This window comes from Branchiostoma belcheri, unplaced genomic scaffold, assembly GCF_001625305.1.
Source record: "Branchiostoma belcheri isolate BF01 breed outbred unplaced genomic scaffold, Haploidv18h27 scaffold7, whole genome shotgun sequence".
In the NCBI taxonomy this organism is placed as follows: domain Eukaryota; kingdom Metazoa; phylum Chordata; class Leptocardii; order Amphioxiformes; family Branchiostomatidae; genus Branchiostoma; species Branchiostoma belcheri.
Window position 1 is genome coordinate 5,210,924 of NW_017804353.1, and position 68,084 is coordinate 5,279,007.

At 44.4% G+C, this 68,084-nt stretch overlaps 8 protein-coding genes across 17 annotated transcripts in view; 5 read left to right on the top strand and 3 right to left on the bottom strand.

Annotated features, from left to right (window-relative positions):
* LOC109484453 (rap guanine nucleotide exchange factor 1-like) overlaps positions 1-297 on the top strand; it is a 12,520-nt gene extending 12,223 nt beyond the window's left edge. For all 3 annotated transcript variants that reach the window (XM_019787715.1, XM_019787716.1, XM_019787717.1), the window contains exon 16: positions 1-297. This exon is cut by the window's left edge and continues 2,736 nt beyond it. The gene's annotated coding sequence lies outside the window, so the exon portion shown is untranslated.
* A 665-nt stretch (positions 298-962) lies between these two features.
* On the bottom strand, positions 963-2,684 carry LOC109484399. The gene is made up of 5 exons (XM_019787647.1): positions 2,391-2,684; positions 1,961-2,030; positions 1,759-1,818; positions 1,375-1,521; positions 963-1,135 (listed from the first exon to the last, which is right to left on the bottom strand). The coding sequence occupies exons 1-5, from the start codon at positions 2,682-2,684 to the stop codon at positions 963-965; spliced, it is 744 nt and encodes a 247-aa protein (XP_019643206.1).
* Positions 2,685-3,614: 930 nt separating this feature from the next.
* LOC109484478 (sialidase-1-like) lies at positions 3,615-7,788 on the top strand. Its single transcript, XM_019787746.1, has 7 exons — positions 3,615-3,732; positions 4,423-4,493; positions 4,774-4,892; positions 5,148-5,410; positions 6,048-6,230; positions 6,789-7,008; positions 7,554-7,788. Exons 1-7 carry the CDS (start codon positions 3,643-3,645, stop codon positions 7,769-7,771), a joined length of 1,164 nt encoding a protein of 387 aa, XP_019643305.1. The 5' UTR covers positions 3,615-3,642; the 3' UTR covers positions 7,772-7,788.
* Positions 7,789-9,449: 1,661 nt separating this feature from the next.
* LOC109484464 (sialidase-1-like) lies at positions 9,450-13,024 on the bottom strand. Of its 2 annotated transcripts, none has more exons than XM_019787732.1 (6): positions 12,921-13,024; positions 12,213-12,405; positions 11,518-11,786; positions 10,614-10,796; positions 10,065-10,284; positions 9,450-9,701 (listed from the first exon to the last, which is right to left on the bottom strand). In XM_019787732.1, the coding sequence occupies exons 1-6, from the start codon at positions 13,017-13,019 to the stop codon at positions 9,487-9,489; spliced, it is 1,179 nt and encodes a 392-aa protein (XP_019643291.1). In that variant the 5' UTR covers positions 13,020-13,024; the 3' UTR covers positions 9,450-9,486. The 2 variants fall into 2 exon arrangements, with proteins under 2 accessions (XP_019643291.1, XP_019643290.1); XM_019787731.1 differs by lacking the exon at positions 10,614-10,796 and adding an exon at positions 10,833-11,018.
* A 1,369-nt stretch (positions 13,025-14,393) lies between these two features.
* LOC109484468 (ankyrin repeat domain-containing protein 45-like) lies at positions 14,394-17,487 on the bottom strand. The gene is made up of 6 exons (XM_019787735.1): positions 17,146-17,487; positions 16,590-16,716; positions 16,070-16,237; positions 15,743-15,840; positions 15,423-15,561; positions 14,394-15,081 (listed from the first exon to the last, which is right to left on the bottom strand). Exons 1-6 carry the CDS (start codon positions 17,308-17,310, stop codon positions 15,053-15,055), a joined length of 726 nt encoding a protein of 241 aa, XP_019643294.1. The 5' UTR covers positions 17,311-17,487; the 3' UTR covers positions 14,394-15,052.
* A 31-nt stretch (positions 17,488-17,518) lies between these two features.
* On the top strand, positions 17,519-26,977 carry LOC109484455 (kelch-like protein 20). Of its 2 annotated transcripts, none has more exons than XM_019787720.1 (9): positions 17,519-17,634; positions 18,505-19,059; positions 20,413-20,571; positions 20,982-21,192; positions 22,272-22,470; positions 23,985-24,128; positions 25,393-25,526; positions 26,161-26,369; positions 26,661-26,977. In XM_019787720.1, the coding sequence occupies exons 2-9, from the start codon at positions 18,532-18,534 to the stop codon at positions 26,850-26,852; spliced, it is 1,776 nt and encodes a 591-aa protein (XP_019643279.1). In that variant the 5' UTR covers positions 17,519-17,634; positions 18,505-18,531; the 3' UTR covers positions 26,853-26,977. The 2 variants fall into 2 exon arrangements, with proteins under 2 accessions (XP_019643279.1, XP_019643280.1); XM_019787721.1 differs by having other exon boundaries at positions 22,287-22,470.
* A 5,409-nt stretch (positions 26,978-32,386) lies between these two features.
* On the top strand, positions 32,387-59,598 carry LOC109484447. 6 transcript variants are annotated; one of them, XM_019787703.1, is made up of 4 exons: positions 32,387-32,410; positions 50,342-56,277; positions 56,673-57,097; positions 57,486-59,598. In XM_019787703.1, the coding sequence occupies exons 2-4, from the start codon at positions 50,411-50,413 to the stop codon at positions 57,809-57,811; spliced, it is 6,618 nt and encodes a 2,205-aa protein (XP_019643262.1). In that variant the 5' UTR covers positions 32,387-32,410; positions 50,342-50,410; the 3' UTR covers positions 57,812-59,598. The 6 variants fall into 6 exon arrangements, with proteins under 6 accessions (XP_019643262.1, XP_019643261.1, XP_019643259.1 ...); XM_019787702.1 differs by lacking the exon at positions 32,387-32,410 and adding an exon at positions 35,650-35,756; XM_019787700.1 differs by lacking the exon at positions 32,387-32,410 and adding an exon at positions 43,154-43,378.
* Positions 59,599-67,370: 7,772 nt separating this feature from the next.
* The window catches only part of LOC109484454 (tubulin polyglutamylase TTLL11-like), a 16,883-nt gene continuing 16,169 nt past the window's right edge, over positions 67,371-68,084 (top strand). The window contains exon 1 of the mRNA XM_019787718.1: positions 67,371-67,836. Coding sequence (XP_019643277.1) covers positions 67,676-67,836 — 161 coding nt within the window. The 5' untranslated portion in view covers positions 67,371-67,675. The remainder of the gene's footprint in view (positions 67,837-68,084) is intronic.

Sequence of the window (68,084 nt, forward strand, 5' to 3'; positions counted from 1 at the left end):
TCATACGAATTTCATTTCTAGATTCCTTTAAGTTTCCTACATTTTTATTGTTATTATAGAATATTTTCCCTCTATTTTCTACATTTGTGTATTGCTCATCCCTTGTTCTTGTGTATATATTTCTGTTCTGTAATGTTTTGTAAATAAGGGATTTCTATGGATTCCCTGTAAAGAGATAGGACATGAAATTGTGTAAAAGCCAGACCCTGCTGTGCTGACATGCATTGCCTTTTATGTCTACAGAAGGTGTTACCTAAAGTTATTTGTAAATTTTACAATAAAAGCCATCCATAATGTTAAAGGTCTTCGATATTTTTCTTCCTCTGCTACACCTACTACAAGTACATGTATATGGTTATATCCCCAAAACATGGCCCTGTCCTTGGTGCTGAAAAAACATCAAAGCCTTTCACCACTGCTACAGTACATTGTCCTTAGTCCTTGGGCCCTGTCCTTAGTGCTGAAATATATCCTTTCATCCATGGTGCAGTTCATACATGTAGTTGTGTGCATTGAAATGTAGTAGTTAGTACTGTTCTGTGTGCTGGAAAAAACATCGAAGCCTGCCACCACTGCAACAGTACATTGTCTTTAGTCTGTAGGCCCTGTCCTTAGTGCTGAAATATATCCTATCCTTCCATCCGGGGTGCAGTACATACAATGTAGTTGTGCGCATTGAAATGTAGTAGTTAGTACTGTCCTTGGTGCTGAAAAAAACATCGAACCTTCCCACCACTGCTATACTACATTGTCCTTAGTGCTGAAATGTAATCCCATCCTATACCAAAGGTGTTACAGTCTACGAGCAACGCTTTACGATTTTACTCTGCTGTTACCTTTCATAGACTCAGATATAGAAACATACTAGTACTATTCAGCCCAGTAATGCAAAGACTCAGCAGTGCCAGTGGCAGTGGTTTAATGCGGCATGTTTATTAATCTGAAAAGAGTACGTTGATATGTTACTGCACTGTGGTATCTTCTGTGGATGCCTTCCTTGAAGATGGCGGGGCTTTTGTTGGGGACTTCGGGCATTTCTTGGGAGACGTGGCGCCTGCCCGGGAGGAGACTCTGGAAGGAGGCCGACTCTGTAACGTGATCTTGGTGGCGATGGGCGGCAAACCCATCCTGGGAACTGGGGAATTAAGGAAACGACAAAACATGAAGGTCTTGTATGCATTTTTTGCCCAGACAAACAATGTACTAAACTAGGGCTATTGTATGAAAGCGGTGCTAGCGTCTCGCGAAAATGAAAATAAACCTACAGTGGACGTCGCTACGTACATACCAACTGAACTACTAAGTACTAGTATCTACCACCTCAGAAAAGAACAAGAAACAGCCATGCCTTCAAACACAAGAGTTAGCACCCACCTACACCTCTGGCCGGGCCGTCGTCGGGTCTGTTTCCGAAGCGGGTTGTCTTCTCCCCGGCCCTGAACCTGGGATCGGGCGTGCGCGGCCACTGGAACTTCTGCCGGTATGTGGAGTCAAGGGAGTGATTGATGTCCGGAGCTCCGCCTGGATTTCAGGGAAGTTGGTTAACAAGAGAAAGTTCTTTTCAAAGACAAAGAAAGTATGAAATAAGAGTGGCGAATTCGAAAAACAAACGACAAGCAAAGTCCTATCGCTACTTTTTCGTCAAATCATGGCGCGATACAAGACGTTTTACTTCTACGAACCCAAGAAAACTTAGTACGAGTAAAGCCCAACCATACAGGCTTTCAGATCAAGCAATTGTTGAAATTCAAGGATCACCTTTTTCAAACTTGGGCACAGTGAAAGTGTGGCAGCGTCCAGTGGAAAAATTCGTCAGACCTGAAGAACAAAGTTTCCTATAAGGCATAGACAAAATGGAAATGGCAAAACAAAAAAGATAGCGGAGAAAATCTCATTGGCCCTCGAAGAATGTGTGCTCGAGAAGAAAGAAAAACAGGTAAATTTCAAGTAGAGATTTTACCTAGATGTCTGAACATGTCAGGGAAACGGCTTCTGCACAGCGGTAGGTCCGGTTCCCAGATGCCAAATGTCTGAAGATGAACATGAGAGAACGAGATTGCTATAGGAACATCGCTCGTTGACGTTGTATCATCGCTTGACATTACAGAACGAATATCTTTTTCGTTACAAGGTGAAAATTCTACGAAAGCATCCCATGGCAATGCCATTTACCATTGTGCCAATGCACAAGGAATTGTTACTCAAGCAACTGGATAACTTTTGGAAACCGTCAGACGTTTGAAGTAGCAGCCACTAGCTATTTTTCGTCAGTGAAATTCCTTGCGTATGACGGTATGTCTAACCTTCATTGAAGCAATGTACTTTCGTTTTCGTCCTATTCGAAAAGTTTTGTTCTGTTATGATCTATACATGTCGACACGTAATATTACCTGGTTGTCCCTGTTGTAGGGGCTCTGATACACCAGTCCCACAGGCTGGGGGTTGTGCAGGCGTGTCGGGGAGAGTTTCCTGGGGATGAGGCGGGGCTGGGTGTTGACCGGCCCGTGGTCTGTGAAGGTGATGTTGCGGGGAAGCCGACTCCGGCGGGTGAACACGTTTGCCATCTTGTTTTTGGCGTTGCTAGTGGGCGTTCCGGAACGAGAGACGCTCAGCCTGGGTCTCCAAGTGGCTCCACAAAGTGTGATCGTGGTTACCTGCACCGGCGTCTTGTTTCTCCCTTCCATGTTGTGACGTCATAATTAGAACAGCGTCACAAGGTTTACGTTTACGTTAATAAATGTTCCAGAATAATGTCTGTGTTATGAAAATCCATAGCCATCCGGACTTTGCTACGCTACGCTAGAAATGATTTTTCCGGATGGTACTCAGGCTAGAAAGTCCCTGAACAGAGTGGAGAAATCTTATCATTACTAGTATCTTGGCTTGTGCATCAATTTGACATCGCCTTCGTAGACTGACGGTTATTGTTGAAAGCATGTACGCTAGTGGACGGCGTAACGTTAGATAGATTGTCTTCTCGATTCCCAGTGTTGCATAGACTCGACAGTGCAGTCAGCACCAAGGACAGGTCCATCGTGAGCGTGATCTCCTGCCACGCGAAATCGTTGTGGCTGAGACCTCTGATGTCTTGTATGTTAAGGGACCAGCAATGGAAGGAAGTTGCACAGATGATACAGATGAGTCAGGAAATTGGAAAGAACAGGCTAAGTCTTAACATAACGTTATGTTATAACGTTAACACATTTACAGTACTTAGCGGCATTAGTAGTAGATTGTTCGCTGTATTAAACTGACTATTAGGCCATCCATATGGACATGTGGACCAATAAACACATTCCTCTACACTTTCCCATTCACTCATTGCCATTTTTCGCTTATTTGCCCATTACAACTTATCCATTCACGTTACCCCCATAGTTTCGATCACTTTGCAGCTGGTTTGTAATTGATGGGGATGTAATCTATAACTTGTTGATTGACTCTAAGCAAATATTTCAGATTACAATACAGATCGATGGGAAAAGAATGCATGGGAACATGATAAAATCGATTTTGATCCACTTTTGCCCGAGTAAAACAAACACATGTGACTTTCATGGCATTGTTCAGTGCTGAAGCCCCTCCCATTTTAGTGGTATGGTCCTGACGGAATCACATGACATTTTGTCATAAGACGACAACATGGCGGACGGAAGAACAACATTTGTTGCAGTATTGTCCGTATTTCTCCTGGGTTTATGCCAACATGGGAGCAGCCAACAGCCTAGCCCGGTAAGAGGACTATTGTTAGCTTCTGTGTTGAACGTTTGGTAGACCTAATGCTGAGTAGACTGTCATAGATGTCTCTAAAATTGTGTTACGTCGTCGATCAAGTCAGAGATCACTAGATCCCATGTAAACAAAGGCTTGATCTTGTTGTACCGGCGGTCTGCGATATCCTCGCCTTTACTTTCCTTACGTTACCTCTGAAACATTGGCTAAAATCTTAAAGCTAAAGTGTCTTAAAATCGTGTATGGTCTTGGACTTTCTGAACGTATGATGTTTGGATAACGTTTCGTATGTTGACATAACGGTACAGCCAGGACGTCACCCAAAAATATAAAGAGACGAGTTGAAGTTGTGTAACACAGTTTCTTCGACAAAAATTAGAAAAGAACAGATTGTTAACCTTTTACATCGTGGGTTTACGGGAATTTCGGTGTCTACATGATTTACTGAAGGGGACGTCCACTAATGCTAAAAGACAGGTGCACTGTATTCATGATCAACAGGAAGCAGTAATAGCCTGACTAATCGCGCTCCTGGCGGCCGCCGCCCTAGGTTGCCGTGGGGGTCATTAACCTCCAGCCGAGAGCTTGTATACACAGGCTAGAAGCAGTAACAATGTCGAATGACAAACAAAACTGATCGATCCGTTTGCTTGTGGGGAAAACGTCTTTTGTACTTCTTTCCTCCTCCAGGTTTCACCCCTTATAGTTGAGGAGCAACTTTTGTACGTAGGCGGCACATGGGGAGAGGTCCACACATACAGGTGGGTTCAGTGTGCAATAATGTACTGATTTCTGGTTTTGTATCCATTTTTATGGATATTAAAGCCCAAAGCACGTATCCTACACTTACCTTGCAGCTATCAGCTGTCCAATTCAAATGGCATTACTAGTATTACACAGTATATAATAAAAAGGTACATGTAATCCGGGCTACCAGCTCAAGTCAACGCCCTAAACATCTAGGCCAAATGTCCAGCGCCTGTCAGAGGAGTCAGTTGGTACATGTAGCACTTGAAAGCTCACTGTTACACTTCCCCACAGGATCCCCATCATGGTGGGCACTCCCAAAGGAAACCTGATTACAGTAGTGGAGGCCAGGCAGTTCAGCTCGGGTGACTCAGGGCCAAAGTTCATGGCCATCAGGAGGTCAGAGGACAAAGGTCAGACTACTTTTCATTATTTGTTATTTAGTTAGCAATGTATATTGATACTCTTCTGGCATACAAAAGCATCTATACATATCAGATATGTAATTTAAAGTAAAAATACACTGTAGTTGCTAACTTCTCATCAATCATACAATGTATGTATTGTCTTAAAATGAAGAAGGAAAGAACCCTGCTTATAATTCAACAGTCAAAACAAGATTATAGTACTCTTACCAGTATTTGTGTTTCTTCCTCCTTGTCATGCAGGTTTCACCTGGTCAGAGATGGACTATGTCCTGAATGATGGCTCCTTCCAGGATGGGATGAACCTGGGCACCATCCTGGTGGACGAAATCACCAACGAGATCTTCATTTTCTACACCCACTGTGCACATTACTATGAGTGTAAGGTGTCGACAACCTACCTGGTCAGCAGTAAGGATGAGGGCAAGTCCTGGAGTCATCCCAGAAATCTCTCAGAGGAGATTGGTACCATGATGTTTGCACCAGGACCTGGATACGGTATTCAGGTTGGTCAACACAAAAGCATTTTTATCTTTCTTTGTTGCGTTTTTTATTTGTTGCCTTTTACTTCTATTTAAAATGTCTCTGTTATCAGTTCATGTACATGTATGTGTAGGTTTATCTCTCAGACCTCAGCCAAGTTAAAACACTTGTACATTGACTTCTACAAACTATATGTATTCCTTAAGTAGGAAAAAGTAGTAATTCTCTATGATCTGTCCTCATGAAAGACAAGTCAGTAGCTGTTGAGTTGATTGAGCTGTTCTGTCAGTACCATTTCTATTCTTCAAAAGTGATTGCTTTGCCATAGGTCAGTAAAGCAGGAGCCTTCTAGCCCCTGTTACCAGACTGATAAAAAAGCATTCTGTAAATTTTTGTGCTCTTTTAACTGTCCCTTCTGTGACTTTTTTAGAAAAAGTATGCTCCTCACAAGGGGAGGCTTCTGACATGTGGGCACTCCACACTGAACCTGAACGCCATCTCCTGTCTAGTCAGCGACAATCACGGGAAAAACTGGTCCAAGTACGACGCAGTCAAGAGCATCCCGTACGGCCAGCGCAAGAAGACGGGAGACTTCTGTCCAGGGGAACCTCAGGTAGACATCTTTTAAACGTGTTGTCTTACGTTTTTCCTTCCCTGCAGAAAAGGTACGCCCCCAACAAAGGCAGGCTGCTTACGTGTGGCCACGGCACGTTGGCTGGTGACGGTGTGTTTTGCTTGATAAGCGATGACCACGGTGCCCACTGGAGGTACAGCGGAGTCATGAAGAGTATTCCCTACAAGCAGTCCAAGAAAAGGGGGGATTTTGACCCAGATGAGAACCAGGTACAACCCAGGACATACAAACCTCCCCATCTTTCTTTCTGTAGTACTAGTATCCTGTATTTGGTTATACTGCTGTGGGGTCCCTGACACAGGGGTTGGCAGCAGTTGGCTAGTTTTCACACATTCTCTGTCTCTTTTTACTGTCATAATTGTCATATGTTTACTTTAAAGAAACTTTGCCTTGTTTGTGCATCTGTCTTCCCAGCAGTTATTGAATCAAATGCTTCAACTGTTTTCTTTTTCCTCTTTGTATTGAATATTGAACAATTTTTCCTTCTGAAATACTGGTATGTCTTCCTAGACTGTTACAAACCCAAAACCTAGTGCTGAGTTACTTTGTAGTCCCGCTGATTACACTGAACATGATTCAATGGATCTTTTGACTCCATATTGTAAATGAAATACAGCATCTTGCAAATCCTCCTGATGACCGATAGTCTATTTTGTACATTTTCCATAGCCAGTGGAGCTCACAATCCAATTCCATATTGTAATGAAATACAGTGTATTGCAAATCCTCCTGATAGCAGATTTTCCATTTTGTACGTCTCTCATTAGCCAGTGGAGCTCCCGGATGGCTCTATCATAGTGAACGCCAGGAACCAGTACCTGTACCACTGCCACTGCCGCATCATCATGAGGAGTTACGACGGCGGGGAGACCTTCCCCCTGGAGCATCTGTACTTCGACGAGACCCTGATCGACCCGGCCGTTGCCGCAGGCGTGTTCTACCACAACGGGGTCATGTACTTCAGCAACACTGCTTCTGAGGTCCATCGTAAGTAGCTGTTCTTCCGTCATCTCTATGTGCTTTACAAATACTGCTAGACATCGTCAGTAGCTGTTCTTAAGCATAATCATCATTGTCATTGTTGCTCAAGGATCCATTTCACCACTGCTTTCCACTCTCTTCTGTCCAGTGCTTCCTTCTTGCTCCCTCCCAAGTGAAACCCATCTCTAGGTCTCTCATGACTGTTTCCCTTGGGTTCCAGTTCAATGTCACTGAAGGGTGTCGTGTTCTTAGCATTCTTGCAATGCGGCCAGACCACCATACTGCATACTGCAGGCCAGAGTAGACAAACTGGGTTGTCCTAGTTTTCCTGCAAACTTCCTTGTTGGAAGTTCTTGTCCTTCCGTGTTCTTGCCATCTCAAGAATTGCTCTGAACCAAATGTGGTCTGCAACATCAAGGCATTTTTTTTGTCTGTCATTTTTATGCTTAAGGCATGTAAGAGATGTAAAGGTGTTGTGCCCAAAGATTAAGCCATTAATTTATTCCCAGCCCAAGAGACTGAGCCGTGTGTTTCTCTTGTGTTCCTCCCAGGTGAGAACATGATGTTGAGGTGGAGTTACGACAACGGTACGACATGGCCGGGAGCGCTGCCCATCTGGGACAAACCTGCCGCATACTCCACACTCATGATGCTGCCCACTAACGACATGGACGACCAGCAACATCTGTACCTGCTGTATGAAAAGGGAGTGAAGAGTTCAGCAGAAAGTATTTCCTTGGTGAAGATAAGTTTGTATGGCAACCTATGAGGAAACTCAGAGATTATGAACAGATATATCCATGTTTAACCTTCTCCCTGCTGCCTAACCCTGTAACCACTAGAGAATTGGTAGCCAAATGGCTACTTTAGTGTGCTAAAGGTCAATGTCCAGGATTTTATTGCATATCACGTTAAAGATATTCAGGGAATATTCAGTGAATATTCAATAACATGTGTCACAAGTGCAATTACAACTACAACTCACTCCACACATACATGTACCACACAACAGCGGACCTCCGTTACCTTGTGTTGCTAAGACTCTGCTTTGCATTCTGGATTTTTTCCACCATCTCTTCTAAATATCAATCCCAGTCTGTTGGCACTGTGCAGTAGATTTGTTTGTGACGTACTGCTTTGTTGCTTTCAGGTGGTAAATTTCATGTTTAGCTGCATATGAAGTCTTAAACCTATGCACAAGATCCACCAAGCAAAGAAAAAAATAGTTGCCATACAAGATAAGTAAGGATGTAATTTTTCTTACATACTACATGGATTACATGTAGAAAATGTATGTATATAGAGTATTTCAGTACTGGATTATAGCCATGAAAACTGCATCATGTAGAGGATTTTGTATTATCGAATTGATTTTAAACAACATAAGGTGCCATAAAATTTGCCAGACACCTGAGCAATATACAGGCATCTGTAAGTTTGTGTACTTTCAACTGTACTGTACTTAGTACATTGATGCTTAATTTCAATCTTACTGAGATTTCATCATTGATTGAAAATTGCCAGCTCGCAATCTTAATCACAAAGAGTTGAAATAGTTGTATGATGTATGTCTATGGGGCCAGTTGTTTTTCTGACACTGTTGTACAGTAGTGTCTGTACCCACCAAAGTGTTGTTTCTATTAATTGTTTTATAGAAAGAATTGAGATTGTAAAATTTAATTTAAAGGATCTAAGCATTTGAGTGTATATTCATGTACAAAGAGATTAATGTTAGCAATACAGGTATATATACAACTTTGTAAGTTTGGGAGCCATTGTAAACTAACCAGAATGGCACTCAGGCTATGTGGGTGCTGTTAGGCACCAAATGTTATATAGATTTATATCAAGGAGCTTACAGTGCTGGAGATCAATACAAATTTTCAAGTTTTCAGCATTCTTTGTCCTGTCTTTATCTAAGTACATGTACACAAATAATAAGGATGTCATACACAAGTAAGTGACAAAGAACACGGTTTCATGTGTTTTATACAGTCATATTTTCTCTGTTCGATAAAAAGCAGCATTGGCATCATAAGTGCACTTCCAAAAGAAAGTTTAAAAGAAATATCCTGAATAAAAGTCCTTGTTTAACACTTTGGTCCTCCACCGAGTTATCAAAATACACTGTACTGTAGAAATACAATGTACATGTAATCACTACATTTTGTACATACATATATGTACAGTTTAAACTTTAAGTGTATGATTTTACATACTGCAATGTTATATATGAACCATCACCATATGTGACTTCTACAAATAATAGATAGTGAATAACACAATCATTAAAAAATACATGAATACTGCATGTAGTGCATGTAAGACCTTAGATTATTGCACTCTTACGTGGTGGCAAATATCGTTAAAAATGGCTATAACTTGTAGAATTTGATGAATTTGGTCATCTAAGACTCATGATTATTTCACAATTCACCATTATATCATATTCTCACACTAACAACGATTAAAGGACAACATTCATCATAGCTCTCCATATATACTGATTTTTGCCAGAGAGATGGTGGAGTAGGCATTTTTCTGTCCCTTCTCGTACAGAAGATAGATGTATTTACTGTCCTCAGTGTCTGTATGAAGCATCATGAGGGTGGAGTAGGCTGCAGCATTAGGCCAGACTTGGTACGACCCAGCCCAGGTTGTGCCATTGTCGTAACTCCAACGTAGAGTCATGTCCTCTCCTGAAACAGAAATGTGAAGCCAATTATACAAACCTAGTTGTGTTGCATAAATACCCCAGTTGTCAACAAGACTAGGGGTACGTCCTGGTACGCAATCCAAATGAAAAGTATAAAAGAGTCCTGTATAAGAAAGGATAGTTCAAAAGACAGTGGGGTTTTCACATCCAATGTTTCCATGACCATCTGTCACCTTCTTCAGGACAACAATGACTGGTTCTGGTTTCTACACAATGGTCATCAAAACATCAGATGTGAAAACCTCTGGTTGTTGAATGAAGAACCTATGTATACTCTTAAAAGATCTCTTGCCAACCTGATGAAACTATTAACAGACCACAAAGTCCTGTATATAAACAGCCTTACTTGACTTGTCATTGGCCGGATTACTGAAAAACATGACTCCGTCGTGGTAGTACAGCCCAGCAGCCACCGCAGAGTCCACCAGGGTCTCATCAAAGTACAGGTGCTGCAAGGGAAACGTCTCGCCGCCATCAAAACTGCGGAACACGATACGGCAGCGACAGTGGTAGTGGTACTGGTTCCTGGCGTTGATCACTATGGAGCCGTCTGGTAGTTCTACAAGCTGGGGGCAAGAGCAGGAAAAGATGTTACCATTAGATGGTGTACTGTGGAAAAAGTGCAATCATTTACTATACATCAAAATTTTTTCATGGCACTTTTATATTCACAGCTATCATGGTCACTTCTGTACGACAAATTTACTATTACCACGAGCACCTGCCGCCACGAACATATAGTTCCACGAACACGTCCATTTTTCTCAGACCACGCAATTTTGCTACCACGAATATAAAGTATTTACAGTACTTAGTGAGGAATGTCCTCAGGACACCAGTCTCCCCTTGTGTGGCTCTAACTTTTCCAAGTAAAAGCAAGAAATAAAGTCGATACCTGGCTCTCATCTGGATCAAAATCGCCCGTCCTTTTGGCCTGATTGTAAGGAATGCCAGTCATGGCCGAGACGCTCCGCCAAGTCTTCCCGTGGTCGTCACTCGCTATGCAGAAGACCCCGTCCGCCGGGAGCGTGCCGTGCCCGCAGGTAAAAAGTCGGCCTTTATACGGTGGGTACTTTTTCTACAAAGAAAGGGAAGAACAAGCAGTCATATCTACCTCTGTCTCTCCAGGGACAAAGTCTCCAACTTCATGCTTGCCGGTGAAGGGAATAGACAGTAGCGCCTGTCCGGCAGCCCACGTTCTCCCGTGGTCATCGCTGTAGGCACAACTGACCATCCTGCCGTGTTTTGGATGTGAGTGGCCACATGTGACCAAACGGCCTTGGTAGGGAGCATGCTTTTTCTGGAAATCAAACATGGAGTAAAGACATGTTACATGTATGAGACTGCAGTGTTTTGGGGGTCAGGTATCACAGTGGCACAATTTCTTTTTACTTTGGCAAGATTTGTGATCTTCCTGCATCTACTTTCTTTTAAATAGTTAGAAACTTTTTCACAGCTCCTATGGTCAAATATTTAAAAAAAAAAAAAGAATGTTTGAGGCCTGAATGCCAAGCACCTTATCCCAAAACACTGCAATCTACATACTTTTTAAGAAGCTGAGTACTTGAACTTGAAGTAAAACCTGCAAAAGCTGTGCTTCAAAAGAAGTAAAAAACAGACATGTATTACAATGTCAGCAGCAAGGACAACATTATACTGACTGAGAAAAAAAAGCACAGAAAGATCATGGCTAAAAATAGATATATTGCAGCTGAAAGAGATAGGTTTCTATGGCAATATCTACAACCAACATAGAATATATATTTTGGTTCTAAGCACCCTGCCTTTAATCAGTTTACCTGTATGCCAAACCCCGGTCCTGTTTCAAACTCCCTGCCGTGCATGCCAATCATGCCTGTGATGTTCACCGGCTGTCCCCAGGTTTTCCCATCGTCTGTACTGTTCACCACGTACGTCGTGGAAAACGTGCACTTCTCGAAGTGCGGGCAGTGGGAGTAGAAGATAAACATGGTTGCTGTCTCTTCGTCCACGAGAATTGAGCCCAGCCCGATACCGTCAAAGTAGGTGCCGTCATCTAACACATATCCTAGAGGCTGCCATGTCATACCTATAGAATGATTTTAATCATAAAAATGTTAAATACCAATTGGCGTTATTGATTAGCAGTGTGAAATCAACACAGCAATCCTGATGTCATATACTTCTTTCAAAATTTTTTTTCATATAGACAAAATAAAACAGTCTTCAATTCTTTTTCTTTGAAAGTTTGACTTTTGGTTTGGTTGCCCACGATCATGACAATGATTACTCTGGCATACTCATTTTCACCTGAGTGAAGTCAGGAAAGTCGGTTTAAGTGCCTTTCCCAAGGCCTAGGGCACAAGGTCGGTGACTTGGCAGGATTCGAAGCCAGAACCTCTTGGTTCAGAGCCGAATGCTCTACCGTTACTCCACATGACCCCCAGTCAACAAACCTTCCCGCTGCATCAGACGATAAGGTAATGACAAGGTCATGGTCAAAGTAACCTCTCACCTTTATCCTCTGACCTGCGGATGGCCAGGAATTTTTCCCCGGCATCACCAGCATTGTACTTCCTGGCTTCACACACGGCGACCAGGTGACCTCTTGGCGTGCGGGACAGCAGCGGGATCCGGTACGAACTCACGCCGCCCTGGCCCCCGCCGGCAAGCCATATTACCTGCTCCTCCAACAGTAATGGACTGACCTAAAATGAAAGAAAAACTCTCAATGAATTGTTATGTGTATTGTCATCAGCAATTAATTGTGCATCAGCAATTAACACAATTTCTTATTTCTTTCTTACCTTGATCATGCATCAATTTGTTTGATCAATTGATTTTCCGTTGAAATGTGATGGAAAAATCAAACAGCTCATGATTATCAAAATACAGTTGGGTTCAAGATAAACAGGGAGATTATTGTCTTATAAGGTTATCTAACCTGCATTCAGGACAAAGATTGCTGTTTTATGCACCGTTGACCACCCAATAGAAATGCATTATGCCAATAAACTTCAAATCATGATCGTTCAATTATGGAGCATTTTGTTTTCATTCACAGACTTCCTTTGTTTGATCAAGAGCTATAGGAGTTTGTTTATTCAGGTGATCACAAATTACAACACAGCTACATAAATGATCAACGTCGTCTAATACGTTAGTACAGCGCGGTGCTAGTTTATAACTACACCAAATCATAACAGAAAACTTAAGCTCTCACTTTTCGTTGCGTTGGACCCAGGAAAGTGGCGAAGGAGGGCAGAGCAGACACCAAAACAACAAACGCTGAAACTATCACAACAAGCTTCACTTCAGCCATCTTGCTTATGACGACATCGTCATGTGACCACGCCCTCTGTTGTTACAGACAATAGGAAGATTCCACTTTTCTGTCACAAAGGGTTGAATTTACTAGTAAATGTTTTGAAGGACTTCTTGGCAAATGTGCTAGAGTAATCATGCCTTGTCCTGTGTACGTAACGTTACAGGTATGCTGGGCCCCATCGAAAATCAGCTTTTAGCGATTCAACTCTGAAGCGCGCAGGTTTCAGGCCCTGTAACATAGAGCCTTAGCTTCCATGTTATTGAGCATTCGGTACAGATCACATTTAAGTTTGAGTTATTAAGTTTATCTAAGTGTAATTTGGTTGAAACATTACATGTATCTACCTTTCCTTTGATCCTCCAAACTAGCCTGGTTAGGAAACCTATTTTAGCTCCCAAAGTTAGCTCCCTCAGGCTACGAAAAACTGACGGCGTCCTTGGTGCTGATTGTGCTATCCTGGTAAGAGTTGGTAGATGTACGGTATTTACAATAGACACAAAATCTCAGACTTTGGTGTTTTCTACAACACTATATATCATGTCTGGCCGATCGGTGTGGAGTACAGTCTTGCAACGTCCTGCCCCGTCCCCTGGGACTACGGATTTACTCTGGAACCGTTGCCAGGTTCAAATTTCAGGAAAAAAGATGTTCTAGAACGGGGGATTGTTTGGTGGGGGATGTGCATTTAGCGTTACCTCGGATAACCCCGGATCGGACACCATTCGGGAACAGTTCAGTAAAATATTCTACATTCAAATCATTATTAGAAGACCTAGCCTGGTATCCAGTCTGATCGTGATTGGGGTATTGGGGTGTTCAGGCAGGTTGTGTCTTCGGGGGCTCTAAGAGCTTCCCCCGCCCAGTGCAACAGACCGTCCCGGTAGGAGTGTTACGCTAATCAGAGACAGTATGCTTGGGGATTTGGTTTCCCCCCAACACGATTCGTGGAGGGCTAATTAATCTCTCGTGAAATACATACCGGGAAACCTATGTGAGGCGGGCGACCGGGCCAGAGCTCTTACGGCCCCGAGCTCTTACGGCCCCGACCACGATCAGACTGGATACCAGGCTATAGAAGACCACAAATATCGAAAATGTGTATACTTTTAATAGAAAACACTGTTTCCTCAGACTGTGTAACATTGTGCCACAACAGAGCTAAATCTATCAACACTAAATCTAAGAAATCAGCTGTTGCTGTCGTAGTTCTTTCGTTACCTGGCAGTGGGGACATCTAGCGGTTCTTGAAATACTTGCAGCTCCCTGACGGATTTTTACTGCAGTAATATTTTTGGATCGTTGTGTGCCCATAATTTGTTAACTTTATCAAAACATATCCTGCTCTAAATAAGTAAATGAATACTAATATTGTATTGCTGAATACATTTATTGGAATCCAACTATGACATAAACAGTGGTCATAATTTTTTCCACATTGTGCACCCAAAGTATGTAATAATATTAGGAATTATTCATTTGGCAGATGTGGTGAAATTCGGAGATTCACCATGTATATACATGTTGAAAGTGTCCATAGGTGTTTTGCTGTGGATATAAAAGTACTGCATGTTCCAGCATCCTCTTTAAAAATCTAGTGGCTGGGTAGATTTATATAAAATCAGTACATAAGGAATATATACAACATCTCAAACAACAAAACAGCTTGTTTAGTAGGTGACTACTGTGTCCCTTTCACAGTGCAAATATTGCTTCTGAATAATTTTGTAAAAAAAAATTTCCTGGCACGATGACACCTGAGTGCAAAGATAACTGTCTTCTTGCAACCCCCAATGTTGTTTTTTTCTCATTGGGTGATGACAGGTCATACTAGGACAGACCTTATTTTATCCATCACGATGAAGCACTGTTTACTGTTACTTAGTACAAACTCTTTGGACAATCAGATGTGTCTGTTACTATCACAGTATCAGCTACAACAGTAGGAAGTTGATATTGAACCCTAAAATCTCTTAGTCAATCCAACTCCTTAAAAAGTCGTTCTCAGAAGGAGCACATCATCCAGCCCTTTACTTCTTGCCTGCTGGAGTTTCAGGTGCTGAAAAAGAAGCAAAACAGTTTGACATTGGTGATTTGAAAAATTGTGAAACTTGACAGTTAATGTTTCATACTTAACTTAACATTTACTACAATCACTTCAGAAGTATAATACATGTACCTAAAAAGACTGACTTCAATGTTGCTGTAACTTATCTTTCACAAGATGGATCCAAAGGTTTACATCTTGTTCCTAAAAACTACACAAAGTAAGCTTTTTTTAACCTTCACCCTGCTAAGGTAGCCATTTGGCACCAAATTTGTACATTGTATTGTATTGGTTATAGTGAGTACGCAGCAGGATGAAGGCAAAAGTTGACACCACAGTAAGCACCCTCCTACCCTGGCCTGAGATTTTCAGCATGACAGTTTCCATCTGTTGTTCTAGTTCGTTCTTCTTGTCCAGATAGTCCTGAACGGAAGCGTCGGTGGTGTTCTCTAACCACTGCTCCTTTTCTGTCAGAGCCGCATTCGTGGATGACTGCAGGAAATCAACATCATGAACATGTCAATGACATTGGTTACAAAAGAGATTAGAAATTAGTGGGTCACAATAAATCCTAGTACAAATAACAAAACAAAACAAATAAAAAGAATGTTACATCTGATATGCTAAGTAATGATATCATCCCAATCATTCAGTAAAGTTGAAACGTTCTTACTTTTTCTTCCTTGGTTAGCTTTGCTGCTCCCATCTTCTCAGGGTCTGCCAGGGTTTCCCTCATCGACGCAACGTAAGATTTCAACGTTTGTCTCGCTTCTGTGTAGGCAGAAGGAACATATATTTTATATCAAGACTTCAGAGTCATTTCTTATGTCCTTATGCTGCTTGCGCCACTGCTTATTTGGAGAATAAGGGAATACTAGTACATGCAATCTAATAAGTTTGACAGAAAAAAAGTGCTTTACAAAATATATATACCAGTATATTTCACCAGATCTAACTGTGTATAAAACGTGTAACATTATACATGATACAGTTTCCTCACCTTGTCTATCTAGATACTGTACGCAGTCGTCCATCCCGTATCTGACGGCGATCTCCCTCGCCCGCTCGCCGTGGTGCGACTTCTTCTGAAGGTCGGCCTGGAACTGTACCAGGATCTTCAGACACCCCAGCTTGCCCCAGGATGCTGCCCGGTGGAGCGCGGTGTAACCTGGGGAGAAACAAGGTCTGTTAAACCAAGGGGCTGCTCCAGAAATACCAAATGACAAAAATGTGGGTTGAACTGATTCATAGAAGGCCACAATCCTTTCTTTTTTAATATCGTGGATTTGTTCTAGCTATTTGTTGGCAGTTCCAAAAAAATAAAGGGGTTCCTCAAGCAGGTTGTTTTGGACTACATGTGCATTCTTCAAGTATGAAATGATGAAGAAAATATGCAGTAAATGGCAGTAAATGTCAATAGCAGACACATCCAGAATATTTTCATTTTGCCGCCCTGAAATAAAGTTTTCTTCCAGGTGGATAAGTTTTGTAGGTGATAGATGAATTTGTCCGACTCTCACCCCTGGGTGTTGCGATGTTTGGATCAGCCCCTCGTACCAGCAGCTCCTTCACCACGTTGTCTCTCCCCAACATGGAGGCCATGTCCAGCGGAGACTTCCCTTCCAAGTCTCTCTCATTCAGTCGTTCCTGACAGAAGGAAAAAATTGGATTAAAATTTTGTACTGAATGTTGTTCTTACTGTGGCATATAACTAACCTTAATGGATGGAAACAAACAGTGTGAAGTTCTGTTTCATACTTTGTCGATGGAATTTTTTTTCGGACAACTTATCCAAATACAATGTACAATAGTTTGTTTTTTCTTTCTCAATGGGTACAAAAACAAATACACTCCTTTTCTACAATGGACTTCATTAAAGAAGGAAGTATTTGTCGTATTCATATAAGAAGAGAAAGGGTAACATATAATGATGGAATCCTTGGGGACCAAGTTAGTCAATTAAAGCCCTGTTACAGTTATACCTCCGTCTCCAGGGTTAAATTAATATAGATGCGTCAAAACAAAAGACCAACCGACAGGATATCTATCAGCATCGATGCCCCGTGTGTGTCCTACCTGGATCTGTGGATGGTAAGGGTCTTCTTCGTCGTCCAAAGCCCGGCACAACCGCGACACCTCCCCGCTCAGGGCGGCTGCCATGGCCAGGTTGATACTCAGATCGGGAGGAGGGGGGGCGGGCTCCTCCGACTCTTGGTTTTCTTCTTCTTGGGCCGCCGTCATGGCTCAAACTAAACTTTATCAGCTAAAAAATGAAGATACAGGCGTATACGGGTGCACTTATGTTGTAAAAATATTGCAAAACCGGGAGAAAAGTCCTGCAACTTTTCCGAAAATGTCCCAGACAAGTCTCCAACTTTTTAGTTGTAGCAACGGCGTGACGTCACGACGGACGATTCCACTTTTTGAAACGGGGGAGAACAGGTCTGAAAATGATCGAGTGCCCGGATGGATATCCCATAAAGCATTGCAGTTTCCGGAAAGGTACGCTTTGTACAGACTACAGATTTCGGAGACAAATTTCTCCTAAAATTTCACGTTTTACAGGTAAGAATTGTTGTTTTCTCGGTGTACAAGTACGCAGAGAATATGTGTGAACACCGTCAGAGTGGCATAATAACGGACATTGAAATTCAAAGTGTTTTTTAGGGACGTGTTCTGGGCCAAAAATTTCAAGCCGAACGCCATGTTTGTTTGTGTCTGCTAGAATGTCAAGTAGAATATCTAGGAAAGTCAATTTTACTCTTCAAAACCAGCGTTTTACAGAATATGATAACTTTGATACTGTTGCGTGATAGACAATAAACCAAATTCCTGCTTACTTGATTTGCTGCAAATCCCAAGAAGACAGCTTTGGTGCAAATAAAACATTTTTCTTGACCTGTAGGAAATAAAGGTATAAGGTTACATCCCAAAGATGATAAAGCAATATAATTGATATTTTTCAGATTAGAATGTGAGAATCTGTTATTTCCAACTTGCACAATTAATATTGTATACCAAGTACAGGCGACCATAAATTTTGCAGCCATGATCTAATAACCCAAGAGCTGTAATATGATTATATTATAGATATCAGATATCATGCTTTTTCCTGATATTGCCATACTGATAATAGATTAATTATTACCCATCAAGATATGTAAGAAAGCCACCTCCAGGTTTGGTACTCATTCCTCTCTTTAAAGCACGATAGCAGGCTTTGAAGTTCTAAATTGTTGGATACAGTTATACTTTTAATAGTTTTATCATCATTTCATGATATTTTAGACTATTGGTTCTTCTGTACCCATATAAGATTCTAGCAGTTCTATGTCTAAAAGGTTCTATCACAGTAAACGAGTCAAATTGTGTGGGGCTTGAACTGTGTGGAAAGTCATGCTCTGCAGCTCTCACATCTGTGTTTGTTCTTTCCAGCCTGGTGACAACTGTCCCCTGTCAGGCATGGCGGCCCACATGCACCCCGTCACTCCCCAGGAGGAGGAAGTGCCACGCGCCAGGATGGCGTATTCCTCCGACAAGCACCCCAGGCAGACCTTGGAGGCTATCAACTCCTTACGCAAGCGGCGCGAGCTCTGCGACGTGGTGCTGATCGTCGGCGACCGTCGGATCTACGCCCACCGCGTCATCCTGGCCGCCTGCAGCCCGTATTTCCACGCCATGTTTACGGGAGAGTTGGCAGAGAGTCGACAGACGGAGGTGATCATTCGGGACATTGATGAGCGGGCCATGGAGCTGCTTATAGACTTTGCGTACACGTCACAGATAACCGTGGAAGAGAGCAACGTTCAAACACTCCTGCCCGCAGCCTGTCTGCTGCAGCTGCAAGAAATCCAAGAAGTCTGCTGCGAGTTCCTGAAAAGACAATTGGACCCGTCAAACTGTCTTGGCATCCGAGCCTTCGCAGACACTCACGCATGTAGAGAACTGTTAAGAGTGGCTGATAAGTTTACACAACACAATTTCCAAGAGGTAAGAAAAAGAAGAACGATCCATACAACAAATTTGATTACGCCATACCTACATTTTGTATACGGTTACGTATATAGCAGAGTTTTATTGTGTAATTTATGATGTTACACTTATGAACAGTATGGCACACATACAAACTGGTTGTAAGAGGATCACTAGTTATGGGTTCACCACACCACGAAGTGGTGTGGTGAAACCATATTGCTTTTTCTGATGTTTCTTCTCCTTCTCCTCCTCCTCCTCCTCCTCCTGCCATATCTTTAAATGGATTCAGCTTCTTCATTTTAGGGCCTAAGGTCCTGAAATTTGGTATGGAGGTACAGTGGGCAAATACCCCTAGGCGTTTTTTAAATTATTGTGATACAGGCTTTTAGAATGGTTTTATTTGAGTTTTTTGGCTGTGTTATAGCAAATGTATTACTGTGTTAGTCTGCCTTGTTTACCACGTTTGGGTATGAGTCATCAGAATGGAATGCAGGGCATCAACCAATAGGCATGCAGCTTTCCTCTATACTTCTTGCTGATTGGCTGTTGGGATTTAACTTGATTAACACCTGCACAGAAGCATTTCCATACTGACAGTATGTCTGTATTCAAGTGTTTTGGTAGGTATTTCAAGCTTTCCTGCTCCAGCATTGGAATGCCGGGCATGGACGTTTTTTTTTATTTTGAAAATCAACAGTTTGCATTATGCAATTAAAAATCCTAACCAATAAAGTAGGGAATAGCTATCCAACTGTTGTTTTAGTTGTATTTTACTTCATATTATAGTTATATCAATGTAAATCATTGTTTTCCCTTGTGTTTCCCATTCTTTCCCTGCCATGTCGTAAAATGTGGTGAACCCATCGCTGTATTTGCTCCAAAGCAAATATTGGCCTTTCTAGTTTGCTCTGAAATTCCTGACATAGTTTCCGCTAATGCTTTTCATATGGTAACACAATTACCGTGCAGGTGTGCGCTGGCTACCTGTTTATAAACAACGTTGCTGATACGTACTGTAAACCTACCTTTTCTAAGGGAGGCCTGACCTGAATACCAAACATGCCTACACTTCAGCGCATTCGCCCACAGCTGGTTTATAGCTTGGGGTTTGGAAGAAATGTTGAGGCCTAGCATACTTACTGTGGTATAGGTAGTTTATATAGCTGACTGGGTCAGTCCCAGTAGCAGTACACAGAAGTTAAGAGCACTACATAGGAACATATCAATTATCCTACATCTAGCAGGTATTTTGTAATCAATGCATGTCCTGGTAAGTTGAAGTTTAGTACACCAAATTACATGTACCTGAAAAAGTACAAAGCCCATGTTTGCCAACTGAATTTGAGACGTTTCTTTTCATTGGCTTAGGTAATGGAGAGTGAAGAATTCATGCTGCTGCCAGCCAATCAGTTGATAGATATCATCTCCAGTGATGAGCTGAATGTCCGCAGTGAGGAACAGGTCTATAACGCTGTCATGTCGTGGGTCAGATACAACCTGCCAGAGAGAAGAAATCAGTTACCTATGGTACGTATTGGTAGGCTTCAGGTGGTAAATATATGTATATAAAACCTGCCAATTTTAACTTAACTTTGACTATGTTACTGCATGTAGCTTAACTTACAACATTACTACAATCTAGCAATTAGTGTGTGTTCATGTATGCAGGTCACTGTATTGTTGTGTGTGAATCAGTGCCTCCTACCAGAACTGTAACAAACAGCAGTCTACAAATCTTGCTCCCAAAACAGCCTGGAAACTTGTTGCCACATGCATAAGTTATAACTAACTGTGAAAGACCTTACCTATGTAACTTCAGATACAATTTCAAACATTGTATTTTCCTATCTCAGAATTGTTATTATTTTACATTTTTTAGAAAATTACATACATTGTACAACATTGACATTAGCTTCTATGTGTTGTCCTCTCCATAGGTGTTACAACATGTGAGACTGCCACTGCTTAGCCCCAAGTTTTTAGTAGGAACCGTTGGTGCAGACCTTCTTGTAAAAAGCGATGAAACTTGCCGAGACCTTGTAGACGAAGCCAAGAACTACCTTCTGTTGCCCCAAGAGAGACCGTTGATGCAAGGACCAAGGACACGACCACGAAAACCAATCCGCTGTGGGGAGGTGCTCTTTGCAGGTACGTACCATTCGTATACAGATGTCCTGTCTGTGTGTTGATCTCTTGTGCACATTTAGTTCCTTATAAGATATGGCATAAGTACCTTACAGGAGAAAGGGGTGATCTAGAAAATTTTATCAGTGTACCAATAAGGAACAGTTTGGAATTTTTGGAAGCCAGTGAAATTTGAATAATTTTTTCACTAAAAAAAACACTAAGAAAGACTAGTTCAAGCAAAGTATATCAAGATTCATGGGACAAAGTTTATGATCTACATGTAGATGTCTGTGTGCTGTTTCTGTGATTCTTAGGTTTTTGTGCAGTCTTTCTTGAGTTTCTTTGTCATCTTGTGTGTCTTTGCTGTGGTGTGAGTTTGAGTTTCTGTGAATTTGTCACCATTGTTGTTGTACTTTGTGGTGGACGTCTGTCATGTTGGTTAGAGTTTGTCCAGTGTGTCCAGTCAGCTCAATGACATAGGTGTACATTGTGTAGCTTCAAACATCAGTGTAAGTTAGACTTAGAGCAATAACAGTCTGGAGATGTGAGGCTGATACATGGGAAAGGCTGAGATTAAGAATGTATGAGTAAGTAGATATATTGTATACTAGTTAGCAGCCATCTGTACAAACACAGCCTAGGTTTGTATATTTGTTATGTTGTTGAAACAAAGTTAAGGTTATTTCGTTTTTATGTGTTCATGTACATGTATGTTAATATGTTGTTTTTTAGAGTGCCTCTGAGGTCCATGAAAAGTATCTACTAGTATCTTGTCATATGAGAATGCACAAGTGGCTGTATGTAGTATTCTTCATATCAAGGTAGGAAAAGAAAAATGAATGTGATCTTCTTAGCATGTAGGGGCAAGGAGCACATGTTGTTTATCATCGACCTCATGTTGGTACCAGTATATATCAAGGTAGGAAGAGACAAATATATGTAAATGTGATCCTCTTACTCACCTACGGGCAGGGAGCACATTTACGATTTACTTGTTCATCATTGAGCTCGTGTTGGTACATTACTGGCAACTGTCAGCCAACGTGACGGAGTCCACACCGCGTACGTCTGTCTGGTCTGGACCTAACGATAAACGTTAGAAACTGTCCTTGCAGTGGGCGGCTGGTGCAGCGGGGACGCCATCTCCAGCGTGGAGCGCTACGACCCACAGACCCACGAGTGGCGCATGGTGGCCTCCATGAGCAAGCGGAGATGTGGCGTCGGCGTGGCAGTGCTGGATGATCTGCTGTACGCTGTGGGCGGCCATGACGGATCATCCTACCTGAACAGTATCGAGAGGTGAGAGTTGTCTTGGGAATGATAATTCACTAAAAAGAGTTGCTGTTACTAGTGTTAGCCCCCTTCAAACCCAACAAACCCCTGCAAAATTAAAACAGTCTCTTGGTGTAAATGAAACACTGGTTATGTTGAAAAGGACTTTTCAACCACCCTGAACAGTATCGAGATGTGAGGGAAGGGAACAGGGTTCTCTTGGGAATGATAATTCATTAAAAAAAGTTGCTGTTAGCCCCCTGAAAACCTTGCTAACAGTCTAGTGGTCCAAATGAAACACTGGTCATGTTGGAAACAGACTTTTCAACTATCCTTAACAGTATCGAGAGGTGAGAGAAGGGAATAGGCTGTCTTGAGAATGATACGCATCTAAAAGAGTGGGGGTGAGCCTGTTTGTGCTCTGGCCAAAATCTTTTCCAGCTAACTTTATGGGTAGCCCTTCATAATAGCCGGCAGCTAGTTTAGCAACTTTGGCTGAAACTGTAAATAGGAAGATAGTCTTCTTTCCAGTTTCCTAGGTTTTGTTTATGCAGATTTCTGTACACTGCAACAGTATATATGGCACTCTAGATGTGTAGTCTAGATGGAACAAACTGCATTGTCCACTTGCTCACCAAATCATCAATGTCCAACGTTTGCATCTACATGTGCTAGATTTCCACACTTCCAAGCTTTACGCAACTATTTACTGCTGATTTCCCAGACATTGGCATCCTCCCCCTCACAAAGAATGACCGTGTCAAACGTAAAGGTGGCTGATAACTGAAAGTGAGCACTTCACATGATGTCCGGTTGCGTCTGTCTGGAGGAAGACATCCATAAGAAATAGTTCCGTTCTCCATTTGCCTAATTGTCTCCAATCAGAGGAGGTGAGATGGGCCGGTGCAGACAGATTCTGCAGGAGAAGAATGGCCACAGTAAATGTGCAGATAAATCAGCCCTTGTTAGGAGGCAATTTAGTTGTCTTGTCCACCTCAGGCTGTCAGAGATAAGAATGCCCAGTCTGCCGAATTTATAGTCGGTTTGAACTTAGATTGCAGTTCTTTCACAAAGTTTCTTGTAGAGAGATGTACAGTTTACTGAAGAAAGAAGACATCAGGACCAACATTTCATTTTTCTGAATAACTGAAGAGCAACCTCAAAGATCCTAATGCACAGCCACTTCGGCTTGTACATAAGAAACTGCTAGTACAGTGCAGTTATCATTTACATGGCAGTACAGTGCAGTTAGCATTTGTCAGTCGTATATCAAGGGTTGTACAGCGCAGCTTTATAACTCTGTATTGGTATAGCTTATAATATATAACCCCCTTTAGCATAACACACCAGCTTTGCAGGCACATGGCACAGCGGCAGGTAGCTATATTATTACACCGAACTACCTGTTATACCCATGACGATGTAGCAATTCTATTTTTGCACTGAATTCATGGAAAGACATTCTTAGGTTTACCAGCCTGTGCATGTTTTTTCGTGGACCCGGCATATACTAGTACATGACGACTCTGTTCCTGTTTCAGGTATGACCCTCAGACAAACCAGTGGTCGAGCGACGTGGCGCCTACCAGCACGTGTCGCACCAGTGTGGGTGTGGCGGTGTTGGATGGTTATCTGTATGCTGTGGGAGGGCAGGATGGCGTCAGCTGTCTCAACATTGTAGAAAGGTGAGCTTTAATATTGTGGATACACCATTATAGTTGACAAACAGAAAAGTGTTAAAATTGCAAAGAAATGTAAGATACATGCACAGTACTTGGAACTGCATATTCATCTATTGAATACTAGTTTTCAGCAATTTGTACTGGTACATGTACATATGAAATACATGTTTTGCGTTCATCTTGAATCTGAAATGTACCGTGGCCGACAAGTACAAAATTTTACACCGCAACTTTTGGTGTTTTACACCGCAACTTTTGGTGTTTTACACTGCAACTTTTGGTGTTTTACACTGCAACTTTTTCTGTGTTTTACACTGCAACTTTTGCTGTGTTTTATACTGCAACTTTTGCTGTGTGGAAAACTTACACCCCTCCCCTTTTATAATGGACGGTCCCCCTGTCAGGTCAAAGGTGACAAAGATGGCGGCGGCAAGTCACAAGCTGACGTCTAGGGACATTAAAATGAAGAAAAACGATGTCCATACCCAATAATAATGAACTAACCTGCAGAAAATTTATGTCATTGCTGTTGATGTCTGGAGCTGGATATCTGACGTCCTTGATAAATTTGTTGTGACGCATGGCAGCAAAAAGCAACATAATTTGTAATCACTGGACCTGGTCGAAACATTTTTAAATTTATCCCGGTCTATAGGCCAAAGCTAGAAAAACCTTTAGAAAAAAACTAACGTCACAACGTAGCCAAGCTTTTCCTCTAAAAAACTTATCCTTATGCACGAAAAGGATAACTCAGTCGACGTAGTTTGCATGCCATCGTTGTCACCTTTGACCTGACAGGGGGACCGTCCATTATAAAAGGGGAGGGGTGTAAGTTTTCCACACAGCAAAAGTTGCAGTGTAAAACACAGCAAAAGTTGCAGTGTAAAACACAGCAAAAGTTGCAGTGTAAAACACCCAAAGTTGCAGTGTAAAACACCAAAAGTTGCGGTGTAAAACACCAAAAGTTGCGGTGTAAAATTTTGTTCTTGTCGGCCACGGTAGAAATGGTACAAGTAGATCATGTAGATGACACAAATGAGGATGAAGGGTTCACAACTTTAGTTGACCAGTTATATTTAGCCCAGTACTGACACATATACATGTTATGTCGATGAAAGACATCCAGGTAAAGAGATACACAGGAAATTGTTACTGAAACAGCTGAATAAACTTTGAAAACTGTCAGACATTTCAAGTAGCATCCACTACAATCCACTAGTAGCATCAGTGACTGACATGTACATGTTATCCATGGTTTTGTCGCCAGGTATGAACCCCAGTCCAACCGGTGGACCAAGGTGGCCTCCATGAGCACCCGGAGACTGGGCGTGGCCGTGGCAGTGTTGGGAGGTTACCTGTACGCTGTCGGCGGGTCAGACGGAACATCACCCCTCAACTCAGGTAACAATGGTTCAGCCCTTCCTCTGTCTGTCTGAGAGTTGAGGTTATCTAAATTGTGAGCTATATCTACACACAGGTGCGAAACACTGTTAAATAACCAGTTAACACTTGAATCATGATGTTGGGACCCTGCCAGAGCTAACTGGTTATCATCAGTACCGGGAGTTGTAAAGTACGAGGCCAGGAGGCCAGACATTATAGGAAGTACTCTGATAAAAGTGTTATTGTACACCACTGCATTTGTATCAGGTTGTATATACTAATGAGTTCAGAAACTTGATGTGTAACAGTTCAGCTTGTCTGACATAGACTGAACTTGCCTTTTCTTAAATTCTACTGTATATCTTTGCTATCTTAAGAGCAAGTGTTGTGAAACTAGCTGTACAGAAACTTCATCTGTAGCTGTAAAGGGATGTTTAATGGTGTACACTTAGCATCAGCTAACTTAAGCGATTCTGTGTTTTTTGTGAATTCCATTCCTTTACATCAATGGAGGTTAGACATCCAGGAAATGAGATGTTCAACTACAGAGTCCATTAGTAGCTGACAAACAGTAGTGGAGGCTACTTGAAATCTGTCCAGTTGCTTTAGTAACAATTTCTTTGCATTTTCTTCCCCTTCCTCTGTCCCTCAGTGGAGAGATATGACCCCAGAACCAACAGGTGGTACCCTATAGCGCCGATGGGCACACGGCGGAAACACCTGGGCTGTTCCGTCTACAACGACAAGCTCTACGCGGTCGGTGGGCGGGACGACGCCACAGAGCTGAGCAGCGCAGAGTGCTACGATCCTCGGATGAACGCCTGGAGTCCTGTGGTGGCTATGAGCTCACGGAGAAGTGGGGTAAGTAAGGCTAGATGACCTGTATATTGTGTCGTAAATGTGATGATTTTGAGTATTAGTTATCTTTTCATGTAAAGCAATTATTAACCTGTGAATACCAGTAGTTGAAGCAAGGTAAAATGTTATCTGTGTTAGCATTTATTTGTGAATGAAAAAGACCTCATAAACTGAAAGGCGTAAAGATGTACAGTTGATCATAGTCTCCCAATAGGTTGGAACATTGCCTTTTGCAAGAGCTACTTCTGAAGACCGGTGGTCATCATTTTAATTTCTTTCACACTTCCATTCTAGGTGGGTCTAGCGGTAGTGAACGGTCAGCTGCTCGCTGTGGGAGGCTTTGACGGAACCACGTACCTAAAAACGATAGAAATATACGACCCGGACGCGAACACATGGCGCATGTACGGCGGGATGAACTATCGCAGGCTGGGAGGGGGAGTCGGGGTAGTGAAGATGCCACAGTGCGAGTCCCACCTCTGGTGACCCACAGAGACCAGTGTTCCCTCCAAACCCAACAAGCCTGAACACCCCCGCAAACAGAGTCTAGTGGTCCAGATGAAACACTGGTCATGTTGAAAGGAGACTTTTTATCCACTTCGCTGCCAAACTCAGTAACTTATATACAAATTTGCTGCCAAAAGAATACCAAGGCAGGAAGAATATTAAACTTCTAGTATCCACTTGAGTCCTTTGCAGGCTGAATAAATAGTAGAAATGGGCCTAAAAAGGGGATATTATTGGCCAGGGAAGTTGGCTGGCCATAGAAGGTTCAACTGGTCCTTATATGGCTGGCCAATTATATACATTTGTACCAGTATTCCCCTTTAGGCCAATTTTGACGAATTATTCAGCCTGCAAAGGAGTCTGGAGGAGACTATTAAAATTACAGGTGTTTTGTTCTTTCGTGCACTAAAGTTGTGTGCAGTATACTAACCCACTGTGCATACATAACATACACTCAAGGTAGTTTGGTGGTCATGGCATGAAGCTTTTCAAAAGCTCATGTAGACTGGTAAGGGAGTTCTATGGTCAGACAGGGATGACAGGCTAGAGTTTGAGGGGAATTTCACTGGTCCAAGTTGGATAAATCTGTATCATTTGTGTAAAGTTTTTGTACAGTATAATGTGAATTGCTTGGCATAGCCATGCTGTTGAATTGAGGAACTAATGTGAAGTATGTTGTAAGTGGTAGGATTAAGTATACACCTTATTTAAAAAAGAATTGTACAGCCCCTGCTAAAATTGCTGCACTGCATAAGGCATGAATTTTTATTTTATTTCTTTTTTTTTAATTTTTCAAAGTTATTTTTGTTTATTATTTCTCTTTTTTTCAAAAAGGGTAGCAAAGAAATTGTGATAGTAATATAAGTATGCTGTTTGACAGAATACAATACTACTTTTTTAATCTAATTTTTTCACTCTTTTATTTTATGGCATTGGAAAAGACACTAAACCAATTGCCTTGTTTGGGAGGAAGTCTGGAAATCCAATAAGCTATTTTGTGCAGCACAATCAAGCTGACAGCGACAATTGATTTTCCATGGAAAAGACATGACATACAGCATGCTTGGTGCCAGGCCCACTGCATGAAGGGCAGAGAAAGGAAGTGGCCAACTTACAGGCTGAATGGCTTTGGCAGTCACCCATGGACAATGCATGTTATAAGATTAGAATGTTTTCTATATCTTCAATCATTGGCTGGTATTTTTGTATGCTGCAGTGGAATGCAGCCACTCTTCCTTGTTTTAGATTATTCTATTACTAGGAAGCAATCAGAGCATTTCCCTATTTACATGAATTTGCACATTACATAAGCACCGCCTTGGATTAATCACTTACATGACAGACAAGAAGGGGCCTGATTGGAAGGCATCACAGATCAGACATTAACCTGCTGTGTTTGATGATATACATATGCATGTTATGGCATTATTACAGCATTTACACCTGGATATCAGACAAGCCAACTGCCTCCTGGTGAGTTGAGTCTGTCACACCACTCGTACACACAACGTTATACTTTATAACTAACTTTTTGTGTAACTGTGATTGACAGTATTATGACACCACAGCTACTAATTGATGTTTCTGAAAAGTGTAAGACCAGAAAGCTTCACAAAATCATGGTTTTATTTTGGTTTTCTGTGTCTGCTGTTAATTCCTGCAAATCTGTAAATACAAACTCTGAAATGAGCCAACAGAATGCCAACTTTTCTATAAGCTATGATGCTTCTGCTAGTATGATACTTCTTGTGGTTTCCTTGTCTAATGCTGTTACTCCTGCAAATGTGTACATACAAGCTCAGAAGTGAGACAACAGAAATAAGCCAACTTTTCTATGAGCTACGATGCTTTTGCTAGTACAATACTTTGAGGAAAACATGTCTGTACAGGGTAAGGTAATGTGTCCATAAGGCTAATATGTACATGTATGACTCCTGGCATGGCCCCAGATTTACTACATTTTGTACACCAGTAGGCAAGACTGGCTGCCCACGTCTACTTGTGTGGCAGAATAACTTAGAGCACAAGCTGTATGTATCTGTCCATCAATTAAAATAAACTTACATGGACTCATTCCTAGCTTGTCTTTGGGAACTTTGTGAGTCATCTCATTCCATTGTATGCAATTCCTAGGCATCTCCACAAATGTACGCATATCTCAGACGAAAGCACAATGTAGATCGTTCTTTCAGATCATTTTAAATTGATAGAGAGAATACTATCCTTGTAATATATCAACCTTTATTGCAGGGAAGGGGGACTTTTCTCCTTAACTAGGGACTTGTTCCTAGCAATGAGCTTCAAAACATTTTAGCCACATGTTTCTAGTCATTCCCAGCCCTGCAGGCATGTATAACTTATTGCACAACAACCTTTATTGCCCAGGGGAGCTAGAGGCAGAGGGCAGCAGACATTTGTGGCCCGGTGACCTGTAACAGTTACAGGTAACCACAAACATGTTTTGTTCTGCTTTTTATGCTGCTTCACAATTATGATGGAAAAGCACTTGACAAATGTCTTTTGCTCCTTTTTTGAATCTCAGCAAGAAGTAAGAAACTTGACATATCCATTGTTTCTTAGAGGTCACATGTTACTACCAAATGGGCCTTGTCAAGGTCACGTTGATGTGTCTGCCTGGCATTTGACCTTGATCTGCATGTAAAATAGTTATAATCTCTAAGATTCCTGTCATGTATCAGAGTAGTTGCCAATATCTGGTTTGCCAGGATGTAGTCATGCTATTAGTAAATTTGAGAAGAAATGACAGTAGAGATATTTCTGGCACTTGTTACTTATGGCCTCTGTTAATACATTTGTAACTCGATTCACATATTTTGTATGCTGCAGTAAAATGCAGCCAATCTTTGTTTGGATCATTCTATCACTAAGAAGCAATCAGACCAATGACTGTCAGTTTTATCTCACTATGGTTATGGGTCTAAAGTTGGTGAGTTATTGGGAGTTGACTACTCACTGTTAGTTTTTTCAGTGTAAAAAAACATGATAGTCATTGACAAGTTTGAGCATGGTCAAATTTCTTCAAGGTCAAAAATGTGATGGCTGTTTTCAACAGGCTGCCATATTGGTTTTGGGTATCCTGTTAGTGAGGGCAAGATAACTTTCAAATGGGGTTAATTGCCCTTTTGTAAAATTGTCCATTTTCGGATACTGTGTGTACCCTTTTATGACTTAGGTGACCTCTAACATAGTTCCAACCCCCAAAGGTAATTGAATATTCAAAAGATTGAATGTTGTACTGACCTAATGTGTGAACAATAATTATGGTTGGACCACAACCATGACTCCAATGTAGAAGCAGTTGAAGGGATAGTCTCTACCAGGCTCCAATGTGTCTCCACGAAAATAATACTTGACTAGAATTTTGCCAAATTGTATAATATGCTAGAGGAGTTTGCTTGCCATAGGAGTACACTTTGCAATCCTCTGCAACCACTTTGGTTATTAAGTCTATTTGCCCAAGTTCTACTACTTCCCGACAATCCACTGGAGTCTGGTAGAGACTATAGGAGGGAGTGGACCAGACTTAAACACATGGTTTCAGGGATAAACTGGTCTTTTACTTACAAATTGAGGTCAGAAGTCAATTGGGAAGCCGCCATTACATCCAGGAGACAGCAATGGGGACCATTGATTTTGCCATGATTATGCAACCATGTCATGTACAGAATCTACATTATTTTCTGCCGGGAAATCTCTGGAAAGTATGACAATCTAGTATGATACCCTTTGATCTCGCATTGAGAAAAAAAATGAGTTCGGATCCAGCATTGTATAGTTTGGTAATAAAAGCATCCAATCTAGGATGAGCTAGGTGCTGTCATAGGCCCTCTAAAAAGGGGGCACTTTTCACACAATCCCCACAATAACTTTTGTCGTTTCCAGGGAAAATCTTCTTTAATCAATGTCAGGACATGCAATAATTTTGCACCTGATGCCAATGTCTGGATTGTAAAACAAAGATGGGGTCAAGTTAGGCTGTTCTGTTACCAGAAGGTGGCCCTTCAACCACATGGGGATGTATGACATCATTACCGTGATTCACCGCTCCCTCCCGAATACGCGACCGGCCCCAGTTTGTCACACCGTGATCGGATTGACACCCATTTTGTTCAGGAAATTGTCGCCATTTGACTCGGACCCATTATGTCCGACATGTTCCCAATGAAACGCCGATGCGGGGCTGCCATTAACCCAGCCGCCGCTTTGTATCCCTCAGAAGTAATGAAGACATTTAGCCATGCAGAATACCCTCCATCACATGGCCAGTCATTAGTGAAACCCTGTAAATGATAGCGATCACAGGTAGGAGAATGCCTGGGGATGATACACACTGACAGCCAATGTTCAAGGGCGTACAAACCATTAACCATGTACCCTGCGACGGAGCTACCAGCGTGGAACCCAGATAAGATAGTCAAGAATTTCTGGGGTTCAAGGCTAACGTCTTGGGCATCATGAGGATTTATCCTGGAGTACAAATCATAATCTTCACCTTCACCTTAGGTTAATTTTTGCATGTTCTAGAGAATTTGCTCTGCACAGTGTTCCTAGGTATAAGTGTCAATGTTCTATGTTATAAGTATAGACTGCAGTATACAGTTACATTCTTCATACAGGTTTGCAGGCTAATAGAATACAGTCAAAGTCATGCAGAGATTCCAATATACAAACATAAATTAATTCTGGTTTTTTACCCCAATTAGATACATGTACAGTCAATGTTATGGGGTTTATTGGTCTAAAGAAATGTTGGGTAATATTGCTACATGTATATAATAAAATAACCCCTATAAGAAGACACTATTAGTTACTGGATCTTCAAATAGTCTTCTTGGCTACACTAAACCAGACCTCCAAGCAGATGTTATCTCCAAGCAGATGCAGGGTGTATTGATTTTTCCATAAATTGTTTTTCCTATACACCGAAACATCTGCTTGGAGATTAGTGTTGATATATTCATGACCTGATTTGCATGATGACACCTTGCCTTGTGGTCTTTCAGTTTCACACTAGTTTCACACAACAACTGCTTGCATTTTAATACACTTTACACTTGTATATATCAGATGTTCATGGGGAAATTGTGATGTTTTTCTGATATTTTTAATACACCAGATTGACCCCCCCCCTCCAAACCACCACACACATTGATGGGAGATATGAGAATTTTCTATTCAAACTTTTCCAACATGACATTTGAAGACAACAGGCTATCATATGATCTGAAGGTATTTTTTTTCTCATAGCAACCATTTCTTCTATATCAATGGTTAACAATACCATAGCGTTTATTTTCAAATTACCCAGGAGATCTTTACGTGATACCATGTCATTTGTGTGCACTTGTCGCCCCAGGGTGACCCACATATGAAGGACTCTGTGAAGTGGTAAATGCCTTTATCATTACAGTCTACACCCTCTGGATGGCATGTTGGATAATTTATGGTGTTCTCGGGGCCTCCTTATGTTCAAACATCACCTTGTGTCGACCCTGTAACAGTTTTTGAGGAAATGGGTGAGTACCGTTGTGGTGGCCTATCAGAAAAAGTTTTGTTGTATTGTATTGTTTCATTGGTTTATTGGTGTAACTTATGATTGGGTAGTTCACTAGTTGTGTTGATTTTTGTTATGTGGGTGTGTGCATTTGTGCTGAATTTGGGGACAGATATGGAGACTTTCCATCAGTTTGCAACCCATGAACTCTAAACAAATAGAAGGGCACTTGATTTTAGTGCTACAGAAGGAAATGACTCAGCGATCCAATAAGCACAATAAGTGTCAAACTGATTCTTAAAAAGTGTTTATTCACAAAAGCAGTGAAAGCGGGTTCGAAACATTATAATTAAAATCAAACTCTTGCCTGAAGGCTAATTACATGGGAACACACAGATATGATTATGCAAAAAAGTGCCAAATGGTCTATATATATCTGTCTAATGTTTCTACGTACATGTACATATACATATAAATTATGACGTTACATAACTTTGGGGTTGACTTCTATGGGAATATCGGTGCAGACAGTTCTCAGGCCAAGGTTTGATAAAACCAGGTGACAATTTACAGGGCTGGTAGTCGTCACATGACAACGCCTTTCCTTTGTCATTGCTCACTGATTTAATTGACCTTAATTGCACCTTGCACCATCCACAGATGTGAAAGACGATGTCCCAGACCTTTTTTGTTCATTATCCACCGATGACCCCTTCTTTTGGTGTGATACTGTTGGGTCAAGCTGAGCGGACATACCGATGGTTAAAGAATAAAAGCTTTCTGATTTTCTTGATAGGCAGTTATAAAGCAATTCACTGTTCCCGTCCCCTTGATCTCAGCAAGCAACTTTTAGTGATGGAAACTAAATGTACATGGAGATAAAGTGTGTTTGTTCTGACTGTGCACAAACTAAATGTCTGCAGCCAAAGATGAGACCTGTCATAATTAATAATATTTTTATGATATTAGTCATTCCAAGGTCAAGCTTGTCAGAACTAGAAAATGATGGAGGTATTATTTCTAATGATGCTTGAAGTACAATACTGGGGGGATCTTTGTGAACAGATAAAGTTTTTAGACAGTCCACATTGTCTTACAGGATTTTTGTCCATTCCTCACACGCATAATTAAACATGATTGGACTCTCGTGCGTCATTGTCACATTACGATGTACACGGGGGTCAGGTCCTGGAGCCGCACACCTCACGTAAATCCTGGGGGCGCAATCAGCGATACCTCATTTACCGCCGCGCGCAAACGGCTGGAAACACCGGGTTCCGTCCGCCTGATCGACCGATTTTCCGACTTGACGAGCAGCATCTGAGCACGGGAACCGGTTCGGAAAATACGACTTGACTTGACGTAGGCAAGTGCAGACCGTAGAACGGAATAAGGAAGATTTTTGAAGACTTTTGAAGTCATTGACCATCATTGTCACCAGTTTATTGAGCAGTTAGTTACTTGGTAGATCTAGCCAAATAGATACCTGCCCAATCCAACTTTGGTCTACACATTAGCCCTTTGGTCAAAGAATTTAGAACTCAAAACATAAAATTTCATGACATCCGTTTCAGTATTATTTTACGCATGTCGATTGCCAATAGCCAAACCTAGTAGATAGAAGAATGCAACAAATAAAGTTTTCACGGTGGCAATTGTTTGCCAATGCAGGTTTGACATGTCTAGTTATCTCCCTTGTGAAATTATCCTGATGGGCGGTCACCGTCGCTATGGGAGAGGCAGTGAACTAACCACGGCACCCGGCATTGTTGTTTGGCTCAGGTCAGTAAACTGAAGGCTATATTCCCATGAAGGGCAAGGGCGATCTAGTACTTTTCTACTAGGCTTCTCAGAAAAGTAGAGTCTACTTTTCTTCCAGCCGTCTCTCGAAGCCTGGTAGAGGCTAGTCCTTGCCAACTTTCGTCGTTTTATGATTACAACATAAAAATCAAGATTCTGGCGAACTAGCTCCTCGTACATTATGTAATAAAGGGTTAATGCACTGCCCCGAGTTGTATATGGTGTCATAACTGCATGAGCAGCTGCCATAACCACCGAATAAACCACCGTGTGAGCGAAGCGAACGAGGTGGTTTATGAGGTGGTTATGGCAGCTGCCCATGCAGTTATGACACCATATACAACGAGGAAAAGGCAGTGCATTAAAATTATTATCATATAGCCTATCCAAACTGTCAATCAACACAATTCCTGTTTGAAATACAACAGCTTTAATATATATACATACATAAAAATACATTCGAATATATTATACGCTTTAAAACAAATATGGATAATTTCATTTAATGCAAATTGAAGTTTAAATGAAGCTAAACAAAAAAGTTTATTGGACAGAAAAATGCTACAAAGGTTTACAGAAAGAGTCGCATGCCCCTATACCCTATAACATAATGGTATCAGCCATAACACGACATGTGCTGTTATTCCGCCATAACACCACATGTGCTGTTATCGGGAAATAACAGCACGGGTATCCGGGCCTCTGATTGGTCCACGCCGTCCGGCTATATGATAATACAAGATAAATGATAGTTCATTGACATTGTATTGCATAAAAATGAATTGTTTTACCTGTGTATGATGCGTGAGTCAGCACATACTTGCTGGATACCGGGATGCGAATTCACACCAACCTCAATGGCATTTAGGCGCATAACTTTTCGTCTCTAATAAGTTGTCCACTCGCAACATGAGTAAAAGTTTTCAACAGTAAGCTCTTTAGCAAATGTAATATATCACCTAAGTGCACCTGTATCATAGCCATTCCTTTTTATTGCTGGATTTGTATTTTGTCTTAGATTCTGATTTACTTAATTGTTTTGTATTACGTCTGCACTTTTGTGTCGGTCAGCCATTACCAACTGAGTCTGTCTGTGCTGACCTTGTAATAACTTGTATCATTGCCAATAAATACAAATACAAAATACTTCAAGACTTTGACGAGAACCATAAACTGAGTTAGAACCGTCGGAGCGCCCTGGGCACCCATCCACCCCATCCAGGGAGACAATAAGTACTTATGGCTTAGTGACGTTATGACTGACACGGCCGGCATGCCTGATTACCCGCAAGGTGCGCCAATTGCTAAAGCCATAACAACCTTAATGACCCCACCCGTCCAACGGGTTCCCTGTGTGCGTAAAGCCGTGTCAGGGGGCATTATGAATTAATACCCCGCCATTAAAGAACGGCCCGCACCGATGATCCTCAGTTATGTGTGCCGCAACAAAAAAATGGCTCGTCTGTTCTTCTGTCGTCGACTCATCCAAAATGGCGACTCCCTAGGCCTGTTTCTCACGGTAGATAGACGCATCAGCACAGGTGCACATCACGTCACAGGGGTGTTACGTAAGTGAGTTTTGTCATCATTATGTAATCTGCAAGGTGTGAAAGGTGACAGACGGCTATCACACTCAAGACATCATAAATTTTATCCAAGATGTAGGCACCCTTTTGTGGCCTACATTGACCATTGTGGTCTATAGCTTATACATCTATAGCTAGCAGAAAAACATTGACACTGTCTTACATCATAGTTTTATTGTAACCGGGAAAATACACCAAATCACCAAGTGAAGACTATAATGAATGGAAATGTTGTCTATAAATGCAGTTTGTTCTTTGATTCTCCCCTATTTAATTGGATTATGTTTGTTTTGATAACTTTGCGTAGTTGCTTTTGTTGATTGAGAAATTCTGCATGATGCCGAAATTGATTTTTGACACTTCGGTGGGTTCCAGGTTATCTAATCTGCCAGTCGACTGAAATTGGCTGTTGACCCTGAAAAAGGGCCATAGAAGTAGTCAAAATAACAACTAATCTTTACTTTCCAATATCATACGTGTGTCTTACCGACCAACTTTATGTCCAATTTAATACCTAGTATCAGGATTCTCCGGATGGACACATGACACATGTGTCACGCAGATTTCAAACAATATCCCTATGTTTATTTGCGTTTTAAGATGGCTGTCGGCATTTCTTTTGTAGTTCACCCTGTTGTTCACCTGTAAAAAGACTATAGTGCATACTAAGTAGTGCATTTTGCCATGTCACTGTGCATGGTTTGGCTGGGATACGGAAAGTTCGCAATAAGTATGTCTAGAGCGGTACTTTGCCTGATACATGTATTATAACTTCTACTGTATGAAATCAAGAAAGTTGCGTAACGTCTGCAAGTCTGTCATGCCTCCGTGCATCTCAATTTGTCTCTAATGAGAGGACAAAGTCAGGATTGTCAGACCTTTAGCCGGCGGAGAGATACAAGGGGAATGACGGGATTTTCCCTAACGACCCTCAGTCACCATAACTTGATTCCCCCGCTTATGACTCGGACAAGAAATCCCACCGTACAGACGGGGATAGCAATTATCACCACTTAGATGTATCCCCGAAAACGAGTGGGGATAAGTTTACATAATTGTTCCGGGTTTGCCGACGTGTGTGCTTTATCTGACACGGGGAATGATTGCCGGGGTGCGCGGAGCTTATTGTAAATACCTGGCGACGACTAGTGTCTGGCGCGACGGTACAGAAACATTAAGATAGCCGCGCGCGCTGCTGTGGAAAGTTGTGCATTATTATGATGACTTGTCTGAAAAGCTTGTAAGTCGTCAGGTGCATGTGTATAATGTCTGCATAGCCTGCAGCACGGAGATACGCTACGCGACATCCCAGGCTCGACATCCACCGGAAATGTGAGAGAAAACTAAATAAACAAAACAACTTGTTGAAGGTAGATGGTTCCAACAATTAGCGTAGTTCCCTCTCCAAACTCCTTCATCCCTGAAAACCCCCCGATCTTTCTCAGAACCAACTCGCTGCCATTTGAAACTCTTGTGCCGGAATGTTTTTCGGATTGTTTACCCAACTTTACAGGCACAGTGCACGGTTCCGCGCAGGTAACACCGGCGGTCATGTCAAAGACATAGCGCCGTGTGGAGAGACCGCCAATAGGATAGCCTCCTGCGCAGACTTTTCTAACGGTCCGCGTTAAAATTTTTTTCTGTGAGCGTGGCTGTTTTTCTTTTTGCTGGGTGAGCTGTATTGGTGGGAGATAGCTGTATCGGCCGCTTGAAAAAAAGCTATCCCCTCGACTCAGATCTTTTAGGCGAAAAGAACTCGCCGAGCTAGAAATAAACGTAAGACGACCGCTAGAAAGGTCTGCGCTCGAGGCTACAACAGTAGAATGTGTCAGTCATCAAGCCGCGAAAATGTGCTGACGGATTTACCTCTTCAAGAACAAGCTTTACACACAACAAGATTCAAGAACAAGTTTAACACACGACAAGAACAACAACAGCAACAGTTGGCAGCGTTGTTTGAAATACCTGAAGTGTTTTTGGTTCAGATTTAAGATGGGAAGTGATGGCGTGTTGGCCACTCATCACAACTTTCCTACCTAGTGGGGCCTAGTGGACATTTGAATTTTACGTAGCGCACACTCTACTAGTAATCTTTTTTTTATTCGCTCTGGGTTTGACGGATTTATGCATTTCAGGTCCATAAAAATTGTTACAGGTCAACCATTAGATACTTGCACTAGGACACGCTGTGTCCAATGACGCAATATAGTCAGTAAAACGGTCGGGAACAAAAGACAGCTTACACCATCTGTGCCAATACAACACCATGGTTAGTCATAACTAAGTGTAATAGTAACATCCCAGTATTATTTACTGTTGTGTGGGCGACACTTTCACGGCTAACTTTCCACTATGGAAGGCACTGTCTTGTTCGTTCAGTTGGCGCCTTATCTCCTGCAATGTGTCTTATTTCTTTTTGTTTGTGGACGTCATTGTCATGATTGCAAGATCATATTAAGGGTGACTAACCGGATTCAAGGAATTGAGTTTCCAGTCTAGCTATCCCTCCCCTCACCTACTGAATGGAGCGTCCCAAGTTCATGTATGACGATGATCATATAAAGATGTCAAGGTCGTTCCGAACGACCATAAAGAACCATAAAAGATTCAATGGCTTCTCAGGGATCATTGCATTACGGGCCTCGTCTTCAGATTAACCAGAAAATAGCGTTCCCACGGCGGCATCAGGCGGTATTATGTCGTATATTTCTGTCGCTTCGTTTCAATTTCCGCTGCTTCTCACATGTCAAGGTAGGTTCACTTCCACATCCTCTTCACTTAGGTTCTAAGGAAAGAGGATGTGCGAGCGTAGTGATACGAATAATTCAAATAGAATACTCATGTATATCTAATTCATTAATGTATATTTATGTTAATTAAACGCGTTTCGTTTCTATGCCAGTTTCCCTATCATGTCTACAAGTGTAATGATTCGATTGATTGAGTTATGGGTTGATTGGTTTATGTATGCATTTGTGGATTAATCGGCCGACTTATTGACCGATCGATCAGTCTATTGATCATTACAACTCCAGAATACAAATTGACCAAATGCTGTGATTTTTATAGCCGCTTTGTAACATAATAATACATCACAAAGCAAAAATGCCGTTTCCTGGCTCAGGCCATCTATGATAACGTTCTTCCCTAGGATATGGCGGTAACTGCTTTCTGTTCAAGCTCGCCATAAAATCTAATTCTGTATCTTGCCAGACACACGGTGTGTACCAATTTCCGCCGAGACCATATAAGGAGTTCTGAGTTCTCATCTGGATAAATGACTCATCCGGCATTCTGGTTTTACAGTCAAGGTCATCACTTGACCTCCAGAGCCGTAACGATCACAAAATGTCGTAAGTCTGTTCCTCAAAGCCGTCCCGACATTCCGTGTTTTTGTCTTAAATCACTTCCCATTTAATGACCTTGAGTAGGAGGGTGGCAGTGGATGTGGAATGGTTAGGATCTGGAACTACGCCAGGAGGTATTTTAGGATAGCAATAAATCCCACACAGAAGATTAGGACACGACTTATTTTTCCTTATTCTCAGATTAAGAACCGCCCATAACCTGTGTACTGTCAAGGGGAAGTTTCTTACTCTAAAGCCAGGGTCTAAAGCTATTCTAACTAAGACATTTTCTTCCCGTGTTCGGTGGCACTACGTCCAATGATCTGTATCGTATTACAGTTGCAATGCTACTTTGTAAGACTGATGAAACGGTTCTTATCCATTCAGAAGCAAATCATTCTTAGGACATTTGTGCAGAATGAATTACTCCTTATTTTATTATTACTTCAGAAGTCATAAGGACAAGAACTGGAAAGCAAAACTGGACACTAAGTCAACGGAATGAGTAAACTAGTGAAGCTGAATTCGATAGACGGCGGCGTCTATCTCAGAATCACAATCAACTTTTAGCATCTTTTTATCATATCATCAGATAGCCGTTTATGTATGCCTGAAAGGGTGAATACATCCCCCTAAAGTCCCATCTGTTATTTTGTTCAGCCGTACACAAAACACAGAAGCGTCCAAAAGGCGTGTAGGTGGTGGGGGCGGGCACATTCAGTAGTCCTTATACGTTTATACGACTCCGGTTGTTTTAATGGCTTTCTCGAAATAAACGCAAATTAGAGAATCTATCCGGACATCAGCTCCAATGCTTTCTATCTTTAATGGCTTGTATCTTATACATCGCTCTCTTTGCGTGACATATTTGGCTAATACATCGTTAAGAGGCGTCCTACAGACGGGACGAAGTTTATTGGCCATGTGTTATTTTACAGCACTCGGCATTTTTGTGAAACAAACACAAACGACAGCTGTGTGAGTTTATGTCCTCTCTCCTATGCGGCAGCCGTTTTTTGACGCAACCACAAAGAATCAATGACCACAATAATGTCTTGCAGTATATGCAGACTGTTTTATAGGTCCTCTGGGGGTCCAATAAACGTTACAACCTGTGTGGCCAATAAACGTCATTTTTACAGGGTCTTTGACGACCGTTTTTACTGCATCACAGACATACAAAGAATGGCTGTCTACATGTGGGACGTAAATGAGCTTCCCTCCGGACTCAGTTGTGATCACAGGAAGATAGCATTGCCTGGCCATTAATTCTGGGCTATTGTTGCTTGTAGTGCGATTGTTGTGCGATCTACTAAAGTGGTGTGTTAGGTAACAATAGGAAACACAACAGGAGTAGGAAGACTATCCATCATTTATAGTGGGAGGAAAGACAACAATTTTCTCCAACTGCCCCCTTTAGAAAACATTTAGAGAATATCTAGAAATCTAGAGAACTTTCCTCAGTGCAGTGTCTGCTTGAAAGGTCTGTCATAGATGGAGAATGGGGGAGTTGATGAATGTATATACACGAACGAACGAATGAACTTTATTGCTCGACAGTTGTACAGGGTACAATACAGTAATACAAGTCTATTCTAAGAAACCATGACGACAGTAATTGACATGATGTACGTCAGACGCTTCTGTCATTCTCTCTTTCTCTTCACATGGAGTTGTCTAACAATGTACTGGTATGTCGTACGTGGTAAAACATTGGAATCGACAACGATTTCTACGATCAGTAAACAAGGACATGGCTTCCTTCTACAAGAAAGGTGTTCCTCGGTGGAGACTCCATCCATAGCTTTACTGCTGTGTCCATGGTAACACGCTGGCTTGTCTCACTTAACTTAAGGGGAGTTCAAAATGTGCTGACAACGCATAAATTCTGACAGGGGAAGAAGTGCTAGTTGTATGGCAGAAGTCGGTTCTTGAAGGTGACATTTCTAATCCGCGTCGGTAGAGGCGCCCTTAATTTCCAAACAGATGTAAGGTTTCGGCTTCGTTCAAGCGGCGCGTTTCTTCTAATAATCTTTCTTCATCGCAGTTCGTATAAAAAGATGTTATAAGCTTTATTTTGTATCACAATACATACTTCCCTTGTGCCTATAACAGACTGTGAACTACGACCGTATCCGCACGAGCAATTCAATCCTTGGTAACTTCCTCCGGCTGTTGCTATTTATTTATATCCCATGTCATTTTCAGGTGTCATTTTCATATCCATTTTGAGGTCTCGATTCCGGATGTACAAATATCGTGAGCTGTTATGTGTAATGTCTGGACTAGGACTAGACATTGTCACGAAAATATTGTCATTGAACCCTTGAAAACGTTATTCTCACTTCACCATGAAAAAAAAACGCATTGAAAAGGAAAAATCGTAATGACCCCCGCCCACCGAGGTTTAACGACGACGTTAACCGATTAAACACCGGTCGGTGATTATATGGACCGTTAACGACTCATCGGTGATTACTGGGTCCGTTAATAACCGACCGGTGTTAACTTGAAGATGACGTTAGTATCAGCATCATAAAGCGCCGATATAGGTTGTATTGTATCATGAGACTGTCAGTACTAATAGTACTACATCCAGATGACCTCTCCTTGGTGGCCTGTATCTTCTAAATCTAAAGGCTACGTGAGAAATAACAACCAGCCGGAAGTCCCTATTGATCAACACTGTCTTGTAAAGTTTTGTGAATGTCCTAATTTTATTGTCTATGCTCTACTGTTACACGATTTCTGTGTATTGCCCATGGAAGTCAGCGTACCCTAGCTAATGGCTCGACGCTAACCCAGCAAACGTGACATACTAGAGCATACCTGTTGCCCCTGTCCAGCCAAAATTACTGTCAGCATTCGCTTGACTTCGATTTGGTTGTACTGAATAGTCCGCCTTTGCTAGAAGTATGTCTATGTATGATCATGTATACGAATAGCGTTTACCCGTCTGTCTCTTATATAATATACTGTACCTTCCTCTCTTCAATTCGTTCATTCTCACAAGACTATCTTCAGAACATGAATGCCTGTATAGTCAATCAATCAATCAATGCATTCATTTTCAGTCATTCATTCATTCATTCATTCATTCATTCACACTCATGGGTTCCTTGATGGTGTCTGATTCAGATGGATAGATAAGATAAAAGATTGATAGATGGGTCATAGATGTATTGTATCATACTCTGGGCTGTCTGGCGATGTCGGTGTAAGAAAATGGGGTCAAAAATCCAATCATCCATTGACTGACTATATATAGGTCCATACACTACTTATATTGAATGAGTTGTATCTAAGTCAATTAACACATCCAGACACCGCGGACATGCCCCTGGGTTCCACCTTTAGTGGTAATTCCCGCCAAAAAAATTGGGTCGGAGAAAATGCGGGCTAACTCCAGCTGTGGCCGGGCGGATTAGCTTCAGATGTGGCCCCAAGCGGAACAGATGTCTACTTTTTTTTTACCGCGGTGGCTGATGTCTTCTTGCTTTACTGTTCCGGTCTCGAGCGCGCGCTTTGGTGGTGAAGTCATCAATATCGCCGAGCTTGGCTGGTTGTGACAGAGGAAATGAGAAAGTCGTCCTGAATTACTACCAGGGTATATTGAGCACCGGTAGCGTGAATTATCGCGTCTATCTGTCATGGTATGATATGACTTATTACTAGTAATAAAGACAGATTTAGATCGTCGGCTAAGAGGCTCACTCTCCGGATCAGATGTGGGAATTTCATATTACTTTCCACAGACAGCTCGCTATAGCAGGAGGCTGAAGGAAAGTGTGGTTCAAAGTAAACCATAACATCTATGGATAAAATTTTTCATGAACTTTTCCACTATCCTTTCATTCCTTCCGTCTCTCCCTTGCGTAAAACTAAAGCTTCTTTCCACAAGATTAACTTTTGTGTGAATTGAATTAAACGAATCGTCGCCGTCCACTGAAAACAAATAGGTAGCTATGGTCAGTATGAATAATCACATGATAAACGTGAACACCGTGAAATCGGTAGTTAGGGCGAGGCCTGCCCAAATCTAGTAAATATTCTCTGGGGCTTTAACGGTTCTGGTCGGAATGTACGGACTAATTTTTTACGGAGGTGCTGCGTGTCACTTTTGAGTTTGTATCGGCACACCGGAGACACAAACCGTTGAGGGGTTGTAGTTTTGTGTTATTCCGTGATTTTGAATTCCGCCACGTCAGACGAGGAAGATAAAGTGATCAAGTCCACAGATGCAACATGTGGTCCCAGGTAGGCAGATGGTTTGTTTAGTTTGGTGTTAATTTATTGTTGTTGTCCTTATCTTATCTGTTGCACTCCATATTCATTTCGTCTTGCTGCACCGTGGGTGCCGGAGTCGCCGAGAACCAATGCATGTCAAAACTGTTTTCTTTCGACATTACATCACAGGCTATATAAATAACAATGTTTTATTTGGCTTTGTTACTGAAACTAAAAAGGTGACTACAGTGTACTTTTTTGCGGTTTTAGAGGAAATTATGAGTGAGTGTGAGTAATTGTTTTAAAACGTATAGTGCCTTGTTTGATTTCCTACAACACCTCTGTCACACATGTTTCTCTTTTACCACTCCGTGTGCATATACTATTTTTCCTCGGGGAGCCAATTTCAGAAGTAATGACATTAGTGTAGCCGCCTTTTATTTTCCCCACACTTCCCGTCTCACGGTTGCCCACACCTAGGCAGTGCGCAGGCCCGGTGTTCGGTATGCACAATCAATTTTCCAGCTCCGTTCATCCGGTTCGCCTATCATATGGAATTCAATTGGCATCATATGTCCCGTTACAAAGGGCTGTTTTCTCCTCAGCGGCTGTAAAAACACTTCAGAAATCAAGGCAGCGAACAGTTAGAGTTAATGTTTTCGCAAACACTCGAGTCGAGGACACTGAAGTCAAAGTCGAAGTAGACTCTTATTGATTTCTTTTATTGCGGGCGCGCCGGCCCAGGTCTATTTGTGTAGCCGTCGTGCCATGGTGATGTGACTGGCTATTGCAACAGATGGTGAACTGATTAAAGTGTGTCGCAAAGTTGTCAAACAACCAAATCATGAAAACGTATGTGTCAGCGGAATGGTGCATGCAAGACGTTAGCAAGGGGCATGCAAGGGATGAATTTTGCAGAGGTCACACCCCAGTATCAAATGTCCATTATTATCATGTTTATACCGTGCAGGCCTCTAATAGATGTAAAGTATAAAATGAGTCATATAGAAAAGTTCCGTCTGAAGGCGGTACGTTGTATCATCAGTAGTTTGTGTACGTGGCCTGCTCAGTTTAACGTGTCGGTCTTTGACATATCGCTGTGTAAAAAGCGGCCTCATTAGATGTGGAGTCCGATAATTGGACGGGGGGTAGCAATGGGGCCAATTTGGCGGACCTGGGATAGAAGGCAACATGGATTATCCGTGACGTCACGCGGCGGAAACAGTTGCCCTGGCAACACAAAGCTATTGAGTAAAGAGGCCGAAGGGATGTAAAGAGGGTGCCTAATACGCTTGCTTTTGGAGGTCTGTGTAAACTTTCATATTCACGGCATCGCGGAAAGTGCTCCGGCTATTGTTTGTACGAGCCCCCGCTTGCCTGTGGGGTAATTCTGTAGTGCTGGCATGGCATGACTCGGTCACGTAATAAATTCCTCCTTTTTTATTACAAGACGGTGCGATGAAGAAAGTTTATTAGTAGCTACCCACATAACGTGTAGCTAACAACATGCATATCTACAATTGCCTGTTGTAACGGTATGGCCTTTCATTGTTGACATGCAATCATGCACCAGACCTGAGTTCTAATTAGTTTGGAAAGCGGATATGGGAGTATCAGAGTTCGCCCCCATTCAACTTCCCATTTCACTCCCTGAAAAGTAAACACGGCCGGAGAAAGTGTTTCATTGTTGCCAGATTTTTATGACAGTCGTAACTTTGCTGCGTGCATGTAGGAAAAAATCCCTTTGCGTGCCTCGGCTTCGATTTTGCCCTATCCCGGGTAATGAGGGCCCTTCTAAGCTGTCATTATGTTGTCAGCTGAGTCAATCGCCATGTCATAAACATTCACCATTCAAGTCGGGCATGATGGGATATGTAGCGGTGACTCTTTCAAAATGGCGCATGGCGGGAGCGGCGGAGCGTGAAACTTCGTCGGCAAAACTGCGAACTTCTGACGGCAGGACCACGCCAGTGCCTTCCTCATCAGCAGCACAGGTAGGGGACAGTCTTCTGCAACTCTCGGGGACACTTTTTGTGGTCATGCCCCTCCCCACTCGGCAAGTTTGGCCAAGTGTTTGTCAGGAGTTCCCCCACGAAATCTCGGAAGACTGGGGCCGGACCCGTCAGTTTGGTTATGACCCGGGGCTATGCTAATGCCGCGAAGTTTTCATTATCAGTTTTACAGGCGCTGCATCATTGATTTCCGAACGCCTTACGCGGAAAGTCGGACGTTTGTCCCCGTTTCTCCGTCATTCGTAGTGGCTTCCCGAGTTGGGGGAAAGTTGTAGGGACCGCCTTGATAAGTGGGAGAAGTAAGTGTGCGGGAATAGTTGGAATGGCCCTTTATTCAGGACGCTGCTTGTATGCAATAAAAGTTGTCATTTGTATTCAAAGCGTCGCTCCCAGCTTTTCACAGCCCTTTATCATCCCGCTTTGTCCCGCGCACAGTTTGCAAGCCGTCACTTCCAAACTTTTTTGTCTTTTCCTGTCCGTTTCCTCCGAAGTCTGGGACAACTTGGAGTAATCAAAACTCGCAAGGGGGTATAAAAATCCATCATGGCCTCCACAATCTGAACTTGACACCTCGGAAAGAGCGTGATAACTGATAACACAGGACTGATGGGCCCCTCCCCACGCACCAAATCTCTCACGTGAGGGGCACTCAATAGGGGCTTGTTTGAATTGCGGGGTTGGGAGTGAATAAAAATTACCGATGTTTGGATTGCGGCATCGCAACGAGTGTAACAAAACACGGCGGGCGAGGCGAGCGTTGTCCCAGACAGTTTGATTACCCCTGTTGGAACAGTCTCCCCGAGTTTGTCAGAGAGGCTTTGGGGGAATTTCCAGGAGATAACACAGGATGGGGCGGCATTGGCCGTCCTTGCCTAGGCTTAGAATTAATACGGCCTCTGAATACCGGAGTAGTATTATCAATGGCATCATTATGTGGCTGTGCCGCCTGTTGAGTGCTTTGTGGGGATCTTGAATAGGTTCCGTGAAGGGTATATTCATCTGAGTTAATGTTTACGTTCTGTGTATAACTTAGCGAATTACATCCTTTAATGAAGCGCGCAGTGCCGCTGCTTCCCACGGCACACAGGCGCTTTGTGTTCCCGGCGCTGGCAATTTAGAAATATAACCATCTTTTTCTCGTCCTTGACTGTTGTGTTTATATGACCCTGAGATTAATCAAACTTGGCCGGCGGGCAGTTAAGTTCTTTGTTCTCCTCCTGCATGCGTTATGAACCGGCAAGGCGGGTCTGACATTCTTCTACGGGTGCTTGAAGACGACTCACGTTTACAGTATGAAAGAATTTATTGTTCTGGTCTTTATTTTCGGGGCATCTTTTGTTTAGGTTTATCTGCCCGACATGGCGTCTCTGTATTTCCGGTCGTCCATCAAAAGTGGCCTAGTCCTGTGCCCGGTGTCCCGTCTTACATTACACCACAGCGCTGATGAATTCTCCGCACTTGAGCGCGCCGTGTCGGGATGCGGAGACATGCAACTTGTTGCATTCATGTATTCTTTATGGCGGGTGGAAGGTACACATGGAATACATCACGGGCCATTCTTCCCTCGCTAGCGTTAGACCACCTATCAAGATGATTGAAAGAATCTGCGTATATTTCCCCCGGGGTTATAAAAATCCCATACACGCAGCGGCGGGACAATGTTGCTTTTAGCCATATCCAACTTCGACGCCCGGAACATTCCAGTCTGTCTCCACAATGTCGGCAGGAAAAGTCATAAATAGGGAGTTCCGCGATTTTTACTGCGTTATTTGTGCATCGTACAGCTGCCGGGCGAATCAGAAATATATAGTCTGGCTCGTAAATTTTACACAAGGAATCGAATGAAAATGTGTCTGGTAACTGTATTGCTGTCACGCAAGTCCTGGCGAGTTGCTGATTTTGATCGCGCCATGTTTTTATTACCTCCAGATGTGTGGATGTGTCTGTAGTATGAGTCATGTGATGGGCGCCGGCTATAACTGTAAACAATGATCTTCACTCGAGCCAGAACTTTGTTGATTAAAGGTCCCAACTCATGTGTCCGTCAGCCACTTGTGCAAACAATTCCAACATTCTTACACCGTCTCGCTAGAGTGGCCCTGCTTACCTTGGACGTTGAGAGGGGCCTGGAATTTTATTACCTAAAGCGTCCTCCTAACGTTTTTGTCGAGCGCGTGAGAACCGACCCACTGCATATGGATGAGCGACTTTTATGAATGCGTCCGCTCCGCGTAATAAGAAGGAACCGAACAAATGCCTCTTTCTTCCCCCCTTTGAAACTTAATGGCGCCATTATGAATTCGTTCCATCTGGGCTGTTGTTAAAGGGCTCTCCAGCATAATCCGCCCCAGAAAATTTGGGAAACTAAAACCAGACCGGCGGAGGATTGTTTCGCCGGGGCGTCATGAGCGCAACAGTTGAGGTAAATTTGATTACTTTTCCTTCCGCTCATTTTGGCGATGCGTCATTAGACTTCGCAGATGGTTTCGAAATTCAGCACGGTCCAGATCCGGGAGATGAGACCATTTCGAAAGATAAGGGGGCAATTTGGCCGGGCTGGAGTGTAGCGGCAATCAGTTACGGGGCCGGGCACGGTGTGTGGAGAGAGTGGAGGGATTTTTATGATATGTGTTGGCACGGCGGAATTGTGCCAACGTGCGAGCCCGCAAGTTTGATGGCGGAAGGCGGCGCGCTGTTCCTTGTCAGTTGGGACACGTTTAAGGCATCAGCTTTCCGTGATTTATCGGGGCTGCGCTACCCCGGTGTCAGAGCCAGCCCTGCTCTTGTTTACTTTATTACCAGAGTAATGGAATGCCCAGCCTAGCAGAACATCCCACCGCGTCTAATTGTCTCGCCTTTTATCGGACCTGCTTGATGCATAGAGAGGTCCATTTGCACGCTTATTGCATCTCGCTCTAGCAAAGGTACTGTGTACAAAGGCCCCTTTGTTCTTTACTGAGCCCTTGCATCTTTGAAACGGCGATTTTATCACTCTATTGAACTAACGACTAACAAATGTGACCCGACAGGATGGTTATTTTCTTTTCTGTCATCTGCATACGCGGATGCCAAAACCCCCGTCTTCGGTTACCAGGTCTGAGTCCGGCTGTGGCAGCCGTGCCATAACCCCCTTCCAAACACTGTCGCTCCGTATTGTGTTTTTATTGCCATCAGGTTACGACCCATCGTAAAATGCAAATACGACAAGTTGGGCAATTTTTCTATCTTGGGTCTTTTTAATGACCGCCTTATATGGCGTGCTTAGTCTTGTGTGCCACGGGTCAATTGCCGTGCCGTGTGAAACTTGATAGTAGTTATTCTCAGGGAGCATTGCCCTAAAGTCATCCACGATCCATGAGGCTCTCCTGAATTGCAAACACCGCCCGCAGTGCTCGGCCGCGCCGCCTTCGCCGCGCCACGATGAATCCGCGCCCGAGACCGGCCCCGTTCCTCCGCTCCCCCGGTAAGCCTACGTCTCTTCTTCCGTAGACACGCTGTCTGTGCCGTGGTGGGTTGTCGTTAGTGGTGGGGTGGGGGAGGACGGCGTTACGAGCCCGTCTGAGACTGGGTAGCGAGGCCGCGGGGTTTTATGGCGGTTGTAAACAGAGAAGCGAAGCGTGTACATGCGGTGTGTACTTAAGGGCCCGGGCTGGGCTGGGATGAATGACACTCCAAGTTAGTTTGAGGCGCGCAGCACAGAGGCTCCCATGGGGAGACATGTCGAAGTTCATGCGGTTTAGGAGATGTTCAGACACATTTCGGCAGTCTAGACGACGTCGGGTCATGCCCCGCATCTCCGCACTGCGTTGCATGTAATTTAATTGCCCGGTGTAACTACTGCGCCCCGAGCTGCGTACAGCGGGAGAGCGGACCCTCCGGGGCCGGGGGGCCGGGGTTTCTGGCCGGGAAGTCACTTCTGACCGCCCGAGACATTTCCTTGTGGGGAGGGGGAACTCGGGTAGCCATAAAATTGCGATTCTCAGCAACATCAATGCAATTACTAATGAGCAGTGCAGCAAGGGATCTCATTACTGTTTGCCAATCGATTTGGTCACCCGAGGCAGTTAATCTTTACTTTGTGACGTCACTCGATGCTCTAATTGACGTGTTTATGGCGCCAGCTAAAACGGAGACTTAAATGGCCGGAGGGGAAAAACTGAAATCTGTCATAAGTAGACGCGATCTCTTTAGATACGTTTTGCTTTCTTTAGTTTTCACCGCTGTCCGTCCGCCCTTCAGAGCTGCCAGGCCGCCCGGTTACACAAAGTTGGTCACGCTTTACGATATGCTTATAGGACGCTGCCTCTTTTGTGCCCTGTTTTTCGCTGGCGGAATGTTTATTCCATAAATGAATTAGAAGCTCTGACCTTTGTTGTTCCCAAAAGAGCGCTGCGGGGTGAATGGGCGAGGTTTCCTGCTGCCAATAGCAATTGTGTTTGTTTATGCTGGGGAATTAACACAGTAACAGCATTACTCATTCGGTATTTGCTTTGTATAGCTTTGTATTCTGTGGAAGATCAAGCCCGTGTCTCACAAGGGGGCAGGCAGAGGGGCTTACAGGACGTGACCAAACTTCTTGCGAGCCAAGACGGCCGCTTCTTTTATGGGCCCCCTGGCATAGAGCATATTGGAATGCAACAAGTTAAGTCACCGCGAAGCGCACTTCATCTGGCATGCAAATACCCTAATTAAGGCCGGGGTTACCTACTTGGAATCAGATTTAGCTTTCTTTGTCACATAAACAATGGAGCACAATGACCAGTTTGGGGACAGCTTTTCCCCCATGTGGACGTAATAACGCCGTAAAAAGAATTGCCATTCACGGGGGAAGAATGTTGTGGGCACGGTGGTGCGTTTTGCACACCAGCTTGGGGAAAACCGAGCGGACAATGGCGGCGGATTTGGTTAGCGTGATAAGACACAAAGGTAATTTAATAGCCCGTAATTAACCATCTATTTCTTTCGCCCTTTCTGCCTTCAGGTGCGGGTACACCTGCGTGCGAAGTCAAGCCTGAAACAGCCCCGCCTGTTGCTGGAGTGACGCAGCATCATGAACAGAGCTGGACCTGCCTGCAGCCCACGGAAGAAAGGTGAATCTGCGACAGGCAACAGTAACAATTACAAGACTTTGAACAATTCTTCACCCGCCAAAAAGAAGGCACCCACTGCTAGTGTTCCCAAGGTGGGACGTCGGAAACAGGTTCTCCAACCCAAGGCGGACCCAGACGCAGCAACAATAGGTAGTCGTTCTCCCTCTGTCAGGAAAGATACCAGTGCCATTAAAAGCGAACAAAGACAATTATCGGAGCTTATAAGGGGACACTTCCATTACGAGGGCAGTAGTTCAGAGCAGGACGATTTAGTCAGGAGGTCACCGCGATTCAAGGCGGATCTAAGTACAACTTCTCAGGACAATTCAGGAGCTGATAGCGAAATTAAGGGTTCTGTGATTTCTGTGAACGGAAGCACGGTAAGCCCCAGGAAGCTACAGGACCTGGCCACAGCTTTTCAGGTCAGGATAACAAAGATAGCCTCTCCTGGTAAGGCTTCTCCTGCGGATAGAGACACTAGAGGTCCGAACAAGAAAATTCTCGCAGAGAAACGGCCAGCAAGTAGGTCGCCATCCGCCAAACGACAGAAAAAGAAGTGCAAGAAAGTTGACAACAACACAACAAAAGTTGACAACAACACATCTCGTAGAATAAAAAAGGCCAGAGGTTCTAGTAAAAGTGGAAAGAAGCCAGAACAAAAGCAACAAGAAAAGAAGCCCGAGCAAAAGCAACAAGAAAAGAAGAACATTGATTGTGACATATCGTCAAGTGAGACTGTGTTGAATACAGAACAAACTGCTGACACAAGTGATAAGTTGAAAAAGAAGCCAATAGTTCTGCTAACACGGCTAAAGCAATACCAGTTATCGAGCCCTAAGAAGGACGATAGCACAGAGATAAAGGTTGCAGAGAGCATCACTGACATTGAATCAAAAGAAGACTCAACTGAGGAAGATCAGGATACAGCAATAGAACGCGTCAAAAGGAAATTAAGTTTTGACGACAGTGATCACCTTGTTGAAGAAAGTGTCACCGTTGACTGCCATTCCGAACTGACGAGCGAGGTAAAATTACAGGACGAAACACCTCACAAGCTGAACACTGAGTCCTTTAGTGATACTGCACAGGTTGTGAACACTGAGTCCTCTAGTGATACCGCACAAGTTGTACTTGAGAGTAAAGATATCCGCTGTGACTCAGAAACTCACACTGCTGTCGTACAAGAGACAAGTTGCGAACTTGCTAACGCCATAGAACCAAGTTTAGCACAGGAGCCAATGAGTGCATCAGAGGACGTTGCACAGGAAGCAGACAGTGCAGAAATCACCATGTCTGAAGAGCTGGTGAAAAAAGATTTAGTCGTGTCCCCAAAGGAGACACCTGGCCGGAGCCCGTCCACTGCGGTCGGATCTATCGATGATGTATCCAAGCCATTAAGATTTCATGACTCAGAGATGCCGATGAACGCGGATAAAATAGAAATGAAATTGGACGAAGTCCCAGAAGCAGTCGTCAACGGCGCAGATAAAGACGTTGAAAACGATCCTCACACGACAGAAGGAGCTGATGACCATTGTTTACCCCTCGTTACAGACAGGGAGAAAACTGTCACGAATGAGGAATCGAGCGCGCCCGGTCCGTCCTCCCACTTGCCTGACAGCATAGAGAGCTGCAGTGTGGAGTCCGAGGGGACCAACGACGCGAGTATGTCTGCAACAATCCCTGCATCAGAGGAACAGGCACAACAGGCGCCTACACAGGTAGAAGATGCGGAGCAGAGAAACGCCATAGACAGTCATTCCAACCATCCTTTGCCAGAACCGACAGAGCTGCCCAAACCCGTAGTGAAGGAGAGGACGAACAGGAGGAAGGCAAAGTGCCCGGCGAAGATCCCGCGCCAAGAAGTGATGCTGGAGCACCACGACGCTCCGTTCGAGCTCGACGACCACGAAGGAGACATTCCAATGGACGAGGATGATGAGTTCATGATGGAGATGGGTGAGGAGGACATGAATGACGCAGAGCACTGGATGGAGGACGCTGTGGAAGAGGTGAGAAGCAGGAAGGGCCGACGTAAGGCCACGACGCCCCGCCCGAACAGACAGGCCGCCAGCCCGGGACGTCACGACGTGGCCTACGTGTCCTTAAACGAGGCCAACCCACCTGTGCGGCACCTTCTGAACCACGAGTCACCGGAGGACGCCGGCGACGTCCAGCCCAACTCCGCCAACCAGTACCAGGCGTACCTCAGGGAATTATTACCTCCAATGGCAAATTCTGGGAGCCAGGGACCGACTTCGCCACCGCCACAGGGTAGCGGCATGCCGCGCCAGCTTGCAATGTACCCCATGCACTCCACAAGGATGCCTCGGCAAGACGAGGAATCAGCCGGGGAGGAAGAACGCTCCTCTCTGCCGCCATTTGCCAGGAGGGTTGGGGAAGACGATAGCTTGCCGCCAAACTTCATGGACAACCGAATGGCACGGCAGCAGGAGATGGGCGAGCAGCAAAGTCCAGAAGAAGGACAAGGCAGGTATAGGCGAGAGTTCCACCGCGTTCCTTACAGCAAGTGGGTTCTGACGATGTTGGAACATGCCTATCAGGAAGGGATGGGGTACGTACGAAGCACGAAGAAGTTCGAACTCAGCATGGCGACGGGCCTGTCCTCGCGGCAGATCAAGGTTTGGTTCCAAAACAGAAGGGCGAAGGACCGCAAGCTTAAGAAGAGGGGGAAGTTACCGTTCAAACCGTCGTTCAATCGCGGCAGAAGGTCGCACGAAGAAGAGAATGAGTCCGGAGACGGAGCCGACGCAGCCGACTTTGACGTAAAATCTGAAAACGCACCGGTCTACAGAAAACCCGTCATTGACTCAGACGTCGACGGGGCTGACAGGAGTCATAAACTGCAGCTGCAAACACCGATGGTGACTCCCGCCACGCACAGTCAAGCTTCTGCAGCTCCAGTTCACGTTTCTGCGACGTCTTCGTCCGAGAGTAAGCACCCCGAGCCACTCAACCTGGTCCGTCGGTCCAGCGACAGCCGCACCGACACCGTACGGGCACGTCTCAAAGCGATGATGCAGGAAAAATCAGACCCAGCCCCGCCTCAGCAGTCAGACGATCGCCGCGACGACCCGAACAACAACGCCCCTCTGAACCTGGTGGTGCCCAAGTCGCAACCTGAACAGCCTCCTGCTACGTCGGCAAGCAGTACCAGGTCTTCTCCACCAACCTCAGCCCAACAACAACAACAACAGATGGACCAAGTCAGGGCCGCCATGATGGGTGCTGCCGGAGCCGCTTCGTCTCCCTTCATCCCCGTGCCAGGAGCCTTCTTCGTCCCGATGATAGACCCTGGATTCGTCTTCTACGGGCAGCTCGGCAGCCACATCAGGTGGCACACCCCTCCAGGTGTGCAGGGAGCCGCCGACATGGGACAGATCCGACCAAACCTTGCTGCTGCCGGGCCCGGCGGTATGATGGCCCAGGGTGCCAAGTTACCCTCAGCCTCGCCAGGAGGACAGCCTCCACTGCCTCCGCCAGATGAAGTCAAGGCTGCTCAAGCTAAGCGCCATCTCCTCCTGCCTGGATACGGCTACAAGGACATGAGGAGCACGCACGAACGTATCCGCACGCCCAACCGCTACCGTACCCCTTACACAGACGAGCAGACCCAGGCACTGGAGCACGAGTATCGCGCGCACGGCGGATTCATCAGCATCACGCGGAAGGAGGAACTCAGCAAGTCTCTCTGTCTCTCCTACCGCCAGATCAAGATCTGGTTCCAGAACAGGCGTGCTAAGGAAAGGCGCCAGCACAAGCGAGCCGCGAAAGACGGCCTGCCGTACGGCATGGGATCGCCGCCTCGCAACGACGGCACGTCGTCCAATGACGGCCAGGGGGACAGCATCAACGACATGACCAGGTCTCTGACGTCAGACACCGACGTGGACAAACGCGTCATGGAGGACTTCAGAGATGATGACGACTATGATGATGATGACGACGACATGATGGAGAGATCGCGGGAATGGGAGTCGGGACCAGACACGTCTCAGGACAGCCTGCATCTGCAGCCGCAGGAGCAGGACGCACCGCAGCCGCCAACGGCACAGGAAAGTGCAGCACAAGAGCACGCGATGGAAGCTGTTGTCCCTACAAGTGAGGGTGTTGCCGCCTCTTCTGAAGAAAAACCGCAGATGAATGTCTCTCAGACCGAGAAAGAACCAGCGCCGCCTGCCAAGCCTGAAGAAGCAGCAGCTAAAGACGACGACGAAGCCATGTTCTATGATGTAGACAGCGACCACGCCCTCCAAATAGTCGAAGAGCCTGAGGAAGAGGAACAAGAAGCGGAGACCGTCAGCGCACCGAAGGTGGTGGAGAAACAAGACAACAGACATGCGAATCCAGACACGACGGCTGTCGTGCCCCAGCCGCCGGAGGTGTTCTTCCAGAACCTAGAGCTGATGAGGAGGCAGAGGGTCGACTCCAACCGATCTCAGTACTCCAGGGAACAGATCAAGACTCTAGAGGCTGAGTTTAATGTGCACGCCGGCTTCATCAGCAGCAAGAGGAGGTCGGAGCTGAGCGAGTCTCTCGGGCTGACCACTCACCAGATAAAGGTCTGGTTTCAGAACAGGCGAGCGAAAGAACGTCGCCACATGCAGAAGTATGGGGAGGGCGATCCGATCGCTCTCAGCTTCCTCGCGCCTGGAATGATGGGAAAAGTGCCTATGGTTCCTCTGTCTCCCAACAGGCAGGCCGGCGGTCATCCCCGACTGCAGGGCACCCCGACCAGCCTGGGAACTGTCAGTAAAGCTGGACAAAATGAAGGGTACAACAACATCGTTCGTGCCGCTATCTCTCCCGTCGAGGCAACAAAGCCAGGGGACATCAAGCTCGGCTCTCAGAACCACGGCGTCGTGGTGAAGGAGGAACCAGAAGAGTCCCGGGACAGCTACAGCAGCCCTCTGGGTCTCGAGGAGCCCCACAACTCGTGGCTAACCAGGAAGACGAGGACCAAGTTTAGCGAAGAACAGATCCTTGTTCTCGAGACGGCCTTCGCCAACAACCAGTTCCCCACCGGCTGGGTGAAAGCGCAGTTGTCTCAGGTCACCGGGCTGACCATGCGGCAGATCCATGTCTGGTTCATGAACCGCAGGCAGAAGGAGAAACACTCCAGGAAGAGGGCCGGGCGCGCAGCCACCAGCCCCGGGGGCAGGGGCATGACACCGTCCCAGTCCAGACGAGTCCACTGGAAGCAGCTAGCAAAAGCCCTCACCCCGGCACAGATACGAGAGAACCAAGAGAGGCAGGCCGCTGCAGGTGTCCCATCGCAAATCCTGCCTACCACCAGCGTGGTAAACCCTGCACCTGTCAGCACAGCTGCGCAATTCACCGCCGCCGCACCTCTCCACCTGCCGGCTCCAGCCACGACACCACCGACGCGTCGCCAGACACCCGACACTCTCAAGTCGCTGCAACAGCAAAAACCGGCCGATAGGGGCGCTTCTGTCTCTTCCCCTGCCGATCAAGGCCCGATGGATCTAACCAAGAAGGAGTCGTCGCCTCCCCGTGACGACAAGAGCGACGCGGCAGACGTGGTGGACATGAGCGGGTCTCCCGTGCCCTTCATCTTCAAGGACGACAAGAAGTTCATCCTGATCTGCGACGCGCTGCGCCTGCTGTCCACGTCCCACCTGCAGCTGATGACCGAGTCCCTGCGAGCCCTGGACGTCTACATCCAGCGCTGCTCCGACCTGGACGTCACCAAGTTCAGGGTCCTGCACGGGGAGGTGCAGCACACCGCCGAGTGCTTCTCCATCGTCAACCTGGACCAGTTCTCCTCGCACCTGCCACAACTCAGGTAAACCCAATCTTCACATCGTGTAAACGTGGTTTCCAAGCAGGTCATACGGTGGCAATACAGCATCCATTGGCCAGAGGATAAGGGGTGGCTACTGGACACTCCTCTGACCAATGGATACTGCCTTTCCACCATATGATCTGCTTGGAGATTTTTGTGAACGTTAGTATATTTACCTCCATGACATGTCATGGGCGTTATATTTCCATTTGAAACTTGCCTGATGTAATTCAGTAAGTCATTACAATTTGCATTGTGTCTTGTAGCCAGTGCTGATATACTAGTAAGCTGACATAACTTTGAGTTCAAACTTTTTTATATGCTGGAGTGAAGTTCCAACTTTTTTATTTGCTGCAGTGATTGATAAGACCATGATGTGTTTTTGTTCTCGCCAGGTACATCATGAAGCAGCACCGTAACGCCCAGCCCCCTGAGACCGAAGTGGACGGGGAGAGGCGGTGTTACCTGCGCGCCGCCTGGGGAGGGAAGGACGCCGAAGAACCCAAGGAGAAGCCGCGGAAGGAGCGCCAGCGTCACGTGTCCCCCACCACCGGTGCCTTGCCGCCGAGCTCGATCGTGAACGCCACGCTGCAGCAGACGCACCCCATCGTCCTCCCCCCGGGTCTGCCCGGGGCCTACCCCTTCGGGCTGCCGCAGCCGGGGATGGGCCTCCCCTTCCCCATGGCCAAGGTGTCTGCCGTGCCGTCTTCCTACCAGTCCGGCCTGGTGACCAGCAGCGCCGCCAGCAGCCAGCCGCCCGTCAGGATCTCGTCCGTCTTCTCACTCAGCCAGGCCCAGGGAGGGAGCGAGACTAGTATAGGTCAGTATGCGACCTTGTACAAACTGTGATAGCCTGGATGCCAGACACATATAACACACTTAACTTTGTGCCTAGTGTGCTATGGGTCTGGCATCCAGGCTAAGACTGTGATAGTGTGAAAAAACATTATTTTTAGGTCGTCAACTGTGGAGCATCAATCTTTTGTTACTACACAGAAATCTTTCATCATTCAATGCCAAGATGTTTATAGGAGTTACTGTTACGTTTATCCTTACTCTGCATTTAAGTTCGTATAAAAAATATCGAAGTGACTAAATGTAAGGGGTACTGATATATCGTATACTTTCCACAGTACGTATAGTCGCTCGAAATGATATACTTTGGTCATACTTAGTTTAAAATACGTTTGTTGTTTTGTTTCGTGCAGCTTCCAGCAGGAACGAACACGTGAGTCGTCCCCGCATGCGGTTCACGCAGGACGAGGTGGAGGTGTTGGAGGGTGAGTTCCAGCGCACGCCGTGGCCGGACGGGTACGTGCCGTACGAGCGGCGGACCGAGCTGGCCGTGCAGCTGGGCGTCACCAAGAGCCGCATCGACGCCTGGTTCAACCACAGGCGCACCAAGGAGAAGTACGGCCCCAGGTCCCAGTCTCGCGAGATGAGGGAGTCCACCGGCGCAGGCGCACTGGAGGAAGCGACGTCATCGTCGAAGCCCGTGACGTCAGAGCCGGTGGCCAATGGTGCAATGAGCTAACGTGACGTTGGCGGTAGTGTGAGTAGGGCACATATACGGACATCATCTAGGAGTTAGGGGAAGATAGATACCGAGGACCACAGGTTGTATTTCGAGCCACACGATGAAGTTGGCATGGATTCAGTTAATATTCCAGGTCTGTGTGGAGGTCCGTGATAACGTTCTATCAGCATTGTATTCAATTGTGCCATAAGGTATAGGGTGATGTCTTGAATGTTTGAGCAAAAGCCAAGTACAGTACTATAATAATAACTAGACACGGCCATGGTGCCAACCTGAGGAAAATGGCCAGATGACCGGTGTTTGGATGTTGTGAGCTAAGGATAATCGTGGATGTAACAACCCTGATCATGGTCTAGAAAATGTGCAAAGTTTTCGACGTTTTTCGGTCATGTAGGAGCAGATTGATTTGTAAGAGAGGTTACACTCCAGGTTGCCTGGACAGCCTGCCTCGGCGGCTTGCCAAATATCACCGCAAACGGCTCCGAGAGAGTTGATGGGAATTTCAATATCTATAGTAACTTTCCTGACGATAAGTCATTTGGTCAAATTAAGCCGGTACAGGGTCAATTTACCGATTGGACTCCCGCGTAGAGTTAGTATCATAGCGTCCCGCTGAATGTGATATTTTCTCATGTTAAGCCGGTGGATAGGTGCTGTTTATAGCGCACACAAAGCGTGTGTACGTACGGGCTTGTCATTCCGTAAATCATGTGCAGTAAGAAATGCAATAGAGATAGCTATATGTACCAGAGTTCTAACCATAGTTGACTATTAACAAATCCATATATGGCAGAATTTTCTAACATAGTTGTCGGTTTATGTCGGAGAAAGAATGATATGACGTGCCTTGCTCTGAGGAGTTTGAAGATCGTTCTATTTTTGTGTATATGGATGGGATATACTATAAGTTGTGCCAGCGAGCTGCAATGATTTAAACTGCTAGCAGATACGTGTACGTCACGTGAAGATATAGATAGATATATCACTTCTAACCTGTGCCAGGAAAGTATAAGTATATGCCATAACAACCAGCAACAGATATATGTTATACTTCAGCAATATCCTACGTTCATTGTTTATTGTTCTTACTTTTTTGTACGATATGTATATATACATATAGTTCATGATATGTCAGTTGCTAGGATAGGTAGGTAGTTTATTTCGATTTTGTTCTAAGTTACAAAGATGTTGTATTTTGTAGTTCGATCATGTTATTGTACTATGTTGTTATATAGGGATAATAACACATCCCAGTTGACCACTGCGTTAGAATTCTAAATGTTGTTAGTTGAGAGAGTGAGGTCTACGTTACTAGAAGTATATATTCCACTGCTATGTTGTTTTACCTATTCACAAAATAAGGCACTGTTATGGCATCTGTATACTAGTATTTCACAGAAGATTTGGCGCATGGGCAGTAAGCATTCGTGTGTGTACGCATGCGTAGACGATCGTTGCCGACGTTGCTGTTCGTTACTTGGTGCATTCCAGTCTGGGGATTTTGATCTAGTCTGTGCCCCTGAATGTAAGAAGTGTCTCTCTGTGGGCGCAGAATAAGAACTGTGATGTCTAAGCCGCTACGTGCTCATGTACTTCGTTTCCCCACAGGAATGCCAACATAGCTGCAATGAATTGGTGTAATAGTTAACTTGACTTGCCATTGTTAGTCCTAACCCATAGTATGTACGGTACTGTTTATATTTTTGTACCCATAGCTATGTCAACTATAGAGAAGACTCCCAGTTCTGTACCCCTCACCAGAAATACATATATATATTCTTACAGAGAACCCATATTCCTTGTGCCGTGTGTGTACATCACTCTCCGTGCCCATTAGATCCGTGCAGGCCACTTCTTCGCCAGCCAACAACAATGAATATTGCATTAAGAAGATTTATGTTGCGCCTGTCCCCCTTGAATATCCGCCGAACATTTTTCAGTCTGCAATTAGACGTCTTGGGCGAGAGGTAAATGTCGGGGCTCCGCGCTCCCCAATACGGAGGCATCCATCACGCCGAAAAATCGCTGCGTCCGCACGCCCTGCAACTCTCTCCTCAACTATTGATCAACCTCCGCCGGCCTGATCGATCACCGATCGATGACGTCATCCATCATTGATGGAATGGCCACCCGTTATGGAGACTTATGAAGAATTTTTTTAGAAGAAAAAAAAAAGTTTATTAAGGTGAAGGTAATTCGTCCTTCACGGGAAACTTTAATTGGCAGCACGTAGAATAAAAGTTATATAGCCCGGGGAACCGTTACCATGGTAACATATGAAAATTACAAATTGCGGAAAATGAGTACTACTAGTACTAGCAACCAGTTAATGGGAGTAGTAGACGAGACCGTCGTTCTTACTGGCCAATGTACTCTTGCTTGGAATGCACGGCTAGCATATAGATCTTCCACATATTTTTAAAAGAGATGCTAAATATGTTGGAAGGAGACATGTAATGATATCCCCCGTAGTGTAGCGCACCGTCTAATCTGCGTACTTGTACCGTCTTGTCAGAGAACGAAACAATGAAGATAAAGTTGGCGCCGACTGATTTACCAAAGGAAACCTTGGAAGACGTGTTTTCGTTTCCCGTCTTGATTTGTCGGCAATGCACTGTAATCTTACGAGCGAGAAATGTCAGCCAGGGACAACCTAAGACCCCGATGCACGCCTGGAAAATTGGAAAAACAATCTGCACCGAGAAGTTACAAAGCCAAATAAATCCGCACATTTGGACAAATGGCGTGGCCATTCCTCTGGACTGTCCGTAAGAACCGTTGGCGCCGTCAGATCGGCCGAACTTTGACGGGACGGAGTGAAGCCGGGAGAGTGGGCTGACGACAACAGGACATTACAACGGTAACAAAACGTGCACAACCCTCTTTAGCAGATTATATTCAGCGCATGTAACTCAAAAGCTAAAGAAGTGAGTATTATCACAACATTAACCACATGTTCAGCCGTTATATCATGCCTGCCCCCTTAACATCCTTACGTTGTCATCTGCGTGAAGGCTTGCCGAGACACGGATTTAGTTTGTCCAATCACAGCGTGATTTACACGTGATGCAGATCGGTTGATCCCGGCAACAATGAGTGCCCGAGTTTGACCTTGGCGATGACCCAAGGACACCCGACAATGGCGGTGTGTAAATGGGGACTCACGTGAAGGCAAAACGAATGGAAGCCGGCATTAAGACACTATGGGCGCCGGGCCTTCCCTTTGTGGGGGAAATTTTCACGCCGTGTGATTTGTCACAGCGAGCTTGTATGGCTGGACCGGGCGGTAATTGCGACGGAGAAGTATCAAGGGGGATTAAGAGCGGCGTCGCTCCGCAGTATCTAAAGCGACATTACACAGGGATTGATGGCTGCGGACATGCCGGCGCCATATGTGAGGGGCCCTGGGGGGAGGGGTATCGACTGCCAACTGTGCACAACTGATGATGGCATCGACACACGTCGGTATAATCGCCGTTTTCATGTCAGTTTGGCGATGGGTAAACTTCCGGGCGTATCTCTGCACGGCAGACGAAAGAAAGGAAAGGGTATCTCTGCGTAAAGTCCCCGGCAATAACGGGTTGGCAGGAAGTTGGTGTGATAAACTACTCCATATTCATCGCGTCTGCCTCGCACAATACAGTATACATTACAGACTTACACAGAAGTCGTCGTGGCGTCATCAGGACGTGTATACAATCCTGCACCGCCCTTTTCAAAACTTTATCACACAGACTCACATAAACCTTACAGTCTGGTCTCAGGTTTGACATCTTTGAAAAGGTGATGTCACCTGTTATATGTCATTCCTTCCACAAATGTGGCCGAATCTTCATAAATAAATTGTGTCTGCTACTTTAAAATGTGGAAACGTTGAAACGCAAGTCACAATGACACCTGTAATACAAGCGTTCCACTTTGGAATCACTTCCTAACATTACGAACTACCAGATTTTAGTTTCTGTCCCTTCCCAGATGGACGTAATACAAGCACAGATCGGTAACCGTCATATTTAACATGAACAGGCTCTGTCTGTACCTTTGTCTACCGTACAACACTGTTAACAACGTCATCAAAATACGTTTAGGTACGAGAGCAGAGCGTTCACTTGTCTGTTGTCAAATAATTAAGAAAAGAGAAATACACAGGAGTAGCTGACGCAGTCACCGCTGTTTAAAATAGACTATAATGTTGGCAATTAATCACTGAAAAGTCTCCACTTCATCTTTTAATCCGTAGGAATTATGTATTAATACGAAAAGTCAAACTGCTGACATGGATGCTCCGCACGTTTCCAGTGATTAATTACGATCCCCGTAAACAGTGTGAAAAGACTGTACAGTGGCTTCCCCTTTGCTATAGATATCAGTAATTACGAAGTCGCCCATAGTTAGGTCCATTCTAATATCTACGTGGGCTAAGCCCTTTGCCATTTGCACCTCCCACGCGGGCATCCTGAAAAGTTCAAACGTGAAGTGGTGAATCCTAACTTCTATGTCGGAACGTGGCCGCACAGCAAGTGTGGAAGTGACAACGGCTAATTAACAGTATTGGGCCATGGGTGATGTGGAATTCTGAGCTTGAAAACTTGATTGAAAATGCGTTGCTCAGTTATGATTTCTTAATTTCCAAACCTCGTGATACTCGTGTGATAAGACTTCGTAAATTCTTCCCTACTTCTTCCCATTTTCTCTACCCTCCGATCTTTGTACAGAGACAATGTGATACTAACTTGTCGGATTACAACACGAAGTACTACAGATAAACTAGGGAGAACGATAAGACTAACAGTTTGCAAAGCACTAACGCCATAATGCTACATGTCTGTCTCCACTGTTAGGAATAGGAACTGCAGACAGAAAAGCGTTTGTAACAAAAAAATACTGAGGGGAAGAAGCGACGACAATGATTCCTTCATCATCTCCTGGAAAATTCCCAACTTTTGCTTCACTGAACCATTTTTCGACCCACTCGCAAAACAAATCTGTGCTATGTTATACGACCAACGCTATCAGTTCAAGATGAAGTCAAGGATAGTTTCTATCACTCTCGTCCATGCGAGCAGACCGCGACTTCTGCTGAATATAGACACACGGCGGCGCTCAACGAGTCCAGATGATCTTTGCCGTAGATAAAAGGATAACAGGAAACTGTTGACAAATACCAGCATATCGTAACCTACATCCATTCGAATTTCAAGGCCATTCTGGCAAGCAGCGCATTGCGACCAGACCAGGAAATGTTTCAGAAAACGACCAGGCTTGAGGGCTAGATAAATCAAATGGAAGGAAAAGGGCGAATGATGGAAAGATGTGGGAAAATAGAGAATAGGCAAAACGACATGTAGAGGGAGGACGCAGGGAAAATTGAATGGGCGTGATGTTGACACATAACAACACGTTGACTGATGCCATATCTATTAGACGGACAGAACGACGTGGCTTGTATATTTTTCTGGTCGTGTCCTTCCGTACGTGTGATTTTCTTTGTAAGATCTCCAATCAGATATACGGCCTAGGCTTGTTTGCACGTCATTTTTGGTGGTACACGTTTTTCTTCGTCAGCTTCGACACAGTTTGAATATCCGTCTCGTCCAGTCGACCCCCCCCCTACCGGTCTCGTTCCCAGTATATTGTGGGGTGCCAGATGTGTGATCATATTATTATATGTTACTTTGATGGGGATGTGGTTACTAGATACTAGTAGTCTCCGAGAATATCTTCTTTGGGTGGCTGCAAAGACAGTATCAAACTGGCCAGGCAGTATTCGTTTGCTAGACATTTACAAAAAAAGAAGCCAGTACAAAACAAGAGAGCCCGATAAAAAGCCAAAAAGACGTAAAAAATAAACTGAAGCCAATCTTCTGCTGGGAGAGTAGTTGAGTACAAGAATAGAAATGATCATATTATCACTGATGACTGATCCAAACCTGTTAAGACGAGGGAGAAGTCTAGCGCAAGGGGTCTCACTCCTGACCCCCACCCCCAAATCACACAGGTATACAGGTGTACTTTCCGTTTTGTATCATTTCTTCCTCGAACCGCTGTGTCGGCGCCGTGCGGGCCTTCCCTTCGCCGATCGGACCGGCTTCCATCGTTTATTCCGCGCAGGTCGTTCCAGCCCGGGCGGCGATTCGTCTTTTCGTTTGGCGGCATCCTAATGCGTTATCGTTCTCACTCATTACCCAGAGTGATGCGGCGTGCGATGCATGGTCGGTCGCTTGGCGCCTGGTGCGAGATTTGGGACCCTCAGACCAATAAATCAGCAAAAACTTCATTTAATGACTTTCTCTTGTCTTAATGTTGTCTCCTTCCCCTGTCCTTCTTGTATCAGACCTTTCGGCGATGATGGGAACGCTGTTATAGGCGTCATAAAAGCCATAAAACACGACCCGACAATGTATCATCCGCACATTTCAAGGCCGCGGAACCCATAAATCTTCGTACTGAGAACTGACCCGGCCATTTGGAGCCCATTAGGCGATTACAGCTCGTCACATGACTGTCCGCTGCACCAGAAAAGTCTTGTCTGATTTGATTTCGCTCAACAGCCACTACGGCGAAGCGCTCTGATAGTCCGTACACACAAGCGACGAGCATTTTCGTAAGCTCGTCGTTAATTTTTTTCGAAGGTCTCCGATAGCGGATTGTTAGCGATGAAGCCATTGAACATTTAAGACAGTGGAATCAGTCTTACCAATGCTTCATCCAGTCTCCAAGGAGAAACTCCGAGACCTGGTGGCGCAAGATGCATGGAATACTTGGCAGGAGAAATTGTCTCTCCCGATCATATTTCATACGCCTCCATCCAGAAAGTACTCTGTTCATGTGAAACCGAACAGCGGTTCTCGTTTCTCTTCGCTTGCAATGCTAGAAATTGGCTTTTTGGCGAGAGTCCTAAGTAGGCAGGCTAGAGAATGGTAACTCATCTCAATGATAGAGAGGGCGTTGACCTGGCATTCTCTTTTATAATAACATATTCCGTGAATGTCAAGGGAACCACATATAACCTCAGCACAGCATATTGAGCCAGGATCTTTAGGTCTGGCCACCATTGTATGGCAATAAATCGCAAAGGCTCTCTTCAAATTGCCCTAACACTGGACATGGTGCGTAACGAAGGCCAGGTTCGTCGGTAAGTCGGTGACCCAGATTGTAGAGGGACGAGAACCTCACAAACATCACGCGGAATTGTAAATCTTATCAAATCTTATGGCAGGTTGAATCAGACTTGAGGCCTCTTTGAGAGTTTGCCGACGTTAGAACTAATACTTAAAATAAAACAGTTCCTTTAGTGATACTAGAGGAAATGTGTGGATAACACAAGACTGTGGCGACTACAGAAGGAAGGAATAGCCTTCATGTCTGCTCCTAAACTTTGACATAATCGTCCAGTACCTTTCATATGCGTCCTTCTATCTTTTCCTTCTCCGCGGTGGACGCGCATTAAGCTTGTATGCTATCGCAATAAGATAAACGGTTATTACACTAGTGCTACAAGATAAAATACTGTCTTCGTGTGTTGTGTTGAAAAAGAAGGAGCTAGACCGTAAAAGAGAAGACCGGTCCTGAAGTCGTAAATTTGTCCGTTTCAATTTTCCCGTGCCCATCACTCTCTAACTCAGTCCCAGGTCGCTGAGCTGTAACTTTCCTCCGTTCTTGCGGACGCCGGTTAATCATACAAGGAAGGTGATCAGTCATTGGTGCAGCCGAGAAACGGGAGAATAAGTCTTTCCCACACCTGTCATACTTGGCACATAACTCAGCTACCGTCCGTTAGAGTTACGTTTCTTGCATTTTTCTTCGTCCCACCAAGGGGTGATTTTTTTCTTGCAGACCAGTCGACGTGGAGAGGGGGAAATAACAAGGTGACGTGATTGACGAGGAATACTTCTAAATGGCTTAATGGAAACTTTCAACGTCAGTGGCTAATTCATCAACGGACATATGGAGACCAAAATGTGCTTGAAGCGTGTGGGAATGGGAGTGTGGATAGGAGTGGAGAAAATTCGCTATCAATTCAGTGAACGAAACTATGATGTCTCAATCTGAATGAAGAATGTGTTGCGCTTAGTTTTGCATAACCGTCGGTAGTGCGCAGTCAGTCATTGACAAGAATGTTTTTATGTTTTAAAAGTTTTATTTCAAAGAAACATTGTACATGTATCAAAATATATGCACAGGAGGTATTGCCACAGATGTTTTTAATCCTGACGATTGCACAGGTGAGATATATGGGTATCTGGCAGACTGACGGACCAAGGACGGACCAAAAGATTTTTCTCCTTCTCTGCTTACCCTCTTACATGCTTTCTGCTCGTTTTTCTGTCCCCTGACACAGACCAGCATAACTCAGGCTGTCCAGAGTCTCCTGCCTGGTTCTTCTCTGTAGAAGCTCGACTGTTGCAGTCCCAAAGCCGAGCGCCGTTCACGTAATCTCCAAGCGTAGTGCGCCTCCCATCCGCTAGATGACGCAAATCTGGTCGCTTCTGTGGTCGTTCTCCCCTATTTGAGCCCTCATGTCTGAATGAATACTATTACATGTATTAGTATCACTAACACTGAAGAGGAAGTTTAACAATGAATTGACTGCATTTGTTGTACTTCCTCTTTATATATTACAATCTATGTTAAGGTTAGGTTAAGGTTCCGTTAGATGATAACAAAATACATCACCAGTTTCTCAACTTTCCCAAAAGTGTGCGTAACGTAATCATGGTTTTATATCAGATTCCCTGTATTTGAAATGATCATCCATATGTTTCTATTGATCTGTAACGAAAACTGTAGACCACCTGTTGAAAAACAACATAATTCTGTTGCAAAAAGAACACACTGTGTTGTCGTATTTATTTCCAGGAGCGTTCAGTTTGTCCTTAGCTTACGGATTTCTGCGCTCGTGATCATCAAAACTTGGTGATGTTTTGAGTGGCTTTGGGAAAAGATGTTATTGTACATCTGCTCACACCTTTACGTTAACGTTGTTTGCCGAAATCCAGAGTTTGTTTACATGCCACCTGACCCCTTTTGCGGACAGCGGTATCGGTTACAATTGCCCCCGGATCGGATGTCCTTGGAGATGAAAAAAAGAAAATTAGACGGGTTACCGGTCAGAACTGGGTTAGAGTTTAAAAATCTGCAAATCAAGAGTTTTTCGGTTGACGGCGCTACTTTGCGTGCCTTATCAAACAGTGCGAGCTTGGCTGCCAGACCGCGGCCCTCATTGTCTTCCAATTTAGGCGATACGTCGTCTGCAAACTTTGTATTGTTGTCATAACACACGCCTACGGCGCTCAACGATACACCTGCGAACACCTGATGGAATCTCACATATCCAATATTCCCAGGGGAGGACTGCTCGTTTAAACCCACTTGTGGATTTCGTTTCCCTTGTTATTACATATCATACAGCCAACAAAAGACATTAACCCAATAATTCTTTGTTCTAATGTTTGAGTAATTTTTTTATTGTTCCAATAAATGCGACATGGACAAAACAATACAGATAGTCAACCGTTACACCCCCGCAAGAATGGTATCGCCTAAGGGAGGCAGTTACAAACAAACATGGCGATGATGTTGTACGTTTAACGGGACTTTTGTCGGCTGTCTTCGAGTTAGGGTAGATTTAGTAATTATTTCCTCACGCTGAAAAGTTTCATCGCCAACTCTCATGCGTACGGTACAGCGCAGAGTTTCCTTTTCTTGATAAATGGTGTCGGCAGATCGCTTTTCGATTTAAAATCCAGGTCAGAAGGTGGTGTATCGGACAGGCGAGACGGATCAGATGAAGCCATCTGTGTTTTCATCGCCGTGACCTCGTTTCTCGCAGGACCGAAGGCAGAGGAGGACATAACCAAGATGTCCGTCAAGCTACAGAACATGTCGGACCGTCTGAGCGCCGTGCAGATCCACGGGCACGCCATCGCCGTGCCGGACGGGCGGCAGCACTCCCCCTTGCCGCGGGCCCGGTCCAAGTCGCCGGCGGTGCACGGGAGCCGGAGGGTCGCCCTGACCCCCATCTCCATCCCGCCGCGGACTCGCACCCCCAGCCCCCGGGCCCGCACGCCCTGACCGAAGGAGGGGTTGCTGAAGATGCAGCCATGAAGGCAAGTAATTTGAACTGCGTAAGGCATGGAGTAGATATAGTTTTCATATGTCTTGAAAAATGCGCTCACTGTAAATGCAGATGCTCGTTACTTTGTTTGTGTACTGCTACAATTACTGTTATTTAAAGGTGTTATAATAACAGCATGTGTTGGTATACGAC

Excerpts from the sequence above, each read along its gene's own strand:
- LOC109484399 (XM_019787647.1), bottom strand. The coding sequence starts at position 2,684 with ATGGAAGGGAGAAACAAGACGCCGGTGCAGGTAACCACGATCACACTT. Across the intron at positions 1,819-1,960 it reads TGACATGTTCAGACATCTAG|GTCTGACGAATTTTTCCACT; the intron begins GTAAAATCTCTA and ends TTTGTTCTTCAG. Across the intron at positions 1,522-1,758 it reads TGTGCCCAAGTTTGAAAAAG|GCGGAGCTCCGGACATCAAT; the intron begins GTGATCCTTGAA and ends CCTGAAATCCAG.
- LOC109484478 (XM_019787746.1), top strand. The coding sequence starts at position 3,643 with ATGGCGGACGGAAGAACAACATTTGTTGCAGTATTGTCCGTATTTCTC. Across the intron at positions 3,733-4,422 it reads GCAGCCAACAGCCTAGCCCG|GTTTCACCCCTTATAGTTGA; the intron begins GTAAGAGGACTA and ends TTCCTCCTCCAG. Across the intron at positions 5,411-6,047 it reads GACCTGGATACGGTATTCAG|AAAAGGTACGCCCCCAACAA; the intron begins GTTGGTCAACAC and ends CCTTCCCTGCAG.
- LOC109484464 (XM_019787731.1), bottom strand. The coding sequence starts at position 13,019 with ATGGCTGAAGTGAAGCTTGTTGTGATAGTTTCAGCGTTTGTTGTTTTG. Across the intron at positions 11,787-12,212 it reads CCGCAGGTCAGAGGATAAAG|GTATGACATGGCAGCCTCTA; the intron begins GTGAGAGGTTAC and ends ATCATTCTATAG. Across the intron at positions 11,019-11,517 it reads GACCGGGGTTTGGCATACAG|AAAAAGCATGCTCCCTACCA; the intron begins GTAAACTGATTA and ends TTTGATTTCCAG.
- LOC109484468 (XM_019787735.1), bottom strand. The coding sequence starts at position 17,310 with ATGACGGCGGCCCAAGAAGAAGAAAACCAAGAGTCGGAGGAGCCCGCC. Across the intron at positions 16,717-17,145 it reads CTTACCATCCACAGATCCAG|GAACGACTGAATGAGAGAGA; the intron begins GTAGGACACACA and ends TCCTTCTGTCAG. Across the intron at positions 15,841-16,069 it reads ACAGTATCTAGATAGACAAG|AAGCGAGACAAACGTTGAAA; the intron begins GTGAGGAAACTG and ends CTGCCTACACAG.
- LOC109484455 (XM_019787720.1), top strand. The coding sequence starts at position 18,532 with ATGGCGGCCCACATGCACCCCGTCACTCCCCAGGAGGAGGAAGTGCCA. Across the intron at positions 20,572-20,981 it reads GAAGAAATCAGTTACCTATG|GTGTTACAACATGTGAGACT; the intron begins GTACGTATTGGT and ends TCCTCTCCATAG. Across the intron at positions 25,527-26,160 it reads AACATCACCCCTCAACTCAG|TGGAGAGATATGACCCCAGA; the intron begins GTAACAATGGTT and ends TCTGTCCCTCAG.
- LOC109484447 (XM_019787703.1), top strand. The coding sequence starts at position 50,411 with ATGAACAGAGCTGGACCTGCCTGCAGCCCACGGAAGAAAGGTGAATCT. Across the intron at positions 56,278-56,672 it reads TCGCACCTGCCACAACTCAG|GTACATCATGAAGCAGCACC; the intron begins GTAAACCCAATC and ends TGTTCTCGCCAG. Across the intron at positions 57,098-57,485 it reads AGGGAGCGAGACTAGTATAG|CTTCCAGCAGGAACGAACAC; the intron begins GTCAGTATGCGA and ends TGTTTCGTGCAG.